Below are 71,794 nucleotides of genomic sequence, written 5' to 3'. Positions count from 1 at the left end.
TCTTCCTTTGATTTTAGTTTCTTAGCAGGAAAAGGCATTTGCTTTTGAACCCAAGGTTCTCTTTCATTACCATGTTTCTTAGCAATAAAATCTTCTTTGGTATTTTTTATTTTTAGCATGCTTTTCAGGTTCTTCTTCAACCTCTTCTTTATCAGAAGCATCATTTTTATCATTATCTTTATCATGTTCATTACCACTTTCAGTTTCAGCATCAGAAATAGAAATACTATTAGGATCATTAACAAGCTCAGAGGATTCTACAACAGTTTTATGTTTCTTTTTCTTTTTCTTAGATGAAGCACTAGTTTTAGTTCGTTGAGAATCTTGTTCAATCCTTTTGGGATGCCCTTCAGGATAGAGAGGATCCTGGGTAGAAACACCGCCTCTAGTTGTTACTTCATAAGCATGTTTTTCTTTAGAATTATTTTTAAACAAGTCATTTTGCACTTTAGTGAGTTGATCAATTTGAGTTTGAACCATATGAAAATGTTTACAAAGCATCTTAACATCATTGGAGGTTTTCTCCACAATACCATGCAATTCACCAATAGCTCGAGAATTTTCCATTAAATGATTCTCTACTCTCATATTGAAATTATTTTGCTTAACAATATAATTATCAAACTCATCTAAGCATTGAGCAGGAGGTTTTGAATACGGAATATCTTCCCTAGTAAAGCGTTCAAGAGAGTGTACCTCAATCATGGATGAAGGGGGAGTGATCTTGCATAAATCTTCTATGGGAGGTAAATTCTTCACATCTTCGGATTTAATACCTTTCTCTTTAAGAGATTTATTGGCTTCCCTCATATCTTCATCATTTAATTTAATCATACCCCTCTTCTTCAATATTGGTGTCGGGGTTGGTTCAGATGTAGACCAATCATCATGATTCCGGCCTATTCTCGCCAATAATTCTTCAGCGTCGTCTGGAGTTCATTTCCTGAAAACACAACCAGCACAACTATCCAGGTATGCCCTAGACTCAATGGTTAGTCCACTATAAAATATATCAAGTAAATCATGCTTTTCCAGATCATGTCCAGGTCGAGCTTTGATAAGAGAGCAAAATCTCGCCCAAGCCTCAGGCAATTTCTCTCCATCTTCCTGGTCAAAATTATAAATTCTCTACAAAGCAATATGTTGAGCACTAGCATGAAAGTATCTCCGAAAGAAAACATCAAGCAATTCTTTTGGACTATCAATGGAATTAGGTGGCAAGCTATTGTACCAAGTTTTAGCATCATCCTTTAATGAGAAAGGAAAAAAATTTAGCAACGAAATAAGTACGCTTCTTAACATCATCAGAAAACAAGTTACTCAAAGTAGATAGCTCAATCATGTGTTCTACAGCACTTTCTTTTTCAGTACCACAAAAGGGTGTTTTCTCAACAATAGATATATGAGATAAATCAAGAGAAAAATCATAATCCTTATCCTTAATGTTTATAGGAGATGTGGCAAATTTAGGATCAGGAGACAGTTTATATCTAACAGCACGTTGTGCAAGAAGCTTTTTAATATTACTTGCATCAGTAGTAGCATTGCATTTATCAATGAAATCATCATCAAGTTCTACATAATCTTCATCAAGATCATCACTAGAGTATTCAACAGAATCAGGTGAATTAATAGGTGTAGCAGCATTTTCATTAGGAGTTTCAGTATTTTCAATTTGTCTAGACCTAGCAATTGTAGCATCTAGAAAAGATCCTAATGAACCATCATTATCAAGCACAGCGGAAGCATCATCAAAATTATAAGAGGAATTTTCAGATCTAGCAGAAGTACCAGCATGTGAAGCTTGTGGTGGTGAAACAAGTTTATCTATCACAGATGGTGAATCAAGAGCAGCAGAGGTACTCAGAGTTGTACCTTTTCTTGTAGTGGATGGTAATATGGCGACTTTAGTATCGCGAGGTTTACCCATGATGGAGAATTTGCAGCGAACAATATCAATCCAAGTGAACTTGCAAATAAAGCTATGCTCCCCGGCAACGGCGCCAGAAAATAGTCTTGATAACCCACAAGTATAGGGGATCGCAACAGTCTTCGAGGGAAGTAAAACCCAATTTATTGATTCGACACAAGGGGAGACAAAGAATACTTGAAAGCCTTAACAGCGGAGTTGTCAATTCAGCTGCACCTGGAAACAGACTTGCTCGCAAGAGTTTATCAGTAGTAACAGTTTTATAGCAGTAGCAGTGGTGAAATATCAGCAGCAGAGTAACAAAGACAGCAGTAGTGATTATAGTAAACAGCAGGATTAAAATACTGTAGGCACAGGGATGGATGATGGGCGTTGCATGGATGAGAGAAACTCATGTAACAATCAAGGTAGGGAATTTGCAGATAATAATAAAACGGTATCCAAGTACTAATCAATCAATAGGCATGTGTTCCATATTTAGTCGTACGTGCTCGCAATGAGAAACTTGCACAACATCTTTTGTCCTACCAGCCGGTGGCAGCCGGGCCTCTAGGGAATCTACTGGAAATTAAGGTACTCCTTTTAATAGAGCACCGGAGCAAAGCATTAACACTCCGTGAACACATGTGATCCTCATATCACCGCCTTCCCCTTCGGTTGTCCCAATTTCTGTCACTTTGGGGCCTCAGGTTCCGGACAACAATACGTGTATACAACTTGCAGGTAAGATCATAAAGCAATGAATATCATCATGAATTGATAACATGTTCAGAACTGAGATCATGGCACTCGGGCCCTAGTGACAAGCATTAAGCATAACAAGTTGCAACAATATCATAAAAGTACCAATTACGGACACTAGACACTATGCCCTAACAATCTTATGCTATTACATGACCAATCTCATCCAATCCCTACCATCCCCTTCAGCCTACAGCGGGGGAATTACTCACACATGGATGGGGGAAACATGGTTGGTCGATGGAGAGGCGTCGGTGGTGATGATGGCGATGATCTCCTCCAATTCCCCGTCCCGGCGGAGTGCTAGAATGGAGTTTCTGGTCCCGAGACGGAGTTTCACGATGGTGGCGGCGTACTGGATGGTTTCTGGCGATTTCGTCTAACCCCCGTGCGTTTTTAGGTCGAAGGCGTTAAGTAGTCCAGAGGAGGGCGTCGGAGGCCAGCCGAGGAGGCCACACGGTAGGGCGGCGCGCCCCCCTCCTGGGCCGCGCCGGCCTAGTGTGTGGGGGCCTCGGGCCTCCACCTGACTTGCCCTTCTGGCTCCGTAATTCTTCTGGAAAAATAAGACCTTTGGCATAAATTCCGAGAATTTTCCTGAAAGTTGGATTTCTGCACAAAAACGAGACACCAGAACAATTCTGCTGAAAACAGCGTTAGTCCGTGTTAGTTGCATCCAAAATACACAAATTAGAGGCAAAACAATAGCAAAAGTGTTCGGGAAAGTAGATACGTTTTGGACGTATCAACGGCCCCTTCTGCGACGGCTCCGGCGAACTCCGGCAAGAAATTGGTGGGCTACGAGCAAAATTGAGGCGGGGGAATGCTCGAGGAGGGGTTGTGAGAGGAGAGGAGGCGATTGGTGTGGAGAATGAGGGCCGGGGTGCGCTCTATTTATAGCGGCGACGAGGTGCCGAGGCGCACGGGCAGGTCGACCATGGCGACGATGCTACAGGGGCGGAGAGGCGTGGGCGAGGAGCGAGGACTATTCTGTGTCGTATGGTGGTCCTAGTGCGTGTCATGGCGCAGCAGGAGGTGGACGGGAGCGTGCGGGCGACGTCGTCATCTGTCACGGGTACGGCGGAAGTCGTCGACGATGGCGAGGGCTACAGGGCTCGCGCGGGCAGGTGAGCATGTCTGGGAGGTAGCTGGGTCAGAGGTGAGTGCATGGGCGAAAGGAGAGGTCAGGGGGAGGTCAGCAGCGACGGGGCGATGACGTGCACTGGCGTGTCCAGGGACTTGGTCGTGCACGCTCTGGCGCGCCTGGACGTCGTGGGCGTGTACCGCTTCTCCTCGTCCTTGGCGAGTACTGGCAGAGTCAGGGGAGTGTCAAGGACATGGTGAGGTAGGCTAGATGGGAGAGGAGAGGATGATGGCATGTTGAGTGGCATGATCACCTCGGCATGGCCATGTCTTGGTCCAAATCATCAAGGTACAGGGGTACAAGTGCTTGGCATTGTCCAAGGGGTGCAAGAGGGTGCTGAGGAAGGTCAATGGGGCTAGGGTTTAGGTTAAAAACCACTGGATATTAGAGTGTAGGTAGCTGGCAGATTGGTGCACACAAGGTGCTTGACACAATGGCCGCATGAAGTTTAAATTTGAATTTTTCCAAACTTTCTCTTGGGTGTGATTCTAATAATGTTTGGCACTTCTTGGTGGCATTGGTTTGCAAAATGAAGTGGTTTTGGTTAAAATCAAATTGGGTATGATCTTAAGTCTGATTCAAAGTTGCTACTTTGCATTCTTATAATAAACAATTGAAAAAGAATTTGTATGGATGGTCAACACCAAATGTGATCACCTTGATGTGCTCTTGGATGAGGAGAAAAGAATTGAGAAAGTTTAGTTTATAAATTGCTTAATACAGGGGCTCAAAGTAGGTGCCCTGATAAAAGTCAGAAATGACCATTATCATATGTAACTTGGTTTTGATATTTCTTTTGATTTGTTTTGTATTTCTTTGATTCAAATGTGATTATTATGAGTTTAGTAATGTTTCCAAACCATTTACACAAGGTAACCATGGCCTAGTTGAAGATTTGCAAATATGGCCATAGGCTCATATGTGGTGATATTCTTATTTTCTTTCTTTTGGTTTGTTTCACTTTGATCCCAATAATCATGGTTTAGGGTTTTAGAAACATTGGTAAACACTTCAAACAAGCATCATGGCAAAATCACACGTACATGCATTAACACTATGCAACACACTTTGAAATTAAGCCAACTTTTTGTTGGCTCACAATTTTGAATAAAGGAAATTCATTTTCTTCTTTGTTTTAAAATTTTGGGATGTTACACTGGAACAACTCCTAGCTTCTGGGGGTAAGGAGGTTTTGATCAAATCTGTTGCTTTGGCGATACCAACTTTCTCCATGTCTTGCTTCAAATTACCACGGGGTCTGGGTTTGACGATCAATGCTATGCTTCGAAGTTTCTGGTGGGGAAGCAGAGAGGGCAAACGCAAGACCAGCTGGATATCTTGGGAATCTATGTGCACACCGAAGGCTTCGGGCGGTATGGGATTCCGCGATATTGAAATTTTTAATTTGGCTATGCTGGCTAAACAGGCATGGCGAATTCTTCAGAACCCTCAAGCTCTAAGTTCTAGAATTCTAAAAGCAATGTATTTCCCAAATGTGGATTTTCTTGAGGCTCCGCTAGGATCTGCTCCATCACAAATATGTAGGGCCTTGGTCGAAGGCAGAGACGCAATGGAAATTGGGTTGATTAAACGGATTGGGACTAGAGAGGATACTAATGCATGGAACCACAAATGGCTACCGCGTGATCACATGCTGCGTCCTCTAGCCTGTCTAAAGGAGAACCCTCCGATGCTAGTATCGGCCTTCATCGACCCAACATCATCCACCTGGAAGACTGAGCTGCTGAATGAGTTCTTTATGCCGATGGATAGGGAGGCTATTCAGGCGATACCATTGAGCACCAGGAGGATGAAGGACTGTTGGGCGTGGCACTACGAAAAAATGGGCATCTTGACCGTTCAGTCGGTATACCGCATGCTAGTGGAAACAAAGAGAAGGCGAGAAGGCTGGCTAGAAGGAAGATCAGAGGGCTCGAACCAAGCGGGAGAGAGCAAGGCCTGGCAGCATCTTTGGAAAGTCGAAGTTCCCTCGAAGTTCCGGGTGTTCCTCTCGCGGTTAGCCAGGCAATCCTTACCAACATCTGATGTTAGGTGTCATTGGCATATATATGGCAGAGAATAGTATGTGCTCTATCTGTGGGGCCGAAGACTCATGGAGACATTCACTAATAAACTGCACAGTGGCAAGATGTGTATGGGCCCTTGCCGATGAGGGCATAGTGGAGCATCTATGCAGAAATGAAGATCCTAGTGCAAAACAATGGCTCTTCGCTATGATGGAATCTCTATCCAGGGATGACTTCGCGAGAGTAGCAGTCGGTCTATGGGCGATCTGGTATGCGCGACGTAAGATCATCCACGATGAGGAATTTCAGAGCCCCCTGTCTACTCATTTGTTCATAAAAAATTACCTCCGAGACCTGGCAATTTCGTCAAAGGTAATTCAGAAGGAGGGAGGTACTGCCCAGACTATGGCCCCAAAGTGGATCCCTCCGCGGGCGGGATGTGCGAAGATAAACGTCGACGCATCCATGTCCAAGCAGAATCGGGGTGGGGATGTGGTCGTCGTCTGTTGCAGGGAGGCGATGGCACTTGTGAAGGACTTGCAGCTCCTTCGAGTCACAGTGGCATCCGACGCTCTGAAAACTGAAGGGTTCAAAGGAAGGTACAATATGATTCTTGATGAGGTGAAGAACGATGCGAGCTTATTCGCAGAAGCTTCCTTCCGACATGAAAACAGGGCTTCGAATGGTGAAGCTCATCGCTTGGCACGTTTTGCTGTTTCTAGTAGTTTGGGACGTCAGGTGTGGCTCCTCCAGCCTCCTGATGGTCTTTGTATCTTGAACAATGTCTTAGAACAATGTCTTAGTTCAATAAAGTGGCGTGCTTAACCTCAAAAGAAAAAAAAACACGCTATTTGAACGCATGTCTTTTCAAATAATTTTAGTTTGGTGTCAGTCAACCTTCCGTCTAAAATGTTCAGTATCAATCAAGAAAATTTATCAACTGTAGCATCATCATGAATAGATTTCATAATGGATGGTTATTCCAAATGAATAGAGGGTAAAAATGTTACGTCCGAATTGGACACACAGTCAGTGTGCTAAACAATATGTAGCTCAACACTAGGCAGTACTAATTTGATCCAAACCACTCAATCAAGCCGTAAGTAAAGAGCAAGGGAATCATGCCAGAATACAAATTCACAAGTTCTTCAGGAGGCATAGACATTATTTTTCTCGAACAAGAAGACATGGACATTTCAGCAACAAATAATATCACTACCGGAATAAACTGTCAACAGAGTTAAGAGGCATCAAGCAATCTGAATTCTGATATTTTTGCACAACCACACGTCAATAGTCTACTGTCCACAACAAACGTAAACACCCAGGAGTATCAACGGCAACTACCTAAAATATATGAAGAAATCTTTCACACCACTGCTTATCGGGGCAACAGCGTGTGTATGTACAGCACACGACATCAGTTTCCTATCCTGGAAACAGCAGGTTCAAGGGGGTTCGACGTGGAAAGACCATCCAGCGCACCAGGACATTCACAAATCCTGCAGAAGTTTGATGGCAATGCTCAGGTCATCACTATGTTTGCAATAAGAAATTTTGAGCGCAATGCTAAGGGTCAAAATGGTCATGCATTTTCATTGATGCAACTACTTACACTAGAAGGACGGGGCTCTAGAGGTGGTTCGCGACTGAGCATCTTCAAAGACTTCCACATCTTCAAGCTTCTCTGGCTTCAGGCAAGGAGGGATGTACGCAGCGTAGATGGCACCCATGTTCGGCGTCTCTTTGAGCTCCTGCCTTGCCACCTCAAGAGGGGTTTTGGCAAACGCGGGATAGAAGCGTGTATGGCAAGTGTAGGCAAAGATTAAGCTTATTGGAATCAGCGGGATAAGGACAGAGGAATACACAAACTTTTTCAGGCTGATGGCACCAATCATGGTAGCCTGGTAAATCATCAGAGCCGCAATGATCCTCGTGTGCATGTGTGGCCACATTCGCCCATTGCTCTCGTAACTAGGAACATAAACTCTCAAAACCTGCATTTAGAGATAACTCCATTACCGAAACAATCAGACATCTCTATTCTTCAAATATATATAGTACTGGAATAGTATGCCACAAAGCCATGTCTAGGTTAGTCCCACTATGTTGAACTTACATTGAAGTACATAAAATCTTGCGTACCTGGTTTTTCGCTATAAGCCATCCAAGAGCAAAGTAAGCAACACCAAATGGAATAATCAAAGGTGCAATGACGGAGTAGCACAGCACAATTGTCACAATCAGCATGTCACTTGGAACCCTGGTGTTATACCCCAAGTCTCCTGGAGTCCATGCTGCTCTCACCTCATCCTCAGTCTTGCATAGGTACTTCTTTTTTAGGTGGAAAATGATGAGGGGTACCAAGCGAGAGAGCTCGAGCCCGTAACCAACAAAGAATCTGTCAAAAACAGCAATCAAACAGTTAAATTCTATAGTTTTATTGAGATTCAGGGATATGTAGATTTGAACAAATGAGAAACAAAAGGCATTACTTCAGTGCAACGAAGGTGAGGAAGAAAGTTGCACTTCCAGGAAGGCTGCTGCCTAGCATATCAATTACCCCTTTAGGGTTATCGATAATGGTTCTCAAGGCGCTGAACAACGTGGAGCTAATTGTAATGCCAAGGAAGACATTGAAGACGATGAAGTAGAAATATTTTCCTGATGCTGCCCTGACTACGTGGCTCTGTGAAGGGATCCCCTCGGACTTCGAGACAAACAGAAGAAGAGCAGGCAGCAAAGCAAGAAAAACAATAAGTGCAAGCTGTGGCAGGTAAGCTTGTAAGACTGTTTTAACTGTCGGTTGGTCCACAACAACCTTCAGAAAGGGCAGCTTCTGCCTCAATTTTTCCAGCGTCGTAATAGCAGAGATAGCACTAATAGGAATAAGGTAGAAAAACACCGTGAGGAAGACAATGAAATAGATCACACTCCGCCTGGTGTTCCTGTCATACATTTTCATTGGAAGATTGGACCATATTATCTCACGTGGTTCAGGAGCTTCTGTAACTGTCCATTTATCAAACATTTGTGCATGGAGAGTCTGAGATGCCGAGGCTGCAGCAGCTCTGCTGTTGAAGACGACAATGGCAGCCCGTTGTTGCTTCTCACTAAGGGTGTTCTTTTGTTCTTCCTCCAGCTTGGGCAGCAATTCCTTGATTTTCTCATTACAATACTCAATAGTGTCAACCTTTTTACCGATAAGGCCAAGGAATCCAGTCTTATGAGTAGGCTTGGTGCCCTCAGGTTTGTTTGCTGTCTTTGACTCAGCATAGACAGCTTCAGCATGAGCAATTTTCTGTTTGTGACCTTCAATCTCTTGGAAAATTTTATCTGCCTGCAAAGAACAATTTCATTAGACAGCAGGGAAATGAGACGTGTCACGAATAAAACAAACAAAGGGCAGCAACTCCCCTAAAAAGAACTTCAGGATTACAGACCTTCTTGATGTCTGTCACGACCATTGCCTTGTAGAATGTATCAGGATGAAGTGCTCGGAAATAGGAGTCCACCGAGTCCTTTATACTTTGATCAGGAGGCGGTATAGGAACATCTCTCACCAACACGGTAAACTCCTCTGGTTTAACATCTGATGTTGATCTTGCAGCTGCTCTCAGGTTCGAAACATGCTTGTAGGATTTCCATAATACGAAATAGGTGACAAAAGAGAGCCAGTATACTGACCCTATAAATGCCCACAGCCTGAAACTTCCCTCCTGGAGAAAATGTCAAGACGCCAGTGAGTTTGTTTGTCAGTGTGACTATGATAGTATGCTTGCAATCTGGCAATCACACGTATAGTAAGCTTTACCTCTTCATACGAATGAAAAAACAACAGTTGAAACGCAACCATTTCAATTAAGCTTCACATTCTTACAAATTGAATTTCTAGATATGAATAATTTAACTGTGAGAAATATTATAGATGGTTCCGTGAAGAATCGGTGAACTAAACGCAATGCAGATACACAGAATACTGATAAGAAACCAGGATTTAATATTGATCCTAACTAGGGAAATGATGAATCTAATAGCTAGTAGACCAGTAAGGAGCAAGAAACTGCCAGCACAAGTAAATTATATGCTTGGCATGTGCAATATGCTTAATAATGTTTCAAACCGGTCACCCACCTGGTGATTAAATGTGCCCAATAAAGTGAGAACATGCTCTGAAAAGTCTACAGTTCTGTATAACTGGAACAACCCAGATTTGTTGGTGACAACAAAAAGGGGGTGAAACTTGAGAGAAGGATTTTACTTACTTCAACATTGCCCAGTGCCAGCCTTTCAATAACCGTGAAGTTATGTGCGGCCGAGGCATTTGAGCCAGCAGAAGCCTCCAGGGCATGACTGGTTGCAGCAACTGGTAACAGAACTGGAAGCAACAGAATTCCGGAGAAGACTAGGATTGCCAACACTGCAACACAAGAGAAGGATGAAAAATCAGATAACTCAGTATGATAACCAAAACACATCCTAGCCTTTTCAGCAGCCTTTTTCACTAGAGGCTCAACAATTTAACATGCTAAATGTCATAGTTCCAGCAAGCAACATAGTTTTGTCTCGGTTGAGCCTGGCCTTGAGCGCAGGTGGTGATTGTAACTGACATATCAAGGTTCCTGCTCGTTCTGGAGAAAATCTTTTGGCGGCTTTACAACAGAAGTATAAATTTGAAGCAAACCGATGGCAGCAGTTAGCACTTGTTTATGCTGTTCTGGCAGTTTATGTAGCGGTTACACATGCCTTCGTGTTGGTATTATATCTCTACCTAATAATAAAGCAAAAAGGGTTTCCGTCGTCCGTCAGAAATTACCCCCGAAGTTCCAAGTAATTACAGGTTATGCCACCGATAAGTCAACAATGGTTCAACCGAAGAAAAGAAAAGTCCACCCCGTCGCCCGCGTGGGCACTTGGCAGAAGTGTTCTCTCCGGCCCATAGCGTCGGCGGCGGTGTGCACGCGCGCCGGTTGCCGCCGGGGCGCACGGCGAGCTCCCTCGGCGCTGAGGATCCTGGGTAGACGACCTCATGGAGACCCTCGGCTCGAAGCAAGACATCGACGGCGGCCGCTCCCTCGCCCAAATCCACGTGAGGAGTTGGGGAGGAGACAAGTAGATCGCTTCCGCGCCGTGGTCGAGAGCCGCGAAGTCGAGCAGCATTGTCCATGCGCTTGGCCGAGCGGTCTGGATCGATGAAGCGCTGCGGTGGGCGACTGCTGCAAGCGCCTCCGCTCGGGAATTGATTGGGGATTTTGACCGGTTATGTCATGTGTCGCTGCTCGTGGATGCCTTACTTTGTTCTGCTTATCCTGAGTTCCAGAATGCCTTCACAGCTTCACGTGCGCTAGGGATAGGAGTTGAGTCTCATAGGAGTTCCCAGCAGGCATATAGACTAGAGTAGGAAGAATGCGATGCTGAGTTGAAGTTGGTACTTAATTGCCTCTTGCTGAATTTTCTGTTTGCTGGATTTTACTACTGATTGTTATGCTTCCTGGCTACTGTTGGAAAAGCCTCGTCGGAGTTTGGCATCAAAAACATGCCCAAATTCATACTTTCATAGCAAAACAGCCTGTGCGCACACTAATCAGATTGTTGTCCGTCAAAGTTTGTTCGTCGGATCTTGCTAGGGAAGTTGATTAAAAGAACTACCGGTAGTGTTTTCATACAAATTTTTCTACTTCACAACAGAAAGCAGTCAATTGGTGTTGTTTTCTGACTTTCATCTGGATAATGAATAATTAAGCTTTGAACTTATAAAATTTACTTTAATTAGTTGTGTGGTGTTTGATATTTCCGCAGCAAGTGACTCTGATGATATATCTGTAATTTCTGATGAGCAGTGCTAAGAGAACCTGGTAGGTTGCTTTTCTAACTTATGAAGTGCGTTGTATGATTCGGCTGCTGATGCTCATCACACCCAACGCAAATGTTGTCTGGCTCACAACAAAAGTTTGCTTTGCTGCGACTATTTCACATTAAGCGTGCCAAATTTCGGATAGGCAAATTTTTGGAATGAACCAACCAGCTTTTTCTTTTGATTTTTTTCGGAATTCATAGCATTCCATGTTTAAAAGATTTTTTCATATTTTTAAAATCAGCTAAGTAGGATACCGTCTTGTAATTTGACTTGCGGTGCAAACAGCTGATTGGTCATCTTTTCTACAAATATCCTCAAAAATCATGGTAGTTTGCTGAACATTACTATTTTTGTTAATGTAATATTTATAATATTATGAAAGAAATTCGTATAGCGTAAAATCATTTTTTTGTATGGCTTGCTTATTTAAGTTCTATAGCAACGCACGGGCAATGAACCCTGCCTTTTTAGTGAAATTATACATAACCTAGGGATAATATAGAGGACAATCCACAAAAAACTCTGAGAAGTCGTTTGGTATCCATCATTTCAGCCTGAAATCCTGGAATTTATTTTGGAATTCCATAGGTGGGCTGTTTTTGTCACAGAATTGGGCCGTCCTTTCATTTAGGAAATCCAGCAAAATGACACCATGAGTAAACACGATTCCGAGCTGAGACCTATCATTCGCGTTTCTCTATGGAAGCCATTTACAAATTCAATATTGAATTATGCTGTCATTTGCAATTCCTGTAGCAACCAAACAAGTGTCCATTTCTGAAATTACAATGTAAATGTATTCATTTCAAAATGTTACAAATGAAATGAAAGCCTGGCTTCCAAATGACTCCTGAAATCATTTGTAATAGACTGAGATGTGGATTAAATATATGAAAAATTGTTCACTTTATTTAATGTGATGCCGTAGCAACGCACGGGTTTTGTGCTAGTGGTATATAAAACCGAAAGATCTTGTACAACGGCAAACGCAACTTGGTTTCCTACAGCAGGGCAATACTTATAAAACAAATCCGAACAGATCTTGGTTTAGAATAGAAAATTGCGGCATGCTTGAACCAAATCACACCAGCAGATTCATCAGGAAAAAATCATGCTCCACAACGGCGCGAATTGCTTTATTTTTTCCGCACGAATATAATAATAATAATTTGCTGAAACGAAAATAAGACCACGGAAACGCAACCAACCAACTCAAGCAAAGCAAAGCAAAGCATGGGTAAAATTAAGCAACCGAAGTGGAAGTGAAGAGGTGGCGGTTTGCGTTTGCCGTACCTGAGGAGAGGAAGACGAGGTAGACGGCGGCGTCGACTCCGCCAGCGTGGACGACGTCGGCCTCGGAGGCCCTGAAGGCCTGCTGGATCCAGCCGACGGGGCTGCGCGTGCCCCGGCCGCGGCCCTCCCAGGGGTCGAGCCCGCGCAGCAGGACGTTGGGGTAGTAGACGGGCGCGTTCCCGGGGCGGCGCGACAGCCAGGTGAAGACCAGGACCAGCACCACGAAGATGAGGAAGGACGTCAGGAGCGACGTCACGAACGACGCGATGTCCATCTCGCCGCCGCCGCCGCCGCCGGTGCTCCGGGCAGAGGTCCGGGAGGATTATGAGAGGGAGGAGGGGGTTTAGTGGTGGAGGGAGGGCATTATTAGGGCAGTGAATGGGCGGGCGAAGGGAGCATTGGATGCTTTGCTGTGGTATGGCTGGCGTGGTGGGGAGTTTATGAGTTGTGGAGACTGTTCAGCGAAGGAAAGGGAAGGGGAAGAGGACGGAAATGAGACAAAGAGCGAAATGTCTGTATTGCCCCTTGACAGTGGAGATGTGAAACTTTGTGGCCGTTTTTTTTTTCTCTCTCTCTCTCTTTTTACACGTCTGCCTTTTTTTTTTGCAGCAAAGTAATTTAAATCCTTTTGTTCTGAATTTCTTTCAAGGGAAGACATATGGCAAGCGTTATTCATATGTATATAAAATTACATCGTTTATGAGTCTCATGAATAAAAAGATAGGGATCATTGTCCCAAAAAATAATCTAAATGTTCTTTCAAAAAAAATCTAAATGGTAAAAAAAATTATACTCCCTCCTTATCAAAATGTAGTGCGTATAAGAATTTTTAAAAGTCAAACGATGTAAAATTTAACCAAGTACATAGGAAAAATAAAAACATATAGAATACCAAATCAATACCATTAGATTCCTCACAATGTATATTTTCATATGGTGCACATGTGGTATGATATATGCAAATAATTTTCTCAAAAAAATGGTCAAAGTTAGAATCATTTAACTTAAAAAAAAATATGTACACTAAATTATAGCAAGGAGGGAGTACCTACTCCTAGCTCATATGCCACCTCATTGGCACTCATATGGCAATGCTCGAAAGTGATTTTTTTTTTTTTTTGATAATGGACGCTTTAGTACTCATAAAAAACAATTACATCTAACCTCTGCATAGCTAAGATCAAAAAGTCTGAAAAGTTCGGAGTGCTAAAAATGGTGAATTACATATCAGACATGAGCAAATGTAAAACACCTAAGGTTACATTTGGTGAGGAAGTACATAAGAGCGTTCAATTGGGCAAAAACTTCTTTCCTAAGCGAAAAAAAAAATCATGGCCACTGATACGTCTCCGACGTATCGATAATTTCTTATGTTTCATGCCACATTATTGATGTTATCTACATGTTTTATGCACACTTTATGTCATATTCGTGCATTTTCTGGAACTAACCTATTAACAAGATGCCGAAGTGCCGATTCTTTGTTTTCTGCTGTTTTTGGTTTCGTAAATCCTAGTAAGGAAATATTCTCGAATTGGACGAAATCAAAGCCCAGGGGCCTATTTTTCCACGAAGCTTCGGAAGTCCGAAGACGAAACGAAGAGGGCCACGAGGCGGCAGAGCATAGGGCGGCGCGGCCCCGCCTGGTCGCGCGCCCTATGGTCCGGGCCCCCGTGCCGCCTCTTGACCTACCCTTCCGCCTACTTAAAGCCTCCGTGACGAAACCCCCGCATCGAGAGCCACGATACGGAAAACCTTCCGGAGACGCCGCCAACGCCGATCCCATCTCGGGGGATCCGGAGATCGCCTCCGGCACCTGCCGAGAGGGTAATCATCTCCCGGAGGACTCTACGCCGCCATGGTCGCCTCCGGTGTGATGTGTGAGTAGTCTACCCCTGGACTATGGGTCCATAGCAGTAGCTAGATGGTTGTCTTCTCCCCATTGTGCTATCATTGTCGGATCTTGTGAGCTGCCTAACATGATCAAGATCATCTATCTGTAATTCTATATGTTGCGTTTGTTGGGATCCGATGAATAGAGAATACTTGTTATGTTGATTATCAAAGTTATATCTACGTGTTGTTTATGATCTTGCATGCTCTCCGTTACTAGTAGATGCTCTGGCCAAGTAGATGCTTGTAACTCCAAGAGGGAGTACTTATGCTCGATAGTGGGTTCATGCCTGCATTGACACCGGGACAAAGTGATGCAGAAAGTTCTAAGGTTGTGTTGTCTTGTTGCCACTAGGGATAAAACATTGATGCTATGTCTAAGGATGTAGTTGTTGATTACATTACGCACCATACTTAATGCAATTGTCTCGTTGCTTTGCAACTTAATACTGGAGGGGTTCGGATGATAACTTTGAAGGTGGACTTTTTAGGCATAGATGCGGTTGGATGGCGGTCTATGTACTTTGTCGTAATGCCCAATTAAATTTCACTATACTCATCATGATATGTATGTGCATGGTCATGCTCTCTTTATTTGTCAATTGCCCAAGCGTAATTTGTTCACCCAACATCTGTTTGTCTTATGGGAGAGACACCTCTAGTGAACTGTGGACCCCGGTCCAATTCTCTTTCTCGAAATACAATCTACTGCAATACTTGTTCTACTTTTTTCGCAAACAATCATCTTCCACACAATACGGTTAATCCTTTGTTACTGACAAGCCGGTGAGATTGACAACCTCACTGTTTCGTTGGGGCAAAGTACTTTGGTTGTGTTGTGCGGGTTCCACGTTGGCGCCGAATCCCTGGTGTTGCGTCGCACTACATCCCGCCGCCATCAACCTTCAACGTGCTTCTTGACTCCACGGTTCGATAAACCTTGGTTTCTTACTGAGGGAAACTTGCTGCTGTACGCATCACACCTTCCACTTGGGGTTCCCAACGAGCGTGTGCTTTACGCGTCATCAAGCTAAATTTCTGGCGCCGTTGCCGGGGAACTGAAGAAAAGTTACACCATAGAGATCTCTATCTCCCACGTCAACTTTGCGCCAGCAGCTAAATTTCTGGCGCCGTTGCCGGGGAGATCAAGACACGCTGCAAGGGGAGTCTCCACAATCCAATCTCTTTACTTTGTTTTTGTCTTGCTTAGTTTTATTTACTACTTTGTTTGCTGCACTAAATCAAAACACAAAAAAATTAGTTGCTAGTTTTACTTTATTTGCTATCTTGTTTGCTATATCAAAAACACAAAAAAATTAGTTTACTTGCATTTACTTTATGTAGGTTGGTTTATTCTTGTTGCTAAAATGGCTAACGCTGAAAATACTAAGTTGTGTGACTTCACAACCACAAATAATAATGATTTCTTATGCACACCTATTGCTCCACCTGCTACTACAGCAGAATTCTTTGAAATTAAACCTGCTTTACTGAATCTTGTTATGTGAGAGCAATTTTCTGGTATTAGTTCTGATGATGCTGCTGCCCATCTTAATAATTTTGTTGAACTATGTGAAATGCAAAAATATAAAGATGTAGATGGTGATATTATTAAACTAAAATTGTTTCCTTTCTCATTAAGAGGAAGAGCTAAAGATTGGTTGCTATCTCTGCCTAAGAATAGTATTGATTCATGGACTAAATGCAAGGATGCTTTTATTGGTAGATATTATCCCCCTGCTAAAATTATATCTTTGAGGAGTAGCATAATGAATTTTAAACAATTAGATACTGAACATGTTGCTCAAGCTTGGGAAAGAATGAAATCTCTGGTTAAAAATTGCCCAACCCATGGACTGACTACTTGGATGATCATCCAAACCTTCTATGCAGGACTAAATTTTTCTTCACGGAATTTATTGGATTCAGCTGCTGGAGGTACCTTTATGTCCATCACTCTTGTTGAAGCAACAAAGCTTCTTGATAATATGATGATCAACTACTCTGAATGGCACACGGAAAGAGCTCCACAAGGTAAGAAGGTAAATTCTGTCGAAGAAACCTCTTCCTTGAGTGATAAGATTGATGCTATTATGTCTATGCTTGTGAATGGTAGGCCTAATGTTAATTCTAATAATGTTCCGTTAGCGTCATTAGTTGCTCAAAAAGAATATGTTGATGTGAATTTCATTAAAAATAACAATCACAATGATTCTAGGCCATACCCTGCTAATGGTAATTCTTATGGTAGATATGCTTCACCTAATGAAAAAAAGATGCTAGAAATTGAAAGATCCACCAAGAGCTTTATGCAATCACAATATGAGCAAAATAAATTGTTTACTAAAACTATGAATGAGCAATCTACCTTGTTGAAGAATATAGGGAATCAACTTGAAAATCTGAATAGGGAGATCTCGGGGTTGCAAACTAAACTTGCTAATGCTGAAACCCGAATCTCATACATGTCTGCATCACAATCTTCTTTAATTAATAAAATGGCTGCTAAACCTGAGGATTTAGATGATAAAATTACTACTACAGCAAATGCCATTCAAGTTAGAATTAATGAGAATATAAGATTAATGGCTGAACTGCGTGCTAGGTGGGATAGAGAAGAAAATGAAAAACTAGCTAAAGAGAAGAATGTAGCTAAAGTTTGGACTATTACCACCACTAGTAATGCTAATGCTACACATGTTGCTGCACCTCCTACTAATAATAATAAAAGAATTGGTGTTAGCAATGTTTCCACTTCTAATGCAAAGCGCGAAAAAGCACTGAAATCGCTAAAGCTATTTGAAGGCTGTGATAAAGCTGCTGAAATTTTTTCCAACATTGGGGATGATGATCCCATTGCTTTGGATTATAATGGTTTGAATTTTGATGATTGCCACATCTCTGAAGTTATAAAGTTTTTGCAAAAACTTGCTAAAAGTCCTAATGCTAGTGCTATAAATTTGGCTTTCACGCATCATATTACAAATGCTCTCATAAAAGCTAGAGAAGAGAAACTAGAGCGCGAAGCCTCTATTCCTAAAAAGCTAGAGGATGGTTGGGAGCCCATCATTAAGATGAAGGTTAATGATTTTGATTGTAATGCTTTATGTGATCTTGGTGCAAGTATTTCTGTTATGCCTAAGAAAATTTATGATATGCTTGACTTGCCACCGCTGAAAAATTGTTATTTGGATGTTAATCTTGCTGATCATTCTACAAAGAAACCTTTGGGGAAAGTTGATAATGTTCGCATTACCGTTAACAATAACCTTGTCCCCGTTGATTTTGTTGTCTTGGATATTGAATGCAATGCATCTTGTCCCATTATATTGGGAAGACCTTTTCTTCGAACTGGTGCTATTATTGATATGAAGGAAGGTAATATAAAATATCAATTTCCTCTCAAGAAAGGTATGGAACACTTCCCTAGAAAGAGAATGAAGGTACCTTTTGATTCTATTATGAGAACAAATTATGATGTTGACACTTTGTCTCTTGATAATACTTGATACACACTTTCTGCGCCTAGCTGAAAGGCGTTAAAGAAAAGCGCTTATGGGAGACAACCCATGTTTTTACCTACAGTACTTTGTTTTTATTTTGTGTCTTGGAAGTTGTTTACTACTGTAGCAACCTCTCCTTATCTTAGTTTTGTGTTTTGTTGTTCCAAGTTAAGCCGTTGATAGAAAAGTAAGTACTAGATTTGGATTACTGAGCAGTTCCAGATTTCTTTGCTGTCACGAATCTGGGTCCATCTCCCTGTAGGTAGCTCAGAAAATTAAGCCAATTTACGTGCATGATCCTCAGATATGTACGCAACTTTCATTCAATTTGAGCATTTTCATTTGAGCAAGTCTGGTGCCATTTTAAAATTCGTCAATACGAGCTGTTCTGTTTTGACAGATTCTGCCTTTTATTTCGCATTGCCTCTTTTGCTATGTTGGATGAATTTCTTTGATCCACTAATGTCCAGTAGCATTATGCAATGTCTAGAAGTGTTAAGAATGATTGTGTCACCTCTGAATATGTTAATTTTTATTGTGCACTAACCCTCTAATGAGTTGTTTCGAGTTTGGTGTGGAAGAAGTTTTCAAGGATCAAGAGAGGAGTATGATGCAACATGATCAAGGAGAGTGAAAGCTCTAAGCTTGGGGATGCCCCGGTGGTTCACCCCTGCATATATTAAGAAGACTCAAGCGTCTAAGCTTGGGGATGCCCAAGGCATCCCCTTCTTCATCGACAACATTATCAGGTTCCTCCCCTGAAACTATATTTTTATTCCATCACATCTTATGTGCTTTTTCTTGGAGCGTCGGTTTGTTTTTGTTTTTGTTTTGTTTGAATAAAATGGATCCTAGCATTCACTTTATGGGAGAGAGACACGCTCCGCTGTAGCATATGGACAAGTATGTCCTTGGTTTCTACTCATAGTATTCATGGCGAAGTTTCTCCTTCGTTAAATTGTTATATGGTTGGAATTGGAAAATAATACATGTAGTAATTGCTATAAATGTCTTGGGTAATGTGATACTTGGCAATTGTTGTGCTCATGATTAAGCTCTTGCATCATATGCTTTGCACCCATTAATGAAGAAATACATAGAGCATGCTAAAATTTGGTTTGCATATTTGGTTTCTCTAAGGTCTAGATAATTTCTAGTATTGAGTTTGAACAACAAGGAAGACGGTGTAGAGTCTTATAATGTTTTCAATATGTCTTTTATGTGAGTTTTGCTGCACCGGTTCATCCTTGTGTTTGTTTCAAATAAGCCTTGCTGGCCTAAACCTTGTATCGAGAGGGAATACTTCTCATGCATCCAAAATACTTGAGCCAACCACTATGCCATTTGTGTCCACCATACCTACCTACTACATGGTATTTTCCGCCATTCCAAAGTAAATTGCTTGAGTGCTACCTTTAAAATTCCATCATTCACCTTTGCAATATATAGCTCATGGGACAAATAGCTTAAAAACTATTGTGGTATTGAATATGTAATTATGCACTTTATCTCTTATTAAGTTGCTTGTTGTGCGATAACCATGTTCACTGGGGACGCCATCAACTATTCATTGTTGAATTTCATGTGAGTTGCTATGCATGTCCGTCTTGTCTGAAGTAAGAGAGATCTACCACCTTATGGTTAAGCATGCATAATGTTAGAGAAGAACATTGGGCCGCTAACTAAAGCCATGATCCATGGTGGAAGTTTCAGTTTTGGACATATATCCTCAATCTCAAATGAGAAAATTATTAATTGTTGCTACATGCTTATGCATAAAAGAGGAGTCCATTATCTGTTGTCTATGTTGTCCCGGTATGGATGTCTAAGTTGAGAATAATCAATAGCGAGAAATCCAATGCGAGCTTTCTCCTTAGACCTTTGTACAGGCGGCATAGAGGTACCCCTTTGTGACACTTGGTAAAAACATGTGCATTGTGATGATCCGGTAGTCCAAGCTAATTAGGACAAGGTGCGGGCACTATTAGTACACTATGCATGAGGCTTGCAACTTGTAAGATATAATTTACATGATACATATGCTTTATTACTACCGTTGACAAAATTGTTTCATGTTTTCAAAATCAAAGCTCTAGCACAAATATAGCAATCGATGCTTTTCCTCTATGGAGGACCATTCTTTTACTTTCAATGTTGAGTCGGTTCACCTATTTCTCTCCACCTCAAGAAGCAAACACTTGTGTGAACTGTGCATTGATTCCTACATATTTACTTATTGCACTTATTATATTACTCTATGTTGACAATATCCATGAGATATACATGTTACAAGTTGAAAGCAACCGCTGAAACTTAATCTTCTTTTGTGTTGCTTCAATACCTTTACTTTGAATTATTGCTTTATGAGTTAACTCTTATGCAAGACTTATTGATGCTTGTCTTGAAGTGCTATTCATGAAAAGTCTTTGCTTTATGATTCACTTGTTTACTCATGTCATATACATTGTTTTGATCGCTGCATTCACTACATATGCTTTACAAATAGTATGATCAAGATTATGATGGCATGTCACTCCGAAATTATACGTGTTATCGTTTTACCTGCTGGGACGAGCAGAACTAAGCTTGGGGATGCTGATACGTCTCCGACGTATCGATAATTTCTTATGTTTCATGCCACATTATTGATGTTATCTACATGTTTTATGCACACTTTATGTCATATTCGTGCATTTTACGGAACTAACCTATTAACAAGATGCCGAAGTGCCGATTCTTTGTTTTCTGCTGTTTTTGTTTCGAGAAATCCTAGTAAGGAAATATTCTCGGAATTGGACGAAATCAAAGCCCGGGGGCCTATTTTTCCACGAAGCTTCCGGAAGTCCGAAGACGAAACGAAGAGGGGCCACGAGGCAGCCGGAGCATAGGGCGGCGCGGCCCACTGCACTGGCCGCGCGGCCCTATGGTCTGGGCCCCCGTGCCGCCTCTTGACCTACCCTTCCGCCTACTTAAAGCCTCCGTGACGAAACCCCCGATCACGAGAGCCACGATACGGAAAACCTTACAGAGACGCTGCCAACGCCGATCCCATCTCGGGGGATCCAGGAGATCGCCTCCGGCACCTGCCGGAGAGGGGAATCATCTCCGGAGGACTCTACGCCGCCATGGTCGCCTCCGGTGTGATGTGTGAGTAGTCTACCCCTGGACTATGGGTCCATAGCGTAGCTAGATGGTTGTCTTCTCCTAATTGTGCTATCATTGTCGGATCTTGTGAGCTGCCTAACATGATCAAGATCATCTATCTGTAATGCTACATGTGCGTTTGTTGGGATCCGATGAATAGAGAATACTTGTTATGTTGATTATCAAAGTTATATCTACGTGTTGTTTATGATCTTGCATGCTCTCCGTTACTAGTAGATGCTCTGGCCAAGTAGATGCTTGTAACTCCAAGAGGGAGTACTTATGCTCGATAGTGGGTTCATGCATTGACACAGGGACGATGTGAGAAAGTTCTAAGGTTGTGTTATCCGTTGTCACTAGGGATAAAACATTGATGCTATGTCTAAGGATGTAGTTGTTGATTACATTACGCACCATACTTAATGCAATTATGCATTTGCTTTGCAACTTAATACTGGAGGGGTTCGGATGATAACTTTGAAGGTGGACTTTTTAGGGTTAGATGGAGTTGGATGGCGGTCTATGTACTTTATCGTAATGCCCAATTAAATCTCACTATACTCATCATGATATGTATGTGCATGGTCATGCTCTCTTTATTTGTCAATTGCCCAACTGTAATTTGTTCACCCAACATGCTGTTTGTCTTATGGGAGAGACACCTCTAGTGAACTGTGGACCCCGGTCCAATTCTCTTTCTTGAAATACAATCATCTTGCAATACTTGTTCTCTTGTTTTTACGCAAACAATCATCTTCCACACAATACGGTTAATCCTTTGTTACAGCAAGCCGGTGAGATTGACAACCTCACTGTTTCGTTGGGGCAAAGTACTTTGGTTGTGTTGTGCAGGTTCCACGTTGGCGCCGGAATCCCTGGTGTTGCGTCGCACTACATCCCGCCGCCATCAACCTTCAACGTGCTTCTTGACTCCTACTGGTTCGATAAACCTTGGTTTCTTACTGAGGGAAACTTGCTGCTGTACGCATCACACCTTCCACTTGGGGTTCCCAACGAGCGTGTGCTTTACGCGTCATCAAGCTAAATTTCTGGCGCCGTTGCTGGGGAACTGAAGAAAAGTTACACCATAGAGATCTCTATCTCCCACGTCAACTTTGCGCCAGCAGCCACTTTTCTTTCCACATGTTTCCCTTACTACATTTAAAAAAATTGTTCTCGTAGCAATTAGGGTAGGCATCTCACACATCTTTCTAGATATTTTCACATTGTCTCTGGCATGCATCTACCGCTGGTAGACCTCTGTGTCATCCTACTCTACGTGAAAGGCTAAACCCTCCAACTTTTCGCTACACACCCTTGGAATCCCTAATTAAGTACTCCGTGAAAGGTTAAACCCTCCAACTTCATGAATATTAGGACATGATTATAGTTTATTTAAATTTTAAATAGAATGAAGACAAACAAAATCATTGAATGGAGGAAGTACTTTATTTGCTTCTCTTTCAAATTTCCGTCTAGTGTTTCTTCTTTTTTTAGATTAATTTTCATTCAGGAGTTGATGTGTGAAGTATTTTCATTTAACCTGCTTTACGGTTTGGTTATGAGAAAAAAAAACTTTGAAATTGGATAATAAGTTGAGCATAGTAAATCTAGGAATAGTGTCTGCTATGTCATCTTGCACATCACTACATGATGTTTGTCCAACTGAGTGGCTTGGATCGGACCACCGAGGAACATTGACAGTCAATCCTTAGCTTTTCATTATTCACGGAAATAGTGGCGAACAATTGGCGGCTATAACTCAGCCAAGCTGTGAGTATTCAATTCCATGATAATGATTCTTTAACGGCACCGATGTTGAATCACCGTATAAACACTGTGTTGTCCTGGTGTTGGCAACATCCAAATTGTGAGTGAGAATACGAAGATAAAGATGGTCAAAGCGTGGCCATGAGCAGTCGCTGCCGGCACCGGAGGCTGAACAGGCGAGGGGCAGTCTCGTCACGACAGGTTATTTCAGTTTCCCCGGTGCCGTTGGAAAGGTAAAGGTAACCGAGCCGCAGCGGATAAGCCGCTGGCGCGTGGGCCGGCTCCCGGTCTCAAGGATGGAACTCGCGCGCCCTGGCACCTACTGCTTTCGCTTTCCGTTGCGCGACACGTGGGGTGGGGATGCCGCGCTGCCGACACACCCACGTTGCGTCGCGTCGCGTCGGGTCGAACCAGCAAACCGTCCGCAAGTGTTCCGTGACGACGACGACGAGCCGAGCCCGAAACCGGCGGCCGGTCCGCGCTGCCCACGCGGAACGCGCCGTGCCACTGCCACCGTATCGGCGACCACGCGTGCGGTACACTTCCGCTCGACTACCTCGGCCGTCCACTCACTATCCACACCACACGTATGTGTGACTCGCTCGCCATCGATCCTGGGCTTTGCCCCGTCTTCGTCCGCTAGATCCGTAGATCGTGTTCCGTGACACGTAGATCATCAGAGTTTGAAATCCAGATTTCACACTTTCAAGATCTTTGCTACAGTAGTATTGTTTCCGTTGCTTGGTAGCGACTCGCGCCAATTTTAAGATCTGTTTGATCAGTTTGTTAGACTTAGATTCTGGGAGGTGTCCATCTGATTTGTTTGTGAAGAGAGAAGAGAAAAGTAATTCTAATTCTTCTCAACCTCCAGTGATTGTTGATCTATTAAAGTAGAGTTTAAGAGATGACGTCCATATGGTGGTTAAAGCTGGAGGTTTGCTTGCAAGTGATCGATGAGCATTTCTATGCTTCACAGATATTCATGAAAAAAGGAATATTATAATGCATTCCGTTGTTCTTGTTTTGAGGACGCCGAGCCTGGTACGATACTTGGAAGGCACGGGAGATGTTTATGGAAAATAAGTAGAGAGAAAAATATTTTGCGATGTTTGCTTTGAACCATATTAGTTGTATGAGATTGAAACTATTGTGTCCTCTCAACTTGTAATGTCGTGGACCTACCATTTTCTACCAAGTTGTTTATGTCGTGAACATATTATTTTTCTCTCATTTTGTGTAATAATTCGATGAATTTGCTTCTAGTTGACATGCATCTCAAGTACGACACTATATTTTCTTGAAATATTACGCATTTTATGATATCCATAAATCAACTTTCTGCTCGTATAGATGGGAACACATAACGAAAGTACATACTATAATTTCTATATCACTATCGCATTCTAGTGGTATTACATACTTTTTTTTTTATCTTACCAATGATAAAATAAGCTAAGACAAGATAAGCTTAAAAGAACGTTACTGCACTTTCTTTGGGGCATCAAAGCCTAAGTTGTTTTCGCAGAAGCCAACCGAAAATAACTGGGCCATGATATGGTCACAATTTGACAATCCAGTCAGCAATCCCACTAGTATTTTGAAAAAAAAAAAGCCAAGTAAAATAGTTACACTAACAACTTGTACAAAGCAACGAGGTTATATAATTTTTTTGGGTTTATTCTTAATCACCAATGTTTATTTGTACAACAAATGTTCCTAATTTAGCACTCGTCATATTGTTCTATGGAAATAAGTAGTAATACTTATCTAAAAATCAATTTTTTTTATAAGCCCCTTTTTGTAAACACCTTGCATTAAAGATGGAGTTATGGGCTCTCATTTCCTTTTCTCGTTCTCTCTCTTCCCTCATTCCTTGAGAGCCCACATGTCCTTTCCGACTCATCTCATCCTCCTCTCCGGCGGCCTAACCAATCGGGCACGATGGGGGAGAGGAGGCCAGTGTTTTTCTTTATAGTTGTAGCAGTAGGAAAAGGGTTAGCTTGTATCTAGATTTAGGTTTTAGCCATGTGGAGAGTGGTGAGATGCCGAGGCGTGTGAGCTGCTTTCGGTGGTTTGTGGCGGCGGCTGAGGGTTTAGGGTTTAGCTAGCAAAAATAAATATTTGTCGCCATGCTTGACATGTAGAAATTCGAAGAAATCAGAAAACAGGATGAAGTGAAAAACCTAGGATGCTGGGCACAGGCCGGCCCACGTGCAGTCGCGCCGGGATGCAATGAAGCCGTTGCAGTTGCCAGGGGCAATCTGGTCAGAGAGGAGGCAGCACAGCACCGTAGGGCAACTTCATAAATTTAATTTTCGCGTATAGAAAAACCCAGTGGATAAAGAAAGAAGCTGGCGTGTGGGCCCGCGCAGCTTTCGCTTTCCGTGCACTGCGCCAGCCACGTGGGGCCGCCCCGCTGCCGACACCCGCTCCCCGCATGTCGCGTCCGATCGAGTAGCCGTCTCTCTCTCTCCTGGCCACGGCGCGCGTGACGACGAGCCCGAAACGGCTTGTACGCGCATCCGCTCCATCCTGACCGCTCGTTTCCGCCTCCCACCTGTCCTTTGTTTTATAGTAGTCAGCAATTAAGGAGCACTCCTCCATCAATCCGTCCTGTCTGTCCTCCCTATACCTGATGTTCACTTGTATCTGCTCCTGATTCTGGATTTCTAACTGAGCTGCACGTTCGTTAATGGCATAGGTAGGTAAGATGCTCGATTCGATTGACGCAAAGCCCAGGGCTTCTCATTCCCAAGAAAAATGTAAGAGCTCTAGAGTCGAAACCTCTCTCAAATCGAGTTGAATCGAGCCGTTTGGAAAACTTTGTTACTTGGTGTTGTATTTGAAGACGTCGCTGCCAAGTCCCGCGTCCCATTTAGAGACCCAAAACTAATAAAGATGCACAATTTTTTTATTCAAATTTGATTATATTTTACAAGTTTAAATGAAAACGACTAGATTATCTAACCCTAGCCTACTGGCCGTCTGGTGGTGCGTTCGACGGTCCCGTCCCGTCGTCGCCACCCCTACGGTGCTGCTCGTGCGTCGTGCACCGCCTCTCCGTACGGAGCGTGGCAAGAAGACGCCGATGCTCGTTCGCCTTGTCGTCGCCTACCCTCCGCAGCTGCTCCTACTGGAGGGAGAGTTCGACCCCACAACGAGCGCCCGCTGCTCCAGCTCGTTCGCACGACGGCGCCGCTGCAGCTGCTTTGCACGCTGCCGCTTGCCCATCTCCTCTACCCGACATAGGCATGTCTCTTCCGCTGTGGCGACGTCGAACACCGATATGGTGGCCGCTTGCGCCGCCTCCTCGCACGCTTTGTTGTCCGCCAGCTCCAGGTCGACGTCGAATTCCGGTGGTGGTGGAGATGGAGGTGGAGACGGTCGTGGAGGCTTCATCATTGGGTAGGTGGTGCGCAGGTGACATGGCATGTGTTGCGGCTGAGAAATTGATGTGGAGTCCATTGAGCGGAGGAGGCCTTTTATAGGAGCCGACAACACGAGAAGAGGCGGGAAGAGGCCGGAAGCCACGGGAAGAAAGTGCGGGAACGCGCGGTGGCGTACGAACGGCGGCGACACATGGAGGAGGCGCAAAGACGCGTCGGGGAGACGCAGCGCCAACGAGACGTCTTGCTTGCCCCTCCGTCACTATTAAGGCAAATTGTGACCCTTTGTTCGTGTGTCAATGACGCGTCAGATCCGCCACTCCCCGCCTCGATTCACGCTCTCTCCGGCGCGTCCGGAGTGTCCCATGTGGAACGAGAACGGACTCGAGGCGCCGAACAACATATTGGGTCGCGTCGGATTACGAATATAAATTATTGATTCGCATTATGCCCAAGGACCTCGGCCAAAACTTCGAGTTTTAGCAAGAGATAATCTTCTCATGACGAAAATACACAATGCTTACTCAACTGGTACGGTTTCAAAATATATTACGCAATTGCAGGTATAAATATTGTGGTTTCCAAGTACCACAAAAACTAAGATGCCTTTGGAAACCGCGTTGGCTCCATACAGAGTACAGACTGGAGCCAGTGTAGAAATTCCATATAGCCTATAATTTTCGAAATCTGAAGGCTCGTCTATTATGGCAATTTAAGTCCCCGCGCTGTTGAGAGACTTGCTTCGTGTTCCGGGTTTCGCAGTAGTGATATGTAAGTGGGAGCGGGAGCACATGTGAAATTTGGAGTCTTATCTTTTAGGATGAAAACCCAATGTATGGCCTTAACTTTTAGGATGAAGTTTCTAGCCTTCCCTGGCTAGATGGCGTGTTAGATTTCAAAGTGACCTTTCGGTTCATCAGTACATCCTAAAAACCGCAGCCGTTCAACCTCTCCTTGAATGGTTACAGGTTATTTTTGTTTAGGATTTTTTCCCCTTTTTGTTTTCCTTGTTTTAGGAGCCTCCTTTTGAGCTTTTTCTTTCCCCTTTGTCCCCATGTATTTCTGATAGACTTTGTTGGTTTCTGTTTGACCGTCATATATAAATAGAAAATCTACACCGTAGGGGCTTCCCCTACGGTCCTGTTCTTCAAAAAAAAAATATATGGTCTTAACTGGTTGTGCCTGACAATGTCCTTGTTGAAGGATTGCTTTGAGAATAGGGACTATCTTCAGGGTGAAAATCTAAGATTTTTTATCGGACGACGACGGTGTTGGTGCACTGTTTCCTTCTTCGAGGCGTCGCTAGCTTTTGAAGAATCTGAAATTCAGGTGTTGTCTTGGTGGTGGATATATTGTTGTTGCTAAGGATGTGATATTGTAGCGTGACTTTTATTTCTTAGTTTTTTTTATCTTTTTTTGGCTGTGTGCATTTATAATTTCATAGGATATTACGTTGTTGCAGAGACTAGATGTAATTGGTATCTTTGAATATTAATATATTTCTTTTATCGAAAAATAGCAACTTATAAATGTAGATGACGATTATTCTCATATTGCTAGTTAGAGGAGAGCTTAGGTGGTTTATACAGTGAGCTCTTCCGCTCCCACTAAGTGAGTAAGAAGAGAATGAGTTCACGCACACTCCTCCATTACCCGCGACCTAACTCGAGTTCAACCCCATTCTGTGGAGGACTAAACTATTTTGCTGGTACAACAACTGAGTTGGAAATATGCGGGTGTGCGTGTGCATTCTTTTACCAGGTGTCTCTCTTGCGCCTACTTCATTTTTTCGCGATGCTCTCTAATCTCTTCTACCTCGGAGGCTGCGTGCATGCCGTCTGGAAGAGCAGGCCTCCATTCTCCGGCGGAGACATGGGTTAAGGATTTCGGGGAGCATCTCAACGGACGGCTCACCTCTATCTGTTGCTTTCTCGCTAGCTTATTTCCTTGATAGGCTTGGCGCCTTAGACAACACCATGAGCGACACCAACAATGATCATGGTAATGTTGCGATGGCGGCTTCCCTCAGCCACCATGAACGTATATTTCACCCTTTACCTTGCACTAGTACTGGTTTCATTTCAGATTTGTTATACGTGCTTAGTCCTACGTATATGGTTAAATGTGGTGCACGTGTAATGTTGCTTTTGGGAATTAATTCACTTGGAAATTACCTAAAAATCTAACAAATTGTAGTATGTAGTAACGTTTTTTCTGCCCTAAGCTCTATATGCTAGGCCACATCGAGTTTTGCGTGTATGCATGCATCTTCATACAATTGTATGTAGGTAAGTCTTATTATCAACTCTCTCCTGACCTCCCCTTCAAGGTGCAGCCGCACACCGTCGCTGCCATGCCGAGCCAACGGATCCCGGAACGTCGACGTCGGTCCTCCGCCACTGTTTTCATCCATGGCAGATCAGTTGCGGCCTCCATCGCCACAACTAGTGATAGACGGTGAATTTGCCAAGGAGGCCATCGAAGGCGAGCTGCCCGCACGCCGGATCAGGAGAAGACAATGCCCGACAACTAAGTTGTGCAGGGGCCCGCTCGATCTTGCTCCGATGGACCTTTGATGTGGCGTATTGCTAGCCGGCGAGGTTGCATTGGCCACGGTGGTGCCTCCATTGTCGACAGAGAAGGTCAATTTGTTGGATTTTATCAATGTTACACAGGGTGTCCCGATTTTCTACATGTATCCTCGTTTTCATTATGTTAGTATGGTTAAAGTGCTATAATAATATTTGTGGATATGCTACACAGAAATTGCTCCAATGTTACATGTGTGTTCATATAGTTTTAGATAAGTTAGAAAAAATGTTACATATATTGCAATATTTTTAAAAATGTGATGCACAAAAAAATGTTACATTCAAAAAAAAATTGGCAGCATTGAGGGGAATTTTTTGCATCATAATTTCACAACTTTCACAGACTATAGGAAAAAATATTGCAAGCCGATGCTACATACCGTCGAAAAAAAAATGCTACATCAAAATGTTTTGCTAAATCGCTCGGACTAGTGGGATTTGCTTACTTTAGTGAATCTGACTTCTAGGCAGGCAACTGATTCCTAGTGCTTGCCATTTTTTCACCCAAACTTCTTAGAATTTTATAAATGTTTTTTTTCAAAAACACGGTAATTTCTAAGGTAATTATTCCAAGAACACGTAATTTAAGGAAATATAAATTTTATTTATTATTTATCTCTCCTCTAAGCAAGCAAAAATCCTACATAGCAACTCTAAGGAAAGGTTGATGTCACCCAATTGTACGTCTCCTTAGGGCATGCCCAATGCACTACCCTTAAGGTACGGCTTCACACTTTTAGCTAGGTTTGGGTGGTCCAAAGTAGGTTCCGATGAGGAGGCAGCCCCCTCTTCAAGAAGTGGGATCTTAAGCCTTAGAAGCATGATTTTTTGGAGAGAGAAAGAAATACATAGTGTCATATTTGCGGGGTCTCTTCTCATTTTTTGACTAAAGTTATAGCTTTCATTGGAGAGATAAAATTCACCATGTTGCTTCTGACAACTTTTTTACACGAAGCATTTAGTTTTATATGCCACCATTGCTCATGCCCTTACCTAGCCTACAATCATAGGGTGAACAAAAGAATTGCAACTTTATTACAGGATTTTCCTAGAGATATTCATTCCTTTCTTTCCAAATAGGACCATTGATGATTCCATGGTCACTGCCAGAGAGATTTCCTTTCTTTCCAAATAGGGCCATGCTGCTGTTGCCAGAGAGAAAATCTCTTTCCTTCCTTGAGAACAAAGCAAAGGAGTATCACTCAAAATCTTATTCTTTCATTCAAGTTGGGACAAAAGTAGGTGAAAATAAAGGAACATCAAAGTTGCTTCCCTGCAAAAAAAAGATTTGCACTTGCCAATTATGCGGATAGCTGGAAAGATACGTGCCTCAAGCAAGCTTGTGTGCTTCGCTGGATAAAATCTGTTTTTCCCTCCTGCCACCGGTACGCGATATCATGTCGTTTTCAAGGTTGGCGTTGTCGATATATATTCATGTAGCCCACCGTAGAGGGCACATTGAAAGTGATAATGTCGCTCAGAACAAATTGCTCTTAAACATTTATACCTATGAGTACAATCATACGCTTGAAAATCCTTCTAATGATTATGCGTGCGTGTCGATCAACTGGCCAAATGATGCATCGTATGAAGAAATTTGTGGATTTTCTTTGATTAGTGGCTATCGTTTGCTCCTACGAGAGTGGTGTCTATTGGTGAGCGTCCTGTGTCCACAAATTAGACATGATCATGCATCCTACTAATAGCCCTTGATGCCAACCAGATGCTGTAACGCTTGCAGCCTCACCGCCGGCAGTCAGCCCCAACATACACATCCACCACTGTCCGCCAATGAATCTCCATTTCTTCCTTCTCCAGTTCTCCGTTGCAATACTGTAATACTAACTCTGTCCACAAAACGATGTCGCAAGTTGTCTAAATTTAAATGTACCTATACACTAAAGAGTGTGTAGAACTGTAAATACATCTAAATATCTTTATCGAAAAAAATCTGAATATAGTCAAATCTTTGGAACCTTTTATGGACAGAGAAAGTACATATCCAGTATCAGGATTCCTCTGCAGTTTCCATAGCTTGGAGCCTTGGAGTATGTGCACAAATGGACCAAAACCTACACTTGCTTGTAATATCATCCGAAAACATAGAGGTACAAACTCCCATAAAAAAGCTGTGCACATCTGAGACACTTCAGCAACTACTCACCATTCGTACAAGATTTCAGCAACTACCCATGCCGTTCTGGTATCATGTATCGTATATGATAATATGAAATGTTAAATCATGGTCACTCCAAGTAGGATGAACCAGATTGAGAAGGGGAATAACAGCAGAAATTAAATTATGGTCAAATGAGCCAAATGCTGTTCACTTGCACAAGTCCTCGACGAAATAACATAGGGTAGATACATAATTCTAGACTCGCTGAATCTCTCAGAATAGTACATATATAAACAACATAAATGGAAAACACACAGCTTGGCAAAAGGCAAACCCATCTACACTCTACAATGATGGCTAAAAGCAAAAGGCTCAACTTATTCCTCTTCTGCCGCCTGCTTGCGCTTTTTGAGCTCTTCTTGCATGTTGGGCAAACCTAGTCTTACAAATAGCAAACCGAATCCATTCAGGTTTGCATTGGCAAAACTAGTTTTGAGCTTGATTCAAGTTTAGCAGATGTATGTATGTACCAGGGGCGTTTCGATTAGCACTTGCTGTGTTTTGGCCTTTTTGGCAGCTTGTGGCTTGGTGCAACCCGATCATCCTGCAAAACAAGTGGCATGTTCAGTGCTAGAGCAGGAAATTTGCAGCATCTCAAGAGAGGTGTGCCAGGTCATTGTTTTCATGCTATTTTTTCTGGCATTGATCAGGTTGGTTTTTAGGAAAAAAACATATAGTACAAAACAAATGAAAGCCACATACTTTTGACTTAATCCCCACCTTATATAGTGACGCTGCAGAATCTGACTGCATGGCTTGAGTTTGGTCTTGCCCAAGAGACTGGACAGTCTCAAGTGCATCTAGTGTAAGCTGCCAGCCACAAAATGCTGAGCTATTTGTGATGGAACTAGAATTGATAGAGCAAGCAGCGGCAACATATCCATTTACCCATGGACAGCAACTGTTGTGATGCTTAATTGGATCAAATTCTGGAAGACTTGTTCCATAGTCATTTTCTCCATTCATTGCTCCTGATAAACAAAAGGAAAAAAAAAACATGAATAACGTATTCATATTAAGATTCAACTAACTGGGTGCAACAAAGGACATAATTCAGCATCCGAAGATTAATCTACATATAAGTATAAGTCCTATATAGGACCACAGCCTGGCAGCCGTTCATTGTAAGTATGCATGGGCGTACGTAGCGGGGGGGGGGGGGGGGGCGAGGGGGCCATGCCCCACCCAGAATATCTCAAGGTTTTTTGGTACCCCCTGGGAAAAAAAGCCCAATAAGCCCAATTCTCAATCCGTTCCAAGCCAGAGACCAGACTCACGAACGGACCAGACTCACGCGATTCACCGCTGCCCGCTGCCGCCCTGGCGCCGCCGTCGCCCGCCCCTATCCGGCTAAACCTCGACGCTCTCTGCCTCTCCGGCGGCCGTTGTCTGCCCGTCGCTGCCTGCCTGGACTCCCTCTGCCGCCGCTCTCCCTGCCGGCCGCGGCTCTCCCCGCCGGCCGCCGCTCTTCCCGCCTGCCGACGCTCTCCCCGGCCAGTCCCCGCCCACTCCCGCCGGTCGCCACACGGCCTGGTCAGCTCCAGCATTCCAGCAGTCCAGTAGCCAGCACCCAGCAGCATGTACGCGTCCGCTGCTCGCGATGAACCACGTGTTTAAGACATAAAATTGCCCCTGTTATTTAGCTATTATCTCTAATGTTAAAATTAGTAGTTTGACACTTACAAAAATGAAGTCACTTATATGTTTGAATGTTTCAGTTGTGTAGCAATGAAGAGGAATAGCTAAATTGCGTTACTTTACGTGAAACAAGAATCATAGAAGATTGCATCTTCTTCAACACCGTTGGTTGTATATGATGAAAACACCGAAGATGGTGAGCTTTTATTGGCATACCTTGATTCCGCACCTCCAGTTCAATAGTGTAAGACTTTTATTGGCGTACCTTTTCTTTAGCTAGTCTATTAAGTAAAACTGTTTTCATGTTTTGACCTATATATATTGCAATCATGCACATTTGATATATGTATTGAATTTAAATATTGACAATCCATTGTATTATTTATTGTTCATTACTTTATTTGGCAAAGGTTTTCATAATGTGGGAGACGCAAAAAAAAATTGAGGTGTGCCCCCCCTCCGATTCTTTCCTGCGTCCGCCACTGTAAGTATGGGATGCAAAACTGCTAGTGGATCAACTGTCAAGTCAACAACTTCTTCAATTATTAATGATAATTCTATTAGTATGATAAATCAATGGTCATAATGATGTGCACTTTTCAGTTCAGAAGCACCTCATATAAAATTTGATTAACATGGTTCAACAAAAGCAGGCATATGTAACATGTAAGCACGAAGAAGGCGTGGAAAATAGTTAAGATGCTGAAGTACCAAGATCATTTCCTGGATCATACTCATCCTTAGTCAGCATTTTGCCAGTCTGAGTCACTTCGTCTTTAGATAGATCGATGCCAGAATAAACTCTGGCATTGCAAGAAAGAGAATGTTGCAGGTTACTCTCCTGGCCTCTGGCATGGCTCATCTTTTCTCCACTCTCAACAGAATCAGCTTTAGTTGAACCACTGTCAACTTGGCCCACTAACCTAGAGACCACATCGTGGCTATCACCCTGAGGCTCTTCTCGGCCAACATCTTCAGGGACAAACTCATCCATCATTCCAGGCCCAGGGGCTGATTCACCAGTCTGCCCCATGGTTTCAATAAGCTCAGGAACTGGTTCTACATCTCCGACAACACTCTCAGTTTTATGTTCAGAAACCTCGACTCCATGAATTTCGGCTTCATGACTAGCACCCATTCCAACACTCCCTCCGCTAACTCCCAAGCTAAGTTGATCTCTAGCCAAAATGGGAGCTGTATCTGCATTGAGGACTTCTTCCCCTCCATTCATACTGCTCCCTCCTATATCTCTTGCATTACTGTCAGCAGCAGGATGCACAAAACTGCTCTCCTGTGCTAGGTTGCTATAGTTGAGATCCAATGTGTCACTCATTCCACCACTCCTGAGTGCACTTGAAGGCTTCTCAACATCATCACCATCACATGGCTGGTATTGAACACTATCCATTGAATTTTCCTCCGCACCATGAATAATATTCATTGCAATAACAGAAGATGCCCTCATGGAGTCTCTAGCAGATGAGTTGTGAAGGGCAGATGGACCCTCGGCTTTAGATGGCTGAATTCTATTGACATCTATATCCAGCTCAAGACTAAAATTTCTGCTGGGACCAGCTCCAGAAGAAGATGGTGGGTGGACATCAAAGAGATTAAAGCCACGATGCCTTTTGCTCCGAATATCTGAATTTTGTGCAGCATCATCAACTTCATCACCGTCACGGTCAATAACAGTCCCTTCTATGCTGTCAGCAGGCTGAAGCCTGTTTACTGGCTTATCAGCTGTGCTCCCACCTTCCTCTATATTACGCTTCCTTGAACTGGGACCACGAGATTCAAATGAGGCTGCATAGCCACCAGCCTCGCTTCCGGAAGGTTGACCGATCACCAGATCTATTCCCATTCCTCCGTTATTGAAATTTCCAAGCACTGACAGCATCCCAGAATGGGTTGGTGGCAACCCCCCTGCCATTGTCAGATTTAGGTCAACACGAGCATTTGACATTGATTTTCCCTCATCAGTACATGCTTCATCACGTCCTTCAACATTGTTCTTATCTGCTCCTTCAGCAACCCATCCATTGATCCCACTTGTAGCACTAATTCCACGTGCTAACAGAGGTTTCGTCCCTGCATCAGGTGCATCGATGTTACCCAGATTAAGATGAGCAGGACGTGGCACAGATGTAAAATCCCAGATTCTCACTGTAGCTCCACATAAGCTGCAATCCAGCAAAGGTGATCTCAAACTGCATCCAGAATCTTTCACATGTAGTTTGCCTTTCCCCTTGTCTTTTTTGACTGATGTGGAGTACGAATTTTGCTGTTGCTCAGCAAAGCGGGAAGATTTATCTGGTTCAGCCGAGGCTGCAATTTTTGCAGAGTGGGTTGAGTTTTCTTCCCAATCTTGTACATTTGGAAGCCATCTAGGTTCCCATCCACAAAGGCTAATAAGCTTCTGCGCCTAGATATATTAGATGGAAGTGACCTAGATTAAATAAAGATAAAAGTTCTGCTACGATAGTAGCAACAAAAGAGGCATCAGGAAGAGCATAAATGAAAAGAGATATACTTGAGAGTAGCTGCAGGTCTCATCTTGATGATTGACATCAATTCCTGCTGTGCCGTCTGTTTTGTAACCCAACTCCCCACACAGAATCGCAATTGATTGGGATAACACATGCACAATCTGATGATTCCGAGTGAGCTTCATACTCTCTATTGCAGAAGAGGCAATAACAGGGAGAGATATAAATTGCAACAGCCCTTCGCAGCGATCTTTAAACCCACCAAGAAGAGCTGATGGGCTGAAGTGGAGCTGCACTAGGCTATCAGCACAGCTATTCCCTCTCCAGGGACAATCATTCTGGTGTGATGCATCGAGCTGTTCGGCAAAGGCTTCTCCAGCATTTGCAACTACAGCATAACAATAACGGAAGGTTAGGTTTCATGACCAAGCATGTTTCAGATTGTGAAGAAATATGCAACCGGTACAAGATCAGATTAACTAAGTAGTACAGCCCTAAGTAACATCAACGTGCAGGAAATTGTAGGAAAGAACCCATGTGGTCATGTCTGTTGGTAATACTGAGTTCTAACTTGAATTTGTACAGCAGTAGTGAGAATCTAAACTAAACTAGCTTCTCTCAAATTCCAACGGAAGAGTTACATACATATCCTTGATCAAGAAATACACCATACAAGCAGATGTTACAGGCGAAATTTTGGTCCACGTGAAGATTTGTACTCATCAAAATAAAACTCATCCAATTCAGCTAATGGGGAAAGTATTCATAAAAAAATGAAGGCATAAGATGTCATCTGTGCACGATTTGCATAAAGCTAGCAAGCCAAAATAAAAGGCAAGCATGATAATCTGACAGAACAGAATCGTTCATAGCGACGAAAATGCATATCACTCCAAAGAGGTAAGACATATCATGGTTTACATTATGCAATATATTTGCACAAGTCAAACCTAAAACAGGACCAGTTAATTCGAAATTGAGAAAGCCTACGACAAAAATTACTGACTCAGGGCATACCTTCAGCAGGAGACCAGGATGTCAGTGCAGTAAATATAAGATGTGCGCCACATGAGTCGCATTCAATTTTGTCCATGTCAATGTTCACCCATCCCCTTTGAGCACAAGCCAGTGAACTGGCAGCCTATAATTTTGAACAAATCAGTGCTCTTCCAAACAAACTGGGATACCATTTTTCATGTAAGTACATGATTTACCCTTTAAATTTTGAGAACTTAAAATTATCCATAGGAGATAAACATATGCACGATCCTTGGAAAAAAAACATATGCATGATACTTTTCCTATAAACATCTCAAGTCCGTATGAATACGCAAATACTGTAAGCAGGAGACAGCTGCTGAAAACTAAGTTACAAAAATGTCTCATTCAGCAGCACCAAGATGGAAACAAAGAAATTTGAAGTAAACGATCACCTCTCTGCAGTCAGAATATAAACGAAAATTATCAATGCTCTACTCCCTCTATTTTTCTGTAGCTACTCGTAGCCTTGAGGTCCCTGTTTCAACACAGGCCCGCTGAGGGAACCAAGAGTGCAGTTCTTGCCTTCTTGCAATTTTCCCTTTCTTATCATATTTAAATGATTCAGAAGAGGTTAACTGACTGCAGCATGTCTATATGCGACATTTCTCATTAAGTTTCTCTCAGAATTAGTGTTTTCTAACTTCCCCGGTCTGTGCTCACAGTGGGTAAAGGAGGGAAAAAAGAGGAATATCAGGGGCACATATCCAATTCAAAAAAAATATGTTTTAGTCCGAGATTGAAATGGACAACATCATCAGTTTTATTATAATTCAATTATTCTAAATATTCACGAGAGAAGCAATTTATTCTAAACTGATATAAGTGCAAAAGGTAACACTATAAGTTCCTATTAAACACCACTCAGTTACAAAGTGACACAATTTAAGAAGAGGTCCAATAAGAGAAGAAAACCTTTGGCTTGGAAGCCCATGTTGAGGGCTTAAATGTGGCCAGTCGATGAAGTAAATCTCCTCGCTCCCATGGTCTGCATGATGATTGCGAGAAATCCATAGCAGCTCCAACAGCATTAGTACTGAGAGAAGGCTGAGCAGGAAGTGAAGCAGCCAGTGATGATGACCCCACTTTAGATAACTGCTCACTGCCTAACCAATCCATGGTAACTACATTTGTTTGTGCGGGAGGCGATGAAGGACCAGCAGAGCTGAGAAGCAAAAGGAATAGGTTTAGCGCAAACATACGATCTACAGTATGTATATCAGTAGAGTGTACTGTTTAAGAACTATAAACATAGAAGTATAGAATTACAGTTCGGCCATTTGTTCAGAAAATGATATGCCTTCCAGTTTTCGCAAGATAAAACAGCATTTCAATCTGTCCACTGTGAGTTTTTGATAGTGTAATTTTTACTTTTTCTTCTTGACGGACAAGTCACATAAGATGGAGAACTGACATGTACAACAATTGTGATCGTATTAAATCAAACAACAAGTGCAATAAACTATAGAATCCCAAAAAAGTTTACAAATTTCTATATTTGGACCTTGCAAATTTCAATGCAATCAGAACAACAAACAGTAAATATAGTCGAAGTTGATAACAGAACACTCAAACTGAACCCGGAATATAGATCAATCAACAGCGTCGGAAAGTAGCTTTGCAAAACCAGTAACGACACCAAAATTATACCGTCATAGAATGAAAGCTGCAGAAGCTGCAAACTTGGTGCCCACGTAGCCAACGCCAGACACCCCTTAACAGAAAAGTCCATTCCACCAGAAACCTAGCTCTACCAAATTCGCTGGATCGGCGAGAAGGCAAGCGCGCTAGGGTTTAGACGACGCCCTACTCCGACCTACCTACCCACCAAGCTCAAAATTTCCTAGAGTTACGAACCGAAACCCCCCAAAATCCCAAATTTTATCTGCACGGAGCACCTCACCGGCCTCCCAAAGCCGCCGGAACCTCCGATTCGTAAACTAGCACTAGCATAGAAGGGCCACAGGGCACAAACCCAACACCCAAGGTGCGATGGCAAGAACTGGTCGGAGATGGGGGTTCGGGGTCGTACCTGGCGACCGGGGTGGCGGGCGGCGAGGCCGACCGCGGCGGCGGGTCGGCGGGCGCCGCCGACGAGCTCCTGACCTCCTCCCTCATGGCTGTCGCTGTCCGCCCCGATGCGGGTTCCTTGCAGCCAGGTGAGGTACGACCGCGTCGGAGTCGAGCTCAGTGGGAGTGAATGCTGCGCGTCTTTATCATAGTGGATCGCGTTTTGTTCTGCCGGCCTGTTGGACATTGTCTGGGCCTAATGTTTGCTGTTTCACTTTCATGGGCTTAGTGCCCTATGTGGCTATGCGGCTATGCCAAGCCAGTCTTTCGAGGGATGTACCCTAAAAAAAAGTTCGACGTTTGTAGTAGTTGAGATCCCCCTTTTAAAAAAATGTAGTAGTTGAGAGATTCTAAAAAAAAAACCTAGTTGAGAGTTCTAACAAAGCAGTAGCTAAGAAACTGAGGACATGGCATTTTTACTTTTTTTTTGCGAACATAACCGAAGGATTAAGAGAAACATTAAACAGTACAAAGCACCTCAACAAAAACAAAAAATATAACGAAGTTCTTGAAATTGCATGGTGTTTTTACTCTTGGCTTCATATGATCCCTTTATTCAAATATAATATTAATATATTGAGAACTGATACTCCTTTTCTTCCGATCAAGTCACTGATTCACATGGCTCTAGACACTGTGAGTCTCTTTACTTGTTTCAACGACAAGTAGTATGTGTCGGAGGGACTAAATATTCTTTAAAAGATGTTGGGTCATATCCTACATGCTCTCTAAGTCATTTGAAGACAAATTTTTTTATGAGGCCTATGCACAAAAGAAGAGAAACATCGATGCTAAAATAAGCCTTTTCAAAGGCACTCGTTTGTTCTTTATACAGAATTCACGAAAAATATCACTTTTTTCACGAAACTTTAAGCGAGCGCGAAGAATGTGGAGATATACAGGCCACGGTAAAGGACGCATATGCACGTCTATTTTCGAGAACTGATGGAATCCCATCACATATCTGCCCATCTCTACTTTCTTTCGCAGGCTTGGACGTTTATGTTTTTTTAACTTCTAGTTTGAAGGCTTAAAATTTAAAACTGTTTAACTCATTTTTTAGAACTTTGAAATTTTTAGCTCCAAATTACTTTGTTTAATCCATATTCTCCATTCCGCGTATTAGGTTTAGACAAAATGGTGAAGGGGGTCCTACGTGGGGGCCAAACCATCTATGCTTGTCGTATTCAAGCTCCTAAATAAATAAATAAATAATGAATTAGTGCTAGGAGGAACTAGACACTAAATGATATAGTAGAAGCGGGACCTCGGCGTGAGAATTCCAGAAATTCGCTCCTGACAGGATTCGAACTCTGGTCGTTGGGATGCACCACTGCGACCTCAACCACTGGGCTATGCCCACGTCCTCAAGCTCCTAAATAATAGAAACAGAGACAATATGCGAGATGGAGAAGTGTAGGGTTTAGGGACCCCCAAGGTTCAGATTTACTGGGGAATGCTAACCTTTATAACTCATAGCAATTTAGCCACCTTTACACTACACCTATGTACTTATCACATGTTGGTATTGTCCCTTCTATAGACCCAAAGATGTCCATAGTATCAAGCATATAATATCCTTACGACTCAAGTACTAATAGTTTTATGCCTATTTCGGTGATGCTTCTATAAGATTTGAACTATTTGAGTCTAACTTCCACTACACAAGCATATGAAATATGAAATCTTTAGAAACTAAGAAGTCTTGAAAAGGGATTAAATCCTTGTATGCTCCTCCAAAGGTGAAAACCCACCTTGTCCATGACATATGGGCATAGGGGTATATATATAATTGTTTCTTCCAAGAAATGATATAAGCATTTAACTATTGTTTTTGGTCAGTGGCGGAGCTTGCCAGGAAAATTGGGGGGGGGGGGGGGGGGGAACCAGAAAAAACCATGATCTGGAGGGGGCAAAAAGCTCAAAAAATTTACTATAAACCTTTTTTTTTCTTCACTAATTTTCTAAAAGCTGGGGGGCGGTGGCCCCCCTGACTTGTACATAGCTACGCCAGTGTTTTTGGTACATAATATATCTAGATTCACCTAATAAAATGATACTTGATGTTTCAGTTGAGAACTATGTAATACTTTCTTGCCAAGTAGGGAAAAAGGAAAAAACGATTTAAGGACTAACGACCACCATATGTCCATTTATAAAAATTGGATCAATTGTGTGTCATGTTCATAACCACCACACGCAACATCCTATTTAATCGTACCGACTTTTACTATTTTCTATCTAGTAAGAACTCATATACAAATAAAAATTGAAGCGACCAAAGAATTAAGAAAGAACACAAAATATGACGGCTATTGGTGTGTTTGGTACCTACACCGCTTCCTCGCTCGGCCAAGCTTATCACAACCTATCCCACTAGGATAGGCCCGGGAAAGATATACACACTTTGGTTGTCAGCATGTTGCAAGGGGAGGAAAATATATATCCTCATTTGGTTGCTTGCATCGGGGCAAATTTGGATCGACATAGGCTATATATATGACATCGTGTATGTTTGCAGCTACTATATGTTTGTGGTGACCTCTTCTCATGAGTTGTGAGATTGCCATAAACTACCACTGCCATATATAACATTCAACAATCTAGGACCAAGTCAAATGTTTATTGTCACACTATGATCTAACTAATTCATGAAAACAACTGAGTAACAAAATGATGCTACTTAGTCCATCACTCGGGAACAACATCAACATTGCAACATCATCGTTATTATCATTAGACCCTTGTGTTGCTTCTACTTTGTTCACACTGCCACACGATGGCCCTTATCTTAGGTGTCTAGCACAACATTCTACATGACATACTATGGGCCACTAACAAAGAATGGCATACCTTGAAATATAGATACCATCCTGGGCTAGTTTTCATGTTTACTAGTGTCACACTGTCACCACTTGTGGTCTTAATCATATGCTCTGATCTCAATAATTAAATGCAAGACTTGCTTGAAATCAATCGATTGTCTCCCCATAGAGCAAGAACAATAGTAGCTGGCAGCCGGCTATAACAATTTGCCACATCATTTATAGTTAACTTATACAGTAGCTAGCATGTACAATAGTAAGCTATAAAAGTGTAGTATTTTTACAATACATGACCCACTTTTTAGTCTCACATAGTGCCTACGAGCACGTGCTAGAGCTAGCAATTAGATAAGAGCACACTTTCCTTCTCTCTCATAATCTCTCTCCTCCAACTAAGCCAACTTATAATATTTTATCCCTTATAGTTAGCTACCTTATTATACATGCTCATAGTGGATCTCTAGAAGGTGTTGCCAATCACGCTAAAGTCTAAACCTCTAGTTATAAGTTACAACATATAACATACAACATAATTCACAACAAAAAAAAAACATATAACATACAACATGAAGGAACACAGTGGCTTGCTCTTCCATGGATGTGTGTCCCAGACTCCCAGGGCGTTTTCAAAGGTGAAAAGGGGGGACTCTTCTCATCGGAAGTGTATGCTTCCTTTGTTCTCATCGGAAGGTGAAGTGCAGGGTAAACTTACTCATCCATGTGGAATTGACCAACATATGGTTTGACTTTTGAGTTAGGGGAGGGGAGGGGTTGCAGTACATTCAGCCATGGATCCACGGCCTGACCGACCTGGTAAACCCTCATGCAGGCTACCAAACATGCCATAGGTGAATACTGTATGGCTGGGAAGGTGGCACGTATGCCTCGGCAAGCCTCTCAGGTTTTGCGAGTCGGCGCACCTGCTTTAGTGTGGAAGGGAGGGTGCAAGTTGATGTAGAAGATAATAAGAGTGCATTTTTTTTAGAACATGATGAATGTCACCTTTATTATTGCACAGATGATAGCTTCCACTAATTCTATGAATTCTGGCACATTTGCTGCTAAGCTAAAATTAATGCAACTCTGCACATACTTCCATTCAAAACTCAGATGCTTGTTTACAACCACATCTAGACCATGAAAAAAAAACGCCACAGGCCTTTCCTGAGGTTTCCTTACTATCTTTTTTATCTTCTACCTCTAAAATTAGGTGCCAATCACGGCGACCTCCGGTGCCGGATCTCGTCGGCTTCGGGTATGCCGCCTTCTGGCTTCCACATGACATCCTTCAGCCCATTTGAGATGCTATGGTAGAACTGCGTAGTGCATGAAAACATGTAAACGGTCAGTCTGAATTCAAACCATCAAGTTCCTTTCTCTAAAAGTTTGAAGTTCTAAATAATTTCAGCGGTACATCCCAGTTTGAGCTGAATGAAGCTGTGATAAGCGTACATTGTGGAATTCCAGGGTGTCGCCGTTAGACTTGCGGATTTCAACCATGTAGAGTGATGGTGTGACTTCAAAAACCTGACATTGTTAGGAATGATGATCTCAGGCTATTTCGCAGGCAAGAACAGTATAACACACCATATGACAAGATAATGCACAATTTGAAACCAACCTCTGTCGCAATTGCCAGCTGACCTTTCCTTCCAGGATTCTCTCCTTGCAACTTCAGCTGATTCAATTTAATATTTTTTATCAGAATAATGTTCAGATCAAAAGGAAATAAGTTGTTATGCATTTTTATATATTTTTTAGAGAATGTTTATAATCTAATCAAGACCTTGTAGTTGCGCTTCTGTACATTGAAGCCCATGGGTCCTGCTGCTGCTTCAATTTTAGACAGTATCTCTTTTGCAGGAAGCCTCGACGCAAACCTTGTCTCCCGCTTAACAGAATCCTGTCAATAGCAAAAACCGAATTAGAGAACAAAAATCTCATGGTTATAAGAGTCTTATTCATTTTACGAACTTAAAGACCATGAACATACCGTTTGCTTCTCAAAGAGTGTGCCGAGATTGAGGCCCTGTGAGGTAGAAATCAACTCAAAAGCATTCATCACCGCTGGTCTTTCTTCACGCCTTTCGACAACAAGCTGTGCTGGATCCTGGATCATTACAAACAATGTTATCACAATACATTCACCACGTTATGATACTGATACATACAACGAGATGAGAAGGTGAGAAAAACCATACCCCGGTTTCGTTGAATATAGAGTTGACATCATCCAGATTAACGTCTGCTGTCTCAAACCTAGGAGGCTGATATCCTTTCTTGAACCACTCGTTGCTTATAACCTCAGCAATAGTTATTCTCTGCACAGAGTCATAACAATTAGATGATCTATTTATGAACATAAGAGGGGATGATATGCTACCAGTGAATAGATGAACATACAGTGCTAGGATTGGGATCTAGTATCTTCTTGATGAGCTTTTTTGCGCTCGTGGAGAACCAAGATGGGCAAGTAAAGTCAGCTTTGTATATCTGCATGAACACACAGATTAAAGCACTCATTCTGGTACACAAACCAAGCACTTGCATCAGTAATAATATTTTTTTATCCCAAGAAAGTAATGTCTCTATATAACAAAAAAAAAAAGTAAAACTAATTCACCTTCTTGTAAAGTGACATGAGGTTTGAATCTTCAAACGGAAGGTACCCTGCCATGAGGACAAAGAGAATCACCCCACATGACCAGAGATCAGCCTTGGCTCCGTCATAACCTTTGTTATTTATAACCTGTACATCGAAAGAGTATTGGAAAATGAGAACAAAGTATCTCCTAGAATGAAGAGAACTATATAACCAACAGCATAAGGCATGGATGTGAATGAAGAACCTCGGGAGCAACATAATTGGGAGTTCCACAAGTGGTGTGCAGCAGCCCATCCTCCTACAAGATAACAAAAAGATGTGGGAACCACCGTTAGAAGAAATAGCGGAACATGAAACCAACCGAAGAGGCCGAAATAAGACTGAACTTTCCATGACCCCTGGTTTTCCATCAATCTGAACAAGAGGGAAGCTGCGTCAATTTACGTACCCGCACTTGCTTTGACAGCGCGCTCAGTCCAAAGTCTGACACCTTGAGAGTGCCATTAGCGTCAAGGAGAAGATTTTCAGGCTGGAAAATGGAGAGAAAAAAGGTATTAGCCACTGTTCTTGCCATGGAACATACCAGTCAGTAATCTCCAGACAACAGTTAAGACACCACGCATGGTACCTTCAAATCTCGGTGATATACGCCTCTGCTATGGCAGTAGTCAACAGCGTTGATCAGTTGCTGGAAATATTTCCTCGCGTCGTCCTCCTTGAGCCTCCCGCGCGAAGCCTAGACCACAGAAGGCAGAGAAATTAAGCACAGAGTACTCACAGGAGTGGGAAACGTACACCCGAGATGTAGACAAAGATATTGTTCACTCACGATCTTGTCGAAAAGTTCGCCACCGGTGACAAGCTCCATCACTATGTATATCTTGGTCTTGCTGGCCATCACCTTCACAAAGCACACACCACCATTAGAGGCAGACATGGACATGTATATTTAGTCAAAGGGAAGAGATTAATTTCGGGAGGCGAACGCATGAACAAATTATTTTCCTTTTGAGGTTATATGATGTATACTAAATAATTTCCTTTTACAGGGGGAGACCATTAAAATATACCGTATATAATTGCAAACAACACATGCTAGATTGGATAAAATTTACCATTGAGTAAACGCAAATCGTTCATGAGTATATTTACTTAATTAATGGGTATTAACAATAGGTGTAGATAAGGATGAGTAATTTGGTGGAGATATGATGCATACCTCGTACATCCGAATAACGTTGGGATGCCTGATGAGCTTCATGGTGGAGATCTCGCGCTTTATCTGCAGAAAGAAAGCATACACCATGTGCGCGCGCATCAGGACCAGAGGAGGCCAAAACTGAAGTCAGCAGCAGCCAAATTTGATCACGCAGGCTGCTACACACACAACGCGCTTTCCAACGAACACGCACGAGCCGCTTGCCCGGCCGTCCGTCGGCGCGTCAAAATCTCGCATTGAATCGGCGGTGGAACGCTGCGCCGTTGCACGAATTCTCACGTCTCGTCTTTCGAGGAAATCGGAAGAACTGCTACTACTCCTAGCTAGAGGGAAAAAATAGCCTAAAATATCAAGGGAAAAAAAAACGAAAACACCCGACGTGGGCTCCTGTTGTGAACTCCGAACTCCCTTTACAACAGGAATCATCTGAACATGTAGTAGCCTTTCTGGATGAAAAAAAAAAATCTCTCTTTTTTTCCGGCGTTGGCTCCTACGCGGCTACGCCTATTGCAATCTCCGAAAAATGACAATAACAAGATGATTAAACGGTAAAGACAGATTGGATCACGTACCTGCGCGATCATCTTGTGCTTGAGGACCTTCTCCTTGTCGAGGATCTTGATGGCGACATTCTCGCCGGTCTCGACGTTCCTGGCGAACTTGACCTTGGCGAACGTGCCCTCCCCGAGCGTCCTCCCCAGCTCGTACCTTCCGACCCGCGTCCTCCCGCTGCCGGCGCCGCCATGCGTGCCCATCTTCCCTCCCCCACTCGAATCAACCACCGACAAGATTAAAAGATGTTCGTCGTCCGGATCTGCTCGTCCGACGGGACGGGCCGGCGACTAGGACCTCTGCTTGTCGCAGGGTCTCCACTGCACGAACAGCTCCTTGTCCTCCTCGCCTGGCTGCCGGTGCCGCATGGAGACTTGTGGTGATCCTCAGTGCACTACGACGCGCTCTCGGACGACCGCAGGCATGGAAGAGAGGGGTCAGGATCCAGGAGCAGAGTAGTGCTACTGGTTCTTCGTTTAATGGCGGAATGGGAGGAGGGGAGAGAAGAGAGGAGACGGGGAGGGCGTATGTATAGGCCGCGCCCGTGTGAGAAGCAAAGCGCTGGGTCGCGTCGCGTGCGCGTGCGCGCTTGCGTGAGACGTGACGTACGTGCCCTGCGGCGCGGCCGCGTGGAGTTTTCGTCCAGCCTTTCTCTCAGATTTTACGGCCGTTATGAGCTCTTCTAGATTGAACAACTTCTTCTTGCGGGAATCTGTTGACCAGCTTTACAAACAAGGACTACAAAAGGAAAGCTTTCAATGTTAGGGCTCCTTTGATTTAAATGATAGGAAAAGCATAGGAATAGAAAAGGTATAGGATTGGAATGACATGTCTACTTGAATTCTATAGGAAGATGAAGTTTATTTGATTGTAGCAAAGGAATTTTCCATGAGGCATGAGCTAATGTTTTTTTCCTATAGGAATTGCACTACAAGATTCCTATGGGAATTTTTCCTATAGGATATGTTCCTATGAATCAAACAACATGTATAGGAAATTTTCCCGTAGGAACCAAATCCTACACAATTCCTATGAAAATCCTTTGAATCAAAGGAGCCCTTATTTTTACAACTTTGACTAGTATAATATGTCAAACCTTATTTACGTTTTTTACTGTATTTTCTTTACGTATAAGTAATGCAAAATTACCATAAGGTGGGCAGCAGCCAGCTATAGCTTTGCCGCACTATTCGATTTTGTTTTGAAAACAGCGAATCTGAACCAAAGAACCCCTACCATCCAGTCATCTGAATTCGTGGTCACCTTAAAATACACTCATGCAACAAGAATCTTGGGTATGCAACAAAAATATTGGTGCGCAACAGAACCCATTGGTTGCAGCAAAACATTGAAAATACATCATAACACATATGGTATGAGAATCAAACACATGTAACATGTGTGACAACACATACACCAACAAAAAAGAAGGGTTAATTGGATCTATGCCACTCCAATTTTCATGAGTTGGGAAAATGCCATTACAAAAACACAAGTTGGATATATGCCATTACAATTCTCTCACATACTTCTACCTATGCCATTTTCGTCTAATACCGAATTATATACTACTCTTATACATCCATACATGCCTTTATACGAACAATTTTCTTTTCTTTTGCACGTTCGCACCCATGTCTCCGCTAGTTGACTCGATTCATAACCTGAGCCAGCTGCACGAATGAGTTCCATCCACACGAACTAGCGGCGGCGACTGCTGGAGGCGGGCGGCACGCAGGCTGGCTCAAGGCGGCCGCTGGTGGAGGAGGGCGCTGTTGGAGGCGGCGGCACCCTACGTAGGCTGGCTGCCGGCTGGATTCATGGGATGCTGGTCTCCGTGAACTAGCAAATGCCCAGATCGATCATGGTAGAAGATACACTCCTACTCAAAATGCCTCACCTAGCAGCAACAACTCGTAAAATCCCTCTCACTCTGTTATTTTCGGCCAAAATTCGGATGGGGATCTGGATGTATCGATCTCCTTCGTACGGGAGCAGAGAAAGTAGCTCATCAGTTCATTTGTACGGGCAACATGAGAAGCCACACTGGTACTCGCATAGCAGGTCAGCGTCGAGAAACAATTCGTCCATATGTGCCTAAAATCGGCTATAAATTGAGCAGTTTTCTTGTATTACTATGATTGAATTTCTATAAAGTTTTCAGATTTTTTTGGGTAATTCAAATTTTGATTTTTTTTGGCGTCCCGAACATCTGAAAGTGTGCCTAATTAGGACATAGGGTAATATGGCCAGTATTCAAATACACATTAAATACATATAGTTTTTCAAACTGTTATCCTCTTTAAGTGAAGAAAATGGCATAGAGAGAGGTATGATAGAGTTGTAATGGCATATGTCCAACTTGTGTTTTTGTAATGGCATTTCTCCAACTCATAAAAATTGGAGTGGCATAGATCCAATTAACCGAAAAAAAGAGACATATTTGCACCATAAGAAATTCCCATGAAGCATAGAATTGAACTCTTTGCAACATGTTGTTCGTGGGTACACAAAAACTATCATACACTTATAGCGTGTCAAAAAATCCTTAACCGATAGCCTCCACCATCAACAATGAAGGCGCCTTCGCCCAATGGGGCCCAACTAACATGAATCCAGCTCATATGAGCCTAACTAGGGCTAAATCGAGCGACCACAAACCCATTGCCTCAAATGCACTATCCTTTTTCTAGCTCGATGGCATGTAGAATCAGTAATTTGACCTCCAACTAAACGTCCATGTTCATGGCAACACCCTCCTCCATTGTGGCGATCTGAGGTCAAGAACAAGTAGATCGAGCAGCTAAGGGCTATGGCTAGGAGGGATGAAGTAGTAGCTCAGGAGAGATTATTTTTGGACAAACAGAAGCAGGAAGTGTAAGAGGAGGAAAGGAGAGAAAATGCCTCTAACATCCCGCACAAGAGGACAACAGCGACACAGAGCGAATCAATTTACTCTAATATATCAAGTATATTAATTAGTTGAACTAAATCATTTTCGTTGAGACAATTAGATTTTCCATTAAAAAATAATAAAATTTTACAACTCTGCCTCGCAAGATGTTAAAGCTATGAAAAAGAAAGATCGTAGCACACATGTTTAGAGCTCGATTTATCGTTTGTCTCGCTTCACATGAAGTTGCCCAGAAAATGTCATAGGCAGCTGGATCTGTGCGTCGATTATTCGATTTTGTCCTCGATTGATAGGTGATATTTTATTTCTTTGTGTTAGGTTGTTCGCTTGACAATAAGATCTCCAAGAGACTACTCCAAGAAACTGATCTGGCGGCGGTGGCGGAGCCAGGACATCAACCCTCTGTAGTCGGCTGAATGTTGTGTAGTCAAATACATGTATTTGTATGAATTTTAATTTTTTTCTTGCACACTTTTAGTTGTATTGCCAAAAAATTGTGTAGTCAAATTGACTACACAACTTTAGTGTGGATCCACCACTGTCTGGTGGATCTTCAGATTGATGAAATTCTCACATGTGTCTCACTATCGACGGAAACATCGCCTCTCACTGAAAAATATTCCGCATTTTTTATGAGATACCAAATTGTTAAACCTGAGGTTTGAAATCTAGTGAGGTGGAGTGCCACTGGCCTCCTACCCACCCAATGAAAAGCAAATATTGACACGTGCGTGGCTTATGAGTACTCCATCTCTATTTGGCCATCATTTAATTCCGTGACGATCGTCTAGAAAACCTGCATCATTTACGGATAATATTTTTTATTAAGAAACTCTGGCTCCGAAGTACACACATTTGTGTAGACGGCTTTCTCTAATTTCCTTGACTTCGCTTTTGGGGAGACGATGACGTCTTTTAGGGCACATTTAGTAGTTTGGTCTCGGCCACGTTGTTGCAGGAACCGATTCTCAAAGCACCCTCGGGCTAGGCCCTGGAGGAGCGCCCGATTCGGCCGTTTCTAGCGAACCACCCCCGTTTCTGCAGAATTCGAGAACGCCGCGTTCCCGCAGAACCACCGCGGGAGATGGTGCAAGCTCAGTGGGACGCCGAAATCTCGGCGGGATGAATTCGGTCACCGAGCTTGAAATTTCGCCACCGTATATAGGGGCGGCTCTCTCACCGCAAAATCCAAATCCCCCATTTCGAGCTCATCCACCCTTCCCGATCTAGCAACATGGCCGGCTCTTCCTCACCCGCACGCTCGGCGAGGCGTGTGGTGCTGACGGTGGCTGTGGCGGCGGCTACTGGCCGCGGATGGTCGCCTTCTTCATGTGCATCGATGACTTCGGTTGTGGTAAGCTTCTTCAAACCCTAGCCTTAGATCTAGATCATTTGGCTACACAGGGGTCTGAACGAATCCATTGTATGACATTTCTTCGTCGCCGGTCGAGGTTGTGGAGGTTGTCCAGGTTGCATCTGACTCTACCAAAGGGACGGTTGTCGTCGTTGCATCTTACTCTTCCACTGGGACGATGGTGCTGCCTGCATGTTCGCCAGGGTCCCCTGCTTCCACGGCCTCGGTGCCGCGTGTGGCTCCTCTAACTGTAAGGCTGCTCTTACTTTTCTCGCTCTTCATTGATGTGGTACTGCTTAAGGATGTGGATGTGGTAGTGGTAGTTCATTGATGTGGTAGTGCTTAAGTATGTGGATGTTGATCTGGTTGTGTTTGTCATGTAGGCGATCATACCATTGGGCTCCCCTGATCTTTCTGCTCTTACTGTCAATGCTGAGTGATGTCTACTTCCCCCTCCTTTTCCTGTAGACAGTGTTGGGCCTCCAAGAGCAGAGGTTTGTAGAACAGCAGCAAGTTTTCCCTTAAGTGGATCACCCAAGGTTTATCGAACTCAGGGAGGAAGAGGTCAAAGATATCCCTCTCATGCAACCCTGCAACCACAAAGCAAGAAGTCTCTTGTGTCCCCAACACACCAAATAGGTGCACTAGTTCGGCGAAGAGATAGTGAAATACAGGTGGTATGAATATATATGAGCAGTAGCAACAGTGCCAGAAAATAGCTTGCTGGCGTGTAGTTGATGGTGGTAGTATTGCAGCAGTAGTAACACAGTGAAACAGTAAACAAGCAGTAGTAACGCAGCAGTATTTAGGAACAAGGCCTAGGGATTAGACTTTCACTAGTGGACACTCTCAACATTGATCACATAACAGAATAGATAAATGCATACTCTACACTTTTGTTGGATGATGAACACATTGCGTAGGATTACACGAACCCTCAATGCCGGAGTTAACAAGCTCCACAATAATGCTCATGTTTAAGTAACCTTTAGTGTAAGATAGATCAACGCTACTAAACCAAGTACTAGCATAGCATGCACACTGTCACCTTCATGCATATGTAGGAGGAATAGATCACATCAATATTATCATAGCAATAGTTAACTTCTCAATCTTCAAGAGATCATGATCATAGCATAAACCAAGTACTAACACGGTGCACACACTGTCACCTTTACACACGTGCAGGAGGAATAGAACTACTTTAATAACACATCACTAGAGTAGCACATAGATAAATTGTGATACAAAACTCATATGAATCTCAATCATGTAAAGCAGCTCATGAGATCATTGTATTGAAGTACATAGGAGAGATTAACCACATAGCTACCGGTACAGCCCCGAGCCTCGATGGAGAACTACTCCCTCCTCATGGGAGCAGCAGCGGTGATGAAGATGGCGGTGGAGATGGCAGCGGTGTCGATGGAGAAGCCTTCCGGGGGCACTTCCCCGCTCCGGCAGGGTGCCGGAACAGAGATCCTGTCCCCCAGATCTTGGCTTCGCGATGGCGGCGGCTCTGGAAGGTTTTCGTGGGTTTCGTCAATCGTGATAGGGTTTTCTGATCCAGGGGCTTTTTATAGGCGGAGAGGCGGCGCAGGAAGGTCGAAGGGGGGCCCACACCCTAGGGGGGCGCGCCCCCCCCCCTAGGCCGCGCCGGGGTGTGGTGTGGTGGCCCTGCCACCCTTCTCTGGCGGTTCTCGTGTGTTCTGGATGCTTCCGGGTAAAATAGGAACCTGGGCGTTGATTTCGTCCGATTCCGAGAATATTTCGTTACTAGGATTTCTGAAACCAAAAACAGCAGAAAAACAAAGAATCGGCACTTCGGCATCTTGTTAATAGGTTAGTTCCAGAAAATGCACGAATATGACATAAAGTGTGCATAAAACATGTAGATAATATCAATAATGTGGCATGGAACACAAGAAATTATCGATACGTTGGAGACGTATCACTGAGCAATGTCTGATTTCAAGCAAACCAGTCATGGTTTGGAAACTTGAGCTTTCAGAGTTTGTGCTCAACCGGTTGGTTCAGCTTGTCCGTAGTGGCGCCTGTTTTAACATGGGATTCAAATAGCAGTATAGATGAATAAGGTAGTTGTTGATGTTCTTGCATTCGCTAACATGCATGTGACCACTCTTCAGCTCTACAACCACATCAGAAACTGGAGGACCAAGTGAAGCGTCATACTGAAGATGAAAACCGATCACATTCTGGACTGGAGCGAAGATGGTTGATGCTTCTATGTTGATGACGAAGATACGGCGAACGAGTACATTCAGGTAGTAATCCTCATTGAGTTCCTTCATAGATCTGTATGTGAATGTCGTCCGCACTAACAGTTGTTCCTTGTGGATTGCAGCGCTACCCGAGGCATCGTCAGTACGTCGGGACCTCGATCACGAAATCTGCTCAAATGAAGATGATCTTCACGCCCCGGTTTGTCTGCAGGGCGCAACTATTCCAACCTAACTTTTTTGATCAGGGCTATCGACTTTATTGCAGACAACGAAGAAGAGTATGCCGAGTACCGTAAGCTGCAGCCACCGGAGAGGAGGAGCTGGCTTAGGACTGGATTCGCAAGCAGTTTCCTGCTTAGTGCTTCTGCATCTTTGATCATGATCTGGTGATTTTGGGAGGTGGTCACGTATCCCTCCATTAGCTAGAATTTGCTACAACCTGATCTCTGGTCTGTAACATTGAACTTCTTCGAGGTGGTATATACTAACCCCTCGTGTGATGAACCTGTGATGCATCATGAAGTAGGTTCTTCGCTCGTGATGCATGGCCCACTAAGTAGTTGTTGTGTATTACCCCAACACCTTTTGATGAACTGAATATGCTGAATGTGTTGTTATTCAGTTAGCAGTACAAGGTAACCTCACCACTCTAAGGAAAGAGGTTACCACATCTCGCTCCTATCTGCAACCAAACAGGGTGTGGGCTGCACAAGCAGGTGAATGGATCGTAGCAAACAAGAGGGGGGTGAATGGTCGCTATGCAATTTTATCCTTTTTCAATTTTAGTGCGATGCGGAAGTAAAGGTGATAGATTTGATGTTAGAGGTGATCCTAGTATGATCCTAGTCTAGTGAAACAAGCAAAGGAACCAAATACAATAGTAAGGTTAGGGAGCGGGACAACCGGGGAGCGCGGAGACGAGGCGAGGTTTGTTTCCCGCAGTTCCTCCCACAAAAGGGAGTACGTCTGCGTTGAGGAGGTGCTAGCCTCACACAAGAGGCTAGACGGCCACACCATGAAGGAAGGCCTCACCTTCTTCCTCGAGAGAGCTCCACAAAGGGGCTCCCCCTTCTCCACTAAGGCACCGGTCGAGGCGGTGGTTCCTTCACAAGGTTGGGGCGAGCTCCACAACACTAGGAGGCTCCCAACACCCTATGGGCTAGCACAACTCCAAGCTAGCCTCCATAGGAGCACTTCCTCCAAGATCCCACAATAGGAACTCTAACAACAAGATCCACTAAGGACTAGATGGTATTGGTGAATTCTCTCTTGGTAGATCAATAGATCGGGGCCTCCTCCAACACTCCTCCAAATTTGGGCAAGATTGATTGGGTAGGTGGGGAGATCCTCAAGGTTTGAGCTCAGCAACAATGGAGGAGAGAGAGAGAGAGAGAGAGAAGAGCTGAAAACGAGCTGGGGAAGAAGGGGCCTTTATATAGGTCCCTCCAAATCCAACCGTTATGTGTAGTTTCCGCACACTGGTACTACCGCTTTGGCAAGCGATAGTACCTCTCTGGATTCGAAATCCCCCACAGGTTTAGCCACGTGGACTCACAGCGGTAGTACCGCTTGCGGTACCTCTTGCGGTACCGCTTGAGGTACCGCAATGACTTTTGTGAGACCCTGGACCCTCGTGCGGTACCTAAGCGGTACCAAAGCAGTGGTGATGTAACTTGCGTTACAGTACCTAAGCGGTACCAAGGCGGTACTACCGCTCTCAAGAGGTATGATACGTCTCAAACGTATCTATAATTTCTTATGTTCCATGCTTGTTTTATGACAATACCTACATGTTTTTTTCACACTTTGTATCGTTTTTATGCATTTTCCGGAACTAACCTATTGACGAGATGCCGAAGTGCCAGTTGCTGTTTTCTGCTGTTTTTGGTTTCAGAAATCCTAGTAAGGAAATATTCTCGGAATCGGACGAAATCAATGCCCAGCATCCTATTTTTTCACGAAGCTTCCAGAACACCCGAGAGCCAGCAGAGGAGGGCCACAGGGCCACCAGATGATAGGGCGGCGCGGCCAGGGCCTGGGCCGCGCCCCCCTGTTGTGTCACCGCCTCGTCAGCCCTCCGACTCCGCCTCTTCGCCTATTTAAGTCTCCTCGACCTAAAACCTCGAGACGGAAAAGCCACGGTACGAGAAACCTTCCAGAGCCGCCGCCATCACGAAGCCAAGATCTGGGGGACAGGAGTCTCTGTTCCGGCACGCCGCCGGGACGGGGAAGTGCCCCCGGAAGGCTTCTCCATCGACACCACCGCCGTCTTCATCAACGCTGCTGTCTCCCATGAGGAGGGAGTAGTTCTCCCTCGAGGCTAAGGGCTGTACCGGTAGCTATGTGGTTAATCTCTCTCTCATGTACCCCAATACAATGATCTCATGAATTGCCTTGCATAATTGAGATCCATATGATGAGCATTGTATCACTATTAGTCTATGTGCTACTCTTGTGATGTTATTAAAGTATTATATTCCCCCTTCACGGTGTAATGGTGACAGTGTGTGCATCGTGTAGTACTTGGCGTAGGTTATGATCATAATCTCTTGTAGGTTATGGAGTTAATTATTACTATGATAGTATTGATGTGATTTATTCCCCCTTCATAGTGTGATGGTGACAGTGTGCATGCTATGTTAGTACTCGGTTTAAATTGCAAAGATCTATTATGCTCTAAGGTTACTTAAATATGAATGTCGAATGTTGTGGAGCTTGTTAACTCCGGCATTGAGGTGCTCTTGTAGCCCTACACAACGAATGGTGTTCATTATCAAACAAGAGTATATGTAGCACAAAGGAAGAGAACTTATTTATTATGTGATCAATGTTGAGAGTGTCCACTAGTGAAAGTATGATCCCTAGGCCTTGTTTCCAAATACTGCAATCATCGCTTGTTTACTGTTTTACTGCATCTTTACTTCCTGCAATATTACTACCATCAATTGCACGCCAGCAAGCACTTTTCTGGCGCCGTTACTACTGCTCATATTCATTCATACCACTTGTATTTCACTATCTCTTTGCCGAACTAGTGCACCTATACATCTGACAAGTGTATTAGGTGTGTTGGGGACACAAGAGACTTCTTGTATCGTGATTGCAGGGTTGCTTGAGAGGGATATCTTTGACCTCTTCCTCCCTGAGTTCGATAAACCTTGGGTGATCCACTTAAGGGAAACTTGCTGCTGTTCTACAAACCTCTGCTCTTGGAGGCCCAACATTGTCTACAAGAATAGAAGCACCCGTAGACATCAAGCACTTTTCTGGCGCCGTTGCCGGGGAGGAAAGGTAAAAGGCACTCATACTCCGGTCCCAGGTAACTAAGTACTTTTCTGTTGCCGTTGTGTGTGTGCTCGAAGCTATTTCCTTTAGATCCTGCAATTGCATCTTTTTGTTTCTTGTTTACACTAGTTAGGCCTAATGGAGAACAACACAATGAGAGATCTTTATGAACTTTATCTTGAATTAGGACATGATGTGTTTGAAGAGAGAATTAAAAAACCCATGGAACTTTATATGCATGCTAATGGGAATGTTATTAGTATGAATGCTTTGAACACCATTGTTGCTAATGCTATGGAAGAATTTAAGCTTGGGGAGGTCGGTTTTGATGAAAATGATCTCTTTAGCCCTCCGGGTATTGAGGAGAAAGTTTATGTTGATTATGATACGCCTCCTATTTATGATGATTATAATGATAGTGGTCTTTTGGTGCCGCCTACTATGGAGGATAAAGTTTATTATGATTATATTATGCCTCCTACACTTGATGAGAATAATAATGATAGCTACTTTGTTGAATTTGCTCCCACTACAACTAATAAAATTGATTATGCTTATGTGGAGAGTAATGATACTTTTATGCATGTGAATAAGAATGCTTTATATGATACTTATATTGTTGAGTTTGTTCATGATGCCTCTGAAAATTATTATGATAGAGGAAAATATGGTTGTAGAAATTTTCATGTTACTAAAACACCTCTCTATATGCTGAAATTTTTGAAGTTACACTGGTTTTATCTTCCTATGCTTGTTACTTTGCTCTTCATGAACTTGTTTATTTACAAGATTCCTATGCATAGGAAGCATGTTAGACTTAAATGTGTTTTGAATTTGCTTTTTGATGCTCTCTTTTGCTTCAACTCTTATTTCTTGGTAGTGCATCATTGAAATTACTGAGCCCATCTTAATGGCTATAAAGAAAGAACTTCTTGGGAGATAACCCATGTGTTTATTTTACTACAGCAATTTTGTTTTATATTTGAGTCTTGGAAGTTGTTACTACTGTAGCAACCTCTCCTTATCTTATTTTATTGCATTGTTGTGCCAAGTAAAGTCTTTGATAGCAAGGTTGATACTAGATTTGGATTACTGTGCAGAAACAGATTTCTGTCTGTCACGAATTTGGGCAGGGTTCTCTGTAGGTAACTCAGAAAAATCTGCCAATTTACGTGCGTGATCCTCAGATATGTATGCAACTTTCATTCAATTTGAGCATTTTCATCTGAGCAAGTCCAGTGCCTCTAAAAAATTCGTCTTTACGGACTATTCTGTTTTGACAGATTCTGCCTTTTATTTCGCATTGCCTCTTTTGCTATGTTGGATGGATTTCTTTGTTCCATTAACTTCCAGTAGCTTTGGGCAATGTCCAGAAGTGTTAAGAATGATTGTGTTATCTCTGAACATGTGAATTTTTGATTATGCACTAACCCTCTAATGAGTTTGTTTCGAGTTTGGTGTGGAGGAAGTTTTCAAGGGTCAAGAGAGGAGGATGATATACTATGATCAAGAAGAGTGAAAAGTCTAAGCTTGGGGATGCCCCCGTGGTTCATCCCTGCATATTTTAAGAAGACCCAAGCATCTAAGCTTGGGGATGCCCAAAGCATCCCCTTCTTCATCGACAACTTATCAGGTTTCTTCTCTTGAAACTATATTTTTATTCGGTCACATCTTATGTACTTTACTTGGAGCGTCTGTGTGCTTTTATTTTCGTTTTGTTATTTTCATTCTCTGAATAAATGCTTGTGTGGGAGAGAGACACGCTCCGCTGGTTCATATGAACACATGTGTTCTTAGCTTTTAATGTTCATGACGAAGTTGAAAACTGCTTCGTTCATTGTTATATGGTTGGAAACAGAAAATGCCGCATGTGGTAGATGCTATAATGTCTTGAATAATTTGATACTTGGCAATTGTTGTGCTCATATAGATCATGTTTAAGCTCTTGCATCATGTACTTTGCACCCATTAATGAAGAACTACATAGAGCTTGTTAAAATTTGGTTTGCATGATTGGTCTCTAGATTCTAGATATTTTCTGGTTAAGGTGTTTGAACAACAAGGAAGACGATGTAAAGTCTTATAATGCTTACAATATGTTCATATGTGAGTCTTGCTGCACCGTTTTATACTTGAGTTTGTTTCAAACAACCTTGCTAGCCTAGCCTTGTATTGAGAGGAATTCTTCTCGTGCATCCAAAATCCTTGAGCCAAAAACTATGCCATTTGTGTCCACCATACCTACCTACTACATGGTATTTCTCTGCCATTCCAAGCAAATACTTCATGTGCTACCTTTAAACAATTCAAAAGCTATTATCTCTTATTTGTGTCAATGTTTTATAGCTCATGAGGAAGTATGTGGTGTTTTATCTTTCGATCTTGTCATTTACTTCGGACAGACTTTCACAATGGACTAGTGGCTCATCCGCTTATCCAATAACTTTGCAAAAAGAGCTGGCAATGGGGTTCCCAGCCCCAATTAATTAACTTTCATTAATAATTCTCTTCACATGTTTTGCTCGGATTCATCAGTAAGCAACTTAATTTTGCAAATAGACACTTCTCCATGGTATGTGAATGTTGGAAGGCACCCGAGGATTCGGTTAGCCATGGCTTGAGAAAGCAAAGGTTGGGAGGTGTGTCATCTAAAAAAATAAAAAAATATAAACTAAACTAAAGTACATGTGTAAACAAAAGAGAAGAGGGATGATCTACCTTGCTGGTAGAGATAACGTCCTTCATGGGAGCCGCTCTTGAAAGTCTGGTTGATGAGGTAGTTAGAGTACCCTCTACCATTCGTTGACAACAACAAACACCTCTCAAAACTTTACTTTTGTACTCTCTATATGATTTCAAAACTTAAAAAGCTCTAGCACATGATTTAATCCCTGCTTCCCTCTGCGAAGGGTCATTCTTCTACTTTATGTTGAGTCAGTTTACCTACTTCTTTCCATCTTAGAAGCAAACACTTGTGTCAACTGTGTGCATTGATTCTTACATGTTTACCTATTGCACTTGTTATATTACTTTATGTTGACAATTATCCATGAGATATATATGTTGAAGTTGAAAGCAACCGCTGAAACTTATATCTTCCTTTGTGTTGTTTCAAAGCTTTCTACTAAGAATTTATTGCTTATGAGTTAACTCTTATGCAAGACTTATTGATGCTTGTCTTGAAAGTACTATTCATGAAAATTCTTTGCTATATGATTCAGTTGTTTACTCATTGTCTTCATCATTGCTTTGAATCGCTGCATTCATCTCATATGCTTTACAATAATGTTGATCAGGATTATGTTGGTAGCATGTCACTTAAGAAATTATCATTGTTATCGTTTACCTACTCGAGGGCGAGTAGGAACTAAGCTTGGGGATGCTTGATACGTCTCAAACGTATCTATAATTTCTTATGTTCCATGCTTGTTTTATGACAATACCTACATGTTTTGTTCACACTTTATATCGTTTTTATGCATTTTCCGGAACTAACCTATTGACGAGATGCCGAAGTGCCAGTTGCTGTTTTCTGCTGTTTTTGGTTTTAGAAATCCTAGTAAGGAAATATTCTCGGAATCGGACGAAATCAATGTCCAGCATCCTATTTTTCCACGAAGCTTCCAGAACACCCGAGAGCCAGCAGAGGAGGGCCATAGGGCCACCAGATGATAGGGCGGCGTGGCCAGGGCCTGGGCCGCGCCCCCCTGTTGTGTCACCGCCTCGTCAGCCCTCCGACTCCGCCTCTTCGCCTATTTAAGCCTCCTCGACCTAAAACCTCGAGACGGAAAAGCCACGGTACGAGAAACCTTCTAGAGCCGCCGCCATCACGAAGCCAAGATCTGGGGGACAGGAGTCTCTGTTCCGGCACGCCGCCGGGATGGGGAAGTGCCCCCGGAAGGCTTCTCCATCGACACCACCGCCGTCTTCATCAACGCTGCTGTCTCCCATGAGGAGGGAGTAGTTCTCCCTCGAGGCTAAGGGCTGTACCGGTAGCTATGTGGTTAATCTCTCTCTCATGTACCCCAATACAATGATCTCATGAATTGCCTTGCATAATTGAGATCCATATGATGAGCATTGTATCACTATTAGTCTATGTGCTACTCTTGTGATGTTATTAAAGTATTCTATTCCTCCTTCACGGTGTAATGGTGACAGTGTGTGCATCGTGTAGTACTTGGCGTAGGTTATGATCATAATCTCTTGTAGGTTATGGAGTTAATTATTACTATGATAGTATTGATGTGATTTATTCCCCCTTCATAGTGTGATGGTGACAGTGTGCATGCTATGTTAGTACTCGGTTTAAATTGCAAAGATCTATTCTGCTCTAAGGTTACTTAAATATGAATGTCGAATGTTGTGGAGCTTGTTAACTCCGGCATTGAGGTGCTCTTGTAGCCCTACACAACGAATGGTGTTCATTATCAAACAAGAGTATATGTAGCACAAAGGAAGAGAACTTATTTATTATGTGATCAATGTTGAGAGTGTCCACTAGTGAAAGTATGATCCCTAGGCCTCGTTTCCAAATACTGCAATCATCGCTTGTTTACTGTTTTACTGCATCTTTACTTCCTGCAATATTACTACCATCAATTGCATGCCAGCAAGCACTTTTCTGGCGCCGTTACTACTGCTCATATTCATTCATACCACTTGTATTTCATTATCTCTTCACCGAACTAGTGCACCTATACATCTGACAAGTGTATTAGGTGTGTTGGGGACACAAGAGACTTCTTGTATCGTGATTGCAGGGTTGCTTGAGAGGGATATCTTTGACCTCTTCCTCCCTGAGTTCGATAAACCTTGGGTGATCCACTTAAGGGAAACTTGCTGCTGTTCTACAAACCTCTGCTCTTGGAGGCCCAACACTGTCTACAAGAATAGAAGCACCCGTAGACATCAAGGTACTACCGCTCAAGGTACCGTAGAGGTACCGTAAGGCTCTCTGTGGGACTTTTTCAGTGCAAACTTCCAGAGTGGTACTGCAGGGCGGTACCAGTAGGGTAGCGGTACTACCGCTCCTGGTACAGGTAGTACCGGTCAGGCAGAAACTGCTTTTTCCTCTTTTCCTCTCCAACCATGTCACCTCGCGACACACACACAAAAACAGAAAACCTATAAGCTACGCTTCAGTCTTCCGATCATGACGTGTTCAGCAAGGGCACCGTGCACCTGCAAATCTATCAAAGACAATCTTTGCAGATGGTTAAATTCATTCAAGTGTTGTTATCAAACACACAAAACACGTGATATAGACATTGCTCTTTCAATCTCCCCCTTTTTGGTGTTTGATGACAACACAAGAATTTGCAACATAGCATAAGATATTATGATAAGGTTCTCGATTTGCAAAAGCTAGACGGAGCTCGCCCTAGATATGTGCATATTTGGAATATGCATTTGAATACAAATGCACACATCCTAGAGAAACAACTACCCCTAGATTCTACAAACCATGCACATATGCAACAAAGATACTTGACTTAATCATATAGCATATGCACACTATGGAGGCAAGACATGGTAACACAAGGAGCTTTGGGTGGATTTGTCATACCTTTTCCTTGAGAAAACCCAAACTCCCAATAAGTGCCTCCATAGGATTAGTGTAGCCAACAATAGGATAATCAACGAAGACCAATATAGGCTACCACGAATAGGTTATATTGCAAACCGGGGAGATCCACGAATAGAGTAGCAAGCATACGAATAAGTTCTCGAATAACTAGGAGTAAAGCATTATGCCAAGGCCAAAGAACCAAAAAGAAACGTCGAGCCCTTGGCATCCCCATGCAAATACCCGTCCTAATAGATAAACTTCTCCCCCTTTGGCATCGGAACACCAAAAAGGGAGAAGAAGCATACTAACGCCCCAAGGAGATTACTCGTCATCATCATCCTCGTCTTCATCCTCCTCGCCCTCCTCGTCGGCCTCCTCATCATCATCATCTTCCATATCCTCATCCTCCTCGTCCTCTTCATATTCATCTTCAACTTGGCCCTTTCCATGAGGTGGTGGAGAGGGGCGAATGATGCGCTCGGGGATGGAGTCCTCGGAGCTCGACCAAGTGTGCTTGGACTTCCACTCACCGGGAGGTGTGATGTTGTCCTCGGAGCCCTCAGAGACGGGGAGACCCATGTGCCTCATCATAGTCTTTTGGCGTTGAAGAATCTTCTTGTTGTCATGGTGGGCTTGATACATCTTGTCTTGGAGGTCCTCCTTGAAGCAAAAGGACTTCTTGAGGTGAGCGGTGAGCTTGGCGAAGAGGCCTTTGGTCTTGACAGAGTTGGGCACGAAGTTGGAGTCATCACTATCGGCTTCCTCCTCCTCCTCCTTGTCTTTGGGGGCATTTTTGGAGTGATTCTTGACGGCCGGGTTGCGCTCCTTGTGGATGGTGATGGGGTAGCATTGTTCTAGGAGGTTTCCACGGCAGGCTTCGTCCCACTTGAGGCAAATGAGCCTCATGATGTATGGTGCATATTGGGGGAGCTTGCGGAGGAAGGCACAATCTTGCATCTCATGCCAAATGTAGTCCATGATGTCCAATTGTTTGCCGCTGCCCCTCAACTCATGAGTGCGCACAAGGAAGTTTACAAGAAAACCGTGCACCTCATCTTGGTTGGTGTGCTTGGGGTTGATGGTGTTGCGGTAGATGCGATTCATGATGTCATAAGCGGGGAGGAGGTCATAGGCACTTCCACACATCATTCTCTCGGGGAGATAGAGATTGGCCATCTTCTCCTTGCTCATAGGCTTGTGTTGAAGATGGATTCGGAATTAGTTGGTGTCGTTGCCGGGGAGTTCATAGCCTAGGCCTCTTGCAAACTCATCCCAAGTGGCCTTCATCACGTGCTCCCTTTTCATCCACTTGATAGAACGGGCACCGGACTCTTTGAAAGGACGAGATGTCACCTAGAGGGGGGGGGGTGAATAGGCGTTTGAAAACTCTTGCGGATTTTTGGCTTGTAAAATTGCGGAATTAAACTAACGTTTAGTTTACAAGCACAACTCCTAAATATGCTAGGCTCAACTAAGTGCAACAATAACAACTAGGGCTAAGCAAGATAGGCACAAGATATATGAAGCACAAGTGATAGCAAGATATATGTACTTCAAGCACGATGGCTATCACAAGGAAAGTAAGCTCGGGTATAGAAATAACCGAGACACGCGGAGACGAGGATGTATTCCCGTGTTCCCTTCCTTTGCAAGAAGGTACGTCACGTTTGGAGGAGTGGGGGTCCCACGAAGGATTCCCCAATGCCACGAAGGCTCACCCTATTCTCCGAGCCACACCCACGAAGGATAATGGCCCTTTCCTTATGGTTAGCTTTTCCTCCACTCCGGAGATGGCAAGCTCCACAACCACTTCACAAGCTCCACGAAGGAGAAGCTCGGGCCTCTTCACAACCTTCCTTGAAGAGATCACCGGAGCACCAACCACCAAGCCAACTAGGAGGTCTCCCTCCAAGAGTAACAAGCTCACGGTCTCTCACTCGAACTAATCGTGGTGGAGAGCTCAACACTATGCAATGATGCAAAGCAAGAACACTAGAGGTCTTCAAATCCTTCACACTCAAATCCCACCCAAGCAACAAATGCTAGGATGAGATTAGAGAGGAAGAACAATGGAGGAAATCAACAAATGATTCCAAGATCTAGATCCCAAGAGTTCCCCTCACTTAGAGGAGAAATGGATTGGTGGAGGTTGTAGATCTAGATCTCCTCTCTTAGATCCCTCAAGAATGAGCAAGAATCATGGGAGGGAAGGGGGAGGAAGCAAGCTCAAGAGGTTCAACAATGGTGGTAAAAAACATGCTCTAGAACCCTAGAAAACTGTTGGGGAAGAAGCCCCTTTTATAGCCAAACGAAATATGACCGTTTGGGGCAGATCTGGGAGTTTTTCGTGCAGCCTGGCGTGAGAGCAGGTCGACCGGGCCAGGGACTGGGCCGCCTGGCGGGAGAGCCGGTCAGACCGGGCCAGGGACCGGGCGCCCCTGAAAGCCCCCTGGAAACCGTCCGGTTGGCACCGGTGTGGGAGCCGGTCTGTGCCGGACGAGCCGGTGAGACAGCCGGTGCCACCGGGCCAAACATGAAAACATGGTTTACAAAAACCATGATAACTTTTGCGTCCGGACTCCGATTTCGATGATATTGGGCTTGTTGGAATGAGAACAACAAGCCCTACAACTTTATGCATTGAAACATCACTGTCCACCCACGGAGTAAAAATCATAAGATGAATGTTTGACCTATCTATAAAAGAGACACCGGTAAAACCTCCAAGCTTGAAAACGCAATAGAAGATGCATATGGATTCCGTTTTCGATGAACTTGGGCTTGTTGTAAAGCTAGCAACAAGCTCAAGAAACTCACACAGAGAAACACCAAGAAGCAATAATATTTATGGAATGCAAAGCATGCAAAGGGTTGAGCTCCCTAAGACGATGTGATCAAGTTACCCAACCGAAAGCCCCTCTTGATAGAGCGGCTATGTATCCTATAACCCAGTCTCCCAACAACCACCTTGAGACCGGTAAAAGGAAAACCTAGCAAGGCCATACCTTTGCCTTGCGCATCCCGCTTGATCTCGATGATAGCTCTTCAAGCTCCACTCAAGCCGGAATGCCTCACTTGATCATTGTTGCTTCGTGAAGATTCACAAATGCTCCCCCATACACCATGATGGGAAAGCTCCATTGATGCACATCTTCACATGTCCATTATCACCAAAATGGACGGCAAGATTCAAGCATATGATCCTCTTGAGATGCTCAATCTTGAACTTGCCCAACTCAACCTTGATGACGACCACCACTTGATGTCATCCTCTCATGGGCTATATGAGATCTCACTTTTGATGCATGCCCATGGAAAGATACCTAACCCACATAGACAACACAAGGGAACATATATGATGGGTTAGTTCATAAAGCATAGTTGACATGGCTTACCCTACCACATGACTTCTCGTGGCACATTCTTCATGCTTCATGTGTTGACCAAACTTGAATCTATTCTTCACTCTTTGTATTGGTCAACCTTGTATCTTCTCATGCTCTATCATACTATCTTGAGGTGTATATAGAATTATTCATTTGCTTGCATGCTCTAAATCTTAGTCAACCATAGCTCAACTTATGAGACTATCATGACACTGACTTAGATCCATAACTTGAATTCTTCACTTGGAATCAAGCACTCAAGATCTTGATCATTCATTGCTTATCACATAAGATAGAGCATGGCTAATATTGAGTTCCACATAAGAACTCCATCTTCATTTCTTCTTCTTGATCATATCACATATATATCTTTAAATCGATGATCTTGATGCCAATACACAAGGTATATCTTTATCTTCATGGCATCCATTCTTGAATCCAACACATGGACTATAAGTAGTACCTATGGAATATTCCTTCATATAAACTCAATGAAAATATTAGTCCATAGGGGTTGTCATTAATTACCAAAACCACACATAGGGGCAATATACCCTTACAATCTCCCCCATTTTGGTAATTGATAACAACCACAATAAGTGGGTTTATATAATGAATATTAGAAACAAGTATGCAACTTATCCGAGAATAAGTTGTATACAAGAGGTTGTATTTGATATGGTCAAGTAACACGAAGCTACTAGCCCATATCAAAACCAGCTCTACTCACACAACTACAACTAATGCAAGGGATGTGAGTAGAACCAACATATATAGAGCAAACTCCCCCACAATGTATGCACGTGTGATGAACATGAATTCATTGAATACATTGTCAAGATTAACCTTCGGGACAGTTTCCACTATATATATACAACCATGCAAGACATATAAATATGGAATGCATGAGAGGCAATACACTTAAGCACAAACCAAACTTAAGTATAAAACCATTCCCTTAAACCCTCTAAACTTCTCCCCCATTGGCATCAAGTGCCAAAATGGGTGAAAAATTTAGAAAGCCAATATAATGTGAGTTCCTCCCCAAGTGTGCACTTCTCATAATTTGAGTAGAGTCAAATGCACATATCCAATGACGAATACTTGAAGGAAGTCAAACCATATTGAGGATCAAGGATTGCATAAAGATAACAGGTGACGAAGGCTTCAACAAATAAAGCAAGTGATACGTCTCCAACGTATCTATTATTTCTTATGTTCCATGCTAGTTTTATGACAACACCTACATGTTTTATTCATACTTTATATCGTTTTGATGCATTTTCCGGAACTAACCTATTAACAAGATGCCGAAGTGCCAGTTCCTGTTTTCTGCTGTTTTTGGTTTCAGAAATCTTACACAGGAAATATTCTCGAAATTGGACGAAATTAATGCCCACGATCTTATATTTCACGGAAGGTTCCAGAGCACCGAAGAGGGGCCAGAGATGGGCCAGGGGGCCCCACACCACACCTGGGCATGGGCCCACTCTTGGCCGCGCCACCTGGTGGTGAGGGCACCCTGGTGCCCCACCGATGCCGCCCTTCCGCCTATAAAGTCTCCCAGATGCGAAAACGCTAAAAACATAAGCCACGGGATGAGAAAAGTTACACAGCCGCCGCCATCGCGAAGCCAAGTTCGGGGGACATAAGTCTGTGTTCCGGCACGCCGCCCGGACGGGGAATTGCCCCCGGAAGGCATCTCCATCGACACCACCGCCATCTTCATCGCCATTGCTGTTTCCCATGATGAGGAGGGAGTAGTTCTCCCTCGAGGCTAAGGGCTGTAACGGTAGCTATGTGGTTCATCTCTCTCTCTCCCATGTGATCTTTATGTGATCATGGGCTTTGTGATCTAGTTGAATATCATCTATGTGCTACTCTAGTGATGTTATTAAAGTAGTCTATTCCTCCTTCATGATGTAAAGATGACAGTGTGTGCATCATGTAGTACTTGGCGTAGGTTATGATTGTGATCTCTTGTAGATTATGAAGTTAACTATCACTATGATAAATATATTATCTTGGATTTATGATTTGACGTGGATATCCCTATGAGTGGTGTTTGTCAAGTATTTGATGAACTCTGAGCGGAGCTTTTGTAGCCACTACACGATTAGTGATTCCATTAGGAGAGTTATCCAGAGTAGCACTATTATACACTCTAGAGGTTACTTTAAAATGAACTCCGGATTCACTCTCCACGGTGTGACGGTGACAGTGTGCGCATCGTGTGTGTTTCCTTTATGAAGTTGTGGAGCTTGTTAACTCCGGCTTGAGGTGTGCTTTTGTAGCCCTACACAATGAATGGTGTTTGTTATCCAACAAGAGAGTGTAGCATTTATTTATTCAGTTATGTGATCAATGTTGAGAGTGTCCACTAGTGAAAGTATGATCCCTAGGCCTTGTTTCCGAATATCGAAACTCCGTTTATTTACTGTTCTACTGCATGTTTACTTGCTGCCATATTTATTTCAGATTGTTATTACCACTCATATTCATCCATATCACTTGCATCTTACTATCTCTTCGCCGAACTAGTGCACCTATACATCTGACAAGTGTATTAGGTGTGTTGGGGACACAAGAGACTTCTTGTATCGTAATTGCAGGGTTGCTTGAGAGGAATATCTTTGACCTCTACCTCCCTGAGTTCGATAAACCTTGGGTGATTCACTTAAGGGAAACTTGCTGTTGTTCTACAAACCTCTGCTCTTGGAGGCCCAACACTGTCTACATGAATAGAAGCGTGCGTAGACATCAAGCTATTTTCTGGCGCCGTTGCCGGGGAGGTAAGGTAAAAGGTATTCACATCCTCCGACTACTAAGCTATTTCCTAGCACTGTTGCCGGTGTGTGAGTGCTCGAAGCTATTTCCTTTAGATCCTGCAATTATATCTTTTTGTTTCTTGTTTTCACTTGTTAGGCTTAATGGAAAACAACAACAAAATGAGAGATCTTTATGAACTTTATCTTGAATTAGGACATGATGTGTTTGAATTAGGACATGGAACTTTATATGCATGCTAATGGCAATGTTATTAGTATGAATGCTTTGAACACCATTGTTGCTAATGCTATGGAAAATTCTAAGCTTGGGGAAGCTGGTTTTGATGAGCATGATATTTTTAGTCCCCCAAGTTTTGAGGAGAAAATTTTCTTTGATGATACTTTACCTCCTATTTATGATGATTATAATGATAGTGGTATTTTGGTGCCACCTATTATGGAGGATAAAGTTTATTATGATTATACCATGCCTGCAATTTATGATAATTACAATGATGGTTGTGATAGTTTTACTCCCACTATTACTAATAAAATTGACAAAAGAAGCCTGGTGACCGGGTGTATAAGTGAACACGCATCCATTAGCTGACACGTGTCATATTTAGCAACCCCCTGTTATCATCGTTGTTGGGTTAGCAAACCACATCAGCACTAACAACACTTCCAAATCACGTAGGTGCTACCAATCATTGAAACGCTAGACCCGTAGCCCACGCCAAGTACGCTTAGCGATGCATAAGAGAACGTCAAGGCAACATACCCAATTGACTAGAACCGGATCTCAAGGCAGATCGTGTGGTATCTAGAGGGTGCTCACGTATACACCTAGTCACCAAATCCTCTCTCATAAAATTGATTATGCTTATGTGGAGAGTAATAATTTTATGCATGTAGCTCATGATAAGAATGTTTCATGTGATAGTTATATTGTTGAGTTTGTTCATGATGCTACTGAAAGTTATTATGAGAGAGGGAAACATGGTTATATGCATCTTAATAATATTAAGTTTCCCCTCTTTATGTTGAGAATCTTGAAGTTGCGCTTGTGTTGCCTTTTTATGCTTGTTGCATTGTGCTTACATGACTTGTTCATTTACAAGATTCCTTTTCATAGGAAGTGGGTTAGACTTAAAAGTGTTTCTTATTTGCTTTTGATGCTCTCTTTTGCTTCAACTCTTATTTCTTGCGCGAGCATCATTAAAATTACTGAGCCCATCTTAATGGCTATAAAGAAAGCACTTCTTGGGAGATAACCCATGTTTTATTTTGCTACTGTTTTGTTGTGTCTTGGAAGTTGTTACTACTGTAGCAACCTCTCCTTATCTTTATTTTATTGCATTTTTGTGCCAAGTAAAGTCTTTGATAGTAGGGTTGATACTAGATTTGGATTACTGCGCAGAAACAGATTTCTTACTGTCACGAAATTGAGCAGCCCCGTCTGTAGGTAACTCAGAAAAATCTGCCAATTTACGTGCGTGATCCTCAGATATGTATGCAACTTTCATTCAATTTGAGCTTTTTCATCTGAGCAAGTTAAGTGCCCCAGAAAATTTCGTCTTTACGGACTGTTCTGTTTTGACAGATTCTGCTTTTTATTTCCAATTGCCTCTTTTGCTATGTTGAATGGATTTCTTTGTTCCATTAACTTCCAGTAGCTTTGGGAAATGTCCAGAAGTGTTAAGAATGATTGTGTTACCTCTGAACATGTGAATTTTTGATTATGCACTAACCATCTAATGAGTTTGTTTCGAGTTTGGTGTGGAGGAAGTTTTGAAGGGTCAAGAGAGGAGGATGATACAATATGATCAAGAAGAGTGAAAAGTCTAAGCTTGGGGATGCCCCCGTGGTTCATCCCTGCATATTTCAAGAAGACTCAAGCATCTAAGCTTGGGGATGCCCAAGGCATCCCCTTCTTCATCAACAACTTATCAGGTCATCTCTAGTGAAACTATATTTTTATTCCGTCACATCTTATGTACTTTACTTGGAGCGTCAGTGTGCTTTTATTTTCCTTTTGTTATTTTCATTCTCTGAATAAATTCATGCTTGTGTGGGAGAGAGACACGCTCCGCTTTTTCATATGAACACTAGTGTTCTTCGCTTTTACTTTTAATGTTCATGGCGGAGTTGAAAACCGCTTCGTTAATTGCTATTTGGTTGGAAACAGAAAATGCTTCATATGGTAAATGGTATATGGTCTTGAATAATTTGGTACTTGGCAATTGTTTTGCTCAATAGATCATGTTTAAGCTCTTGCATCATGTACTTTGCACCTATTAATGAAGAACTACCATAGAGCTTGTTGAAATTTGGTTTGCATGATTGGTCTCTCTTAAGTCTAGATATTTTCTAGTGAAGTGTTTGAACAACAAGGAAGACAGTGTAGAGTCTTATAATGCTTGCAATATGTTCTTATGTAAGTTTTGATGTACCGGTTCATACTTGTGTTTGCTTGAAAAAACCTTGCTAGCCAAAGCCTTGTACCGAGAGGAAATACTTCTCGTGCATCCAAAACCTTGAGCCAAAACCTATGCCATTTGTGTCCACCATACCTACCTACTATGTGGTATTTCTCTGCCATTCCAAAGTAAATTACTTGAGTGCTACCTGATGACGCGTAAAGCACACGCTCGTTGGGAACCCCAAGTGGAAGGTGTGATGCGTACAGCAGCAAGTTTCCCTCAGTAAGAAACCAAGGTTTATCGAACCAGTAGGAGTCAAGAAGCACGTCGAAGGTTGATGGCGGCGGGATGTAGTGCGGCGTGATGGCGTGTAACTCACACGTTCGTTGGGAACCCCAAGAGGAAGGTATGATGCGCACAGCAGCAAGTTTTCCCTCAGAAAGAAACCAAGGTTTATCGAACCAGGAGGAGCCAAGAAGCACGTTGAAGGTTGATGGCGGCGGGATGTAGTGCGGCGCAACACCAGGGATTTCGGCGCCAACGTGGAACCTGCACAACACAACCAAAGTACTTTGCCCCAACGAAACAGTGAGGTTGTCAATCTCACCGGCTTGCTGTAACAAAGGATTAACCGTATTGTGTGGAAGATGATTGTTTGCAGAAAACAGTAGAACAAAGATGTGCAAGAGATTGTATTTCAGTAAAGAGAATTGGACCGGGGTCCACAGTTCACTAGAGGTGTCTCTCCCATAAGACAAACAGCATGTTGGGTGAACAAATTACAGTTGGGCAATTGACAAATAAAGAGAGCATGACCATGCACATACATATCATGATGAGTATAGTGAGATTTAATTGGGCATTACGACAAAGTACATAGACCGCCATCCAACTGCATCTATGCCTAAAAAGTCCACCTTCAGGTTATCATCCGAACCCCCTCCAGTATTAAGTTGCAAAGCAACAGACAATTGCATTAAGTATGGTGCGTAATGTAATCAACAACTACATCCTTAGACATAGCATCAATGTTTTATCCCTAGTGGCAACAGCACAACACAACCTTAGAACTTTCTATCACTGTCCCAGGTGTCAATGCAGGCATGAACCCACTATCGAGCATAAGTACTCCCTCTTGGAGTTACAAGCATCTACTTGGCCAGAGCATCTACTAGTAACGGAAAGCATGCAAGATCATAAATAACACGTAGAAATAACTTTGATAATCAACATAACAAGTATTCTCTATTCATCGGATCCCAACAAACGCAACATATAGAATTACAGATAGATGATCTTGATCATGTTAGGCAGCTCACAAGATCCGACAATGATAGCACAATGGGGAGAAGACAACCATCTAGCTACTGCTATGGACCCATAGTCCAGGGGTAGACTACTCACACATCACACCGGAGGCGACCATGGCGGCGTAGAGTCCTCCGGGAGATGATTCCCCTCTCCGGCAGGGTGCCGGAGGCGATCTCCTGGATCCCCCGAGATGGGATCGGCGTTGGCGGCGTCTCTGGAAGGTTTTCCGTATCGTGGCTCTCGGTACTGGGGGTTTCGTCACAGAGGCTTTAAGTAGGCAGAAGGGTAGGTCAAGAGGCGGCACGGGGGGCCCAGACCATAGGCCGGCGTGGCCAGGGGTGGGGCCGCACCGCCCTAGGGTTTGGCCACCCCGTGGCCCCTCTTCGTTTCGTCTTCGGACTTCTGGAAGCTTCGTGGACTTCTGGAAGCTTCGTGGAAAAATAGGCCCCTGGGCTTTGATTTCGTCCAATTCCGAGAATATTTCCTTACTAGGATTTCTGAAACCAAAAACAGCAGAAAACAGCAACTGGCACTTCGGCATCTTGTTAATAGGTTAGTTCCAGAAAATGCACGAATATGACATAAAGTGTGCATAAAACATGTAGATAACATCAATAATGTGGCATGGAACATAAGAAATTATCGATACG

The 71,794-nt window shown here is 43.1% G+C and overlaps 3 protein-coding genes across 6 annotated transcripts; all 3 read right to left on the bottom strand.

The window, feature by feature from the left end:
- Positions 1-7,033: 7,033 nt before the first annotated feature.
- LOC127333902 (CSC1-like protein ERD4) lies at positions 7,034-13,424 on the bottom strand. Its single transcript, XM_051360341.2, has 7 exons — positions 12,990-13,424; positions 10,105-10,259; positions 9,283-9,558; positions 8,335-9,179; positions 7,985-8,240; positions 7,455-7,836; positions 7,034-7,341 (listed from the first exon to the last, which is right to left on the bottom strand). Exons 1-6 carry the CDS (start codon positions 13,261-13,263, stop codon positions 7,456-7,458), a joined length of 2,187 nt encoding a protein of 728 aa, XP_051216301.1. The 5' UTR covers positions 13,264-13,424; the 3' UTR covers positions 7,034-7,341; position 7,455.
- An 18,135-nt stretch (positions 13,425-31,559) lies between these two features.
- On the bottom strand, positions 31,560-38,825 carry LOC139836090 (uncharacterized). Of its 4 annotated transcripts, none has more exons than XM_071826334.1 (8): positions 38,650-38,825; positions 37,533-37,782; positions 36,597-36,720; positions 35,624-35,967; positions 33,805-35,515; positions 32,158-32,426; positions 31,926-31,999; positions 31,560-31,836 (listed from the first exon to the last, which is right to left on the bottom strand). In XM_071826334.1, the coding sequence occupies exons 1-7, from the start codon at positions 38,733-38,735 to the stop codon at positions 31,940-31,942; spliced, it is 2,844 nt and encodes a 947-aa protein (XP_071682435.1). In that variant the 5' UTR covers positions 38,736-38,825; the 3' UTR covers positions 31,560-31,836; positions 31,926-31,939. The 4 variants fall into 4 exon arrangements, with proteins under 4 accessions (XP_071682435.1, XP_071682437.1, XP_071682433.1 ...); XM_071826336.1 differs by having other exon boundaries at positions 32,176-32,426; positions 38,650-38,824; XM_071826332.1 differs by having other exon boundaries at positions 31,560-31,999.
- Positions 38,826-42,574: 3,749 nt separating this feature from the next.
- On the bottom strand, positions 42,575-46,404 carry LOC127328914 (CBL-interacting protein kinase 23). The gene is made up of 14 exons (XM_051355475.2): positions 45,909-46,404; positions 45,337-45,399; positions 44,947-45,018; positions 44,746-44,853; positions 44,566-44,646; positions 44,362-44,415; positions 44,136-44,261; positions 43,916-44,005; positions 43,714-43,833; positions 43,506-43,622; positions 43,299-43,415; positions 43,134-43,190; positions 42,965-43,039; positions 42,575-42,828 (listed from the first exon to the last, which is right to left on the bottom strand). The coding sequence occupies exons 1-14, from the start codon at positions 46,089-46,091 to the stop codon at positions 42,730-42,732; spliced, it is 1,362 nt and encodes a 453-aa protein (XP_051211435.2). The 5' UTR covers positions 46,092-46,404; the 3' UTR covers positions 42,575-42,729.
- Positions 46,405-71,794: the final 25,390 nt, after the last annotated feature.

Source organism: Lolium perenne, chromosome 2 (genome assembly GCF_019359855.2).
Source record: "Lolium perenne isolate Kyuss_39 chromosome 2, Kyuss_2.0, whole genome shotgun sequence".
NCBI classification, from domain to species: Eukaryota; Viridiplantae; Streptophyta; class Magnoliopsida; order Poales; family Poaceae; genus Lolium; species Lolium perenne.
The sequence above is the reverse complement of the archived record's forward strand: the minus strand, read 5'-3'. Positions and strand labels throughout refer to the sequence as shown.

Excerpts from the sequence above, each read along its gene's own strand:
- LOC127328914 (XM_051355475.2), bottom strand. The coding sequence starts at position 46,091 with ATGGGCACGCATGGCGGCGCCGGCAGCGGGAGGACGCGGGTCGGAAGG. Across the intron at positions 43,834-43,915 it reads TAGATCCCAATCCTAGCACT|AGAATAACTATTGCTGAGGT; the intron begins GTATGTTCATCT and ends GACTCTGTGCAG. Across the intron at positions 43,416-43,505 it reads CACTCTTTGAGAAGCAAACG|GATTCTGTTAAGCGGGAGAC; the intron begins GTATGTTCATGG and ends TGCTATTGACAG.
- LOC127333902 (XM_051360341.2), bottom strand. The coding sequence starts at position 13,263 with ATGGACATCGCGTCGTTCGTGACGTCGCTCCTGACGTCCTTCCTCATC. Across the intron at positions 9,559-10,104 it reads TGGCACTGGGCAATGTTGAA|GAGGGAAGTTTCAGGCTGTG; the intron begins GTAAGTAAAATC and ends CATTTTCTCCAG. Across the intron at positions 9,180-9,282 it reads TCGTGACAGACATCAAGAAG|GCAGATAAAATTTTCCAAGA; the intron begins GTCTGTAATCCT and ends TGTTCTTTGCAG.
- LOC139836090 (XM_071826332.1), bottom strand. The coding sequence starts at position 38,735 with ATGAGGGAGGAGGTCAGGAGCTCGTCGGCGGCGCCCGCCGACCCGCCG. Across the intron at positions 36,721-37,532 it reads CATGGGCTTCCAAGCCAAAG|GCTGCCAGTTCACTGGCTTG; the intron begins GTTTTCTTCTCT and ends TCAAAATTATAG. Across the intron at positions 32,427-33,804 it reads TGATCCAGGAAATGATCTTG|GAGCAATGAATGGAGAAAAT; the intron begins GTACTTCAGCAT and ends TTTGTTTATCAG.